Here is a 60,948-nt window from a genome sequence, read left to right on the forward strand (position 1 = left end):
CAGGACTCAGAAAACTTGTACATCAGTGTTCATAGCAGCAGTACTCACAACAGCCAAAAGGTGGAAACAATCCATGAGTCTATCAATAGATAAGTAGATAAAGGAAATGTGGTATATCCATACAATGGAATATTATTCAACTGTGAAAAGGAATGAAGTTCTGATATATACAAGAACATGGCTGAACCTTGAAGACACCATGCTAAATGAAAGAAGTCAGTCACAAAAGGACAAATATTATTTGATTCTGCTCACAAGAGATATCTAGAATGGGCACCTTCGTAGAGGCCGAAAGTAGATTATAGGGTACCAAAGGCTGGGGAGTGGGGGGAATGAGAGTTATTACTTTATGGGTACAGAGTTTCTGTTTGGGATGATTAAAATATTCTGAAACTATTTAGTGATAATTACACAACATTGAGAATGTACTTAACGCCACAGAATCATAAACTTCAAAAACAGCTAAAGTGTTGATTATTATTATTATTATATTTTCATATACAAAACAATAAAATTTGAAATAGTTATAGATTTTTCCTCCTTTTCTGTTGGCGTGTGGCTTCTTCACAGAGGGGGAAAAAAACTACATCCACATGGGTTTATTTGAGGATCCAGTGCAGAGTAAAAGCAGCAATACTTAGCAGGTCTAATTTCAAACTTCATGCTCATTTCTAAAATTACTGAAGTGTTGATTTTAATTTTTTCCTCCTATTCTGTTGGGGTGTGGCTCCTTCTTCACAGACAGGAAATAAATATACATTCACATCGGTTTATTTGAGGACCCAGTACAGAGTTCAAGCAGCAAAAGCGCAACTTAGCAGATCTAATTTCAAATTTGATGCTCATTTCTAAAATTACCAAAGCGCTGATTTTTATGTTGTATATTTTACCAGAATAAAAATATGCCTGAAAATGGTGGGGAGGAGAGAGGGGGAGAGCCTTCTGATGAGTATGGTAGATGTCTTCATCCCTGAACACAACCCCACAGAACGGGAAAGAAGCCCTCTACAACACTTCCTTATCACCCCCGCTGAAGCAGGAGTGTGGACTTCACTGTGCGTTTGCACTTCTCACTCAAAACGAGTGTCTGGTGGACAATGGCCTGACACAGGGGCAGCACACCAAGGTCCTTAGAACTTGTCATTTGGGACTTCTCCCTCAAGGCGTTTGTAAAACTTCATATGCCTGGTGCATGAAGAGAAGAAGCTTGGCTATTTGCAGGAAGATATGAAAGAATTCCTGACTGCTACTATTGCTGGCATTTGAGGGGTCATGTGTCTCATACTGAAAACTCACTAGGGAAGTCATTCTCCACAAGTGGCATTGAGAGGACTGAGAAACACTGGGCTCTTTGAGGTCCTCTCTGAAACAGGTTTCTCAATCTCAACACTGACCCTTTGGATGGATGAGTCTTTGTTGCGGGAGAGGGGAAAACTGTCCCATGTATTGTAGGATGTTTCACAGCATCCCTCACTTCTACCCAATAGATGCCAGGATCATCCCCTTACAGTTGTGACTACCGAAAATTTCTTCAGAGATTGACAAATGTCCCCTAACTGGGGCGGGGGAGGTGGGGCAGTAAGGGGAGAAAAATTGACATCCAGTTGAGAATCCCTGTGCTAAGGTGAAAGCCTGGCTACCTCTGACTTAATAAGCATCTTAAAGTGTATGATTACACTACTTTATTCTTAGTACAGTATTTCTTCCTGGTTTCGCACATCTAACTGCAATCCCTTTCTACTATTTCATGGTTTGATGGGCAGTTAAGATGACCTCTGTGGTTCAGCTTGGCTCAAAATTGGTTATTTTACATTGTTGGCAAGGATGAATTTGGTATGGTGTATCTAGGTTTCATTCAGAAGACCCTTTTTTTTTACATGGGCAGGCATCGGAAATTGAACCTGGGTCTCCGGCATGGCAGGCAAGAATTCTACCTGCTGAGCCACTGTTGCACCGCCCAATCCTATTTTTTCTTAATTTTTTTTTAATTGTGAAATTTCATATATACAAACAAAAGAAAGAAAAAGCAATAATTCTGCAAAGTATAATTCAGCAGGTAGTTACAGAACAGACATCAGAGTTTGTTAGGGGTTATCATTCCACTATTTCAGAGTTTGCCTCCTAGCTGCTCCAAATTACTAGAGGCAAGAAGGAATATCAATATGGTGATGCAGCAAACTCATTTATTAAATCCTGTTGTTGTTGTTTTTTTACCAGAGATATTTTTGTTAAACCTTTCCATTGTTTGCATAAATCTTCAACTTTCCAACTTCAAATATAAATTTCCCTGCTGCCTATCAGGCAACTCTAAGCTACTGACAAATACTGTACTTAAGGTGCCTTGAGCACCCCACTTCGGTGCTAATTTCTTTTTTTTTTTTTTTTTAACTTTTTTATTGTATAGTATAACATATATACAAAGCAAAGAAATAAAAAAGCAGTAGTTTTCAAAGCACTGTTCAACAAGTGGTTACAGGACAGATCCCAGAGTTTGTAATGGGCTACCATATGATCCTCTCAGATTTTTCCTTCTAGTTGCTCCAGAATATAGGAGGCTAGAGGGCTTAAATATGTTTTTTATCACCACAATTGACTTTTTTTATTTTTTGTGTGAAAAATAATATATAGACAAAAAAGCAATAAATTTCAACTCACAGCACAATTAGTTATAGAACATATTTAGAAGTTTGACATGGGTTACAATTCCACAATTATGGTTTTTACTTCTAGCTGCTCTAAGATAATCAGAGATTAAAAGAGATAACAATTTCATGATTCAGCATTCATATTCACTTGTCAAATCCTATCTTCACTGTATAACTCCACCATCACCTTTGATATTTCCATCCCTCTCTTTAGGGGTGTTTGGGCTATGACCATTCTAATTTTTTCATATTGGAAGTCTCGGTCACTAATATGGAGTCAAGAGATGGAATTATCTGGTGTTCTGGAGAGGCTGGGCCCTCTAGGCTTCAGGATTTATTTGGACCAGGGACCCATCTGGAGGTTGTAGGTTTCTGGCAAGTTACTCTAGTGCATGGAACCCTTGTGGAATCTTATATATTGCCCTAGGTGTTCTTTAGGATTGGCTGGAATGTTCCTGGTTGGGGGGTGGCAGGTTATGATAGATAGCAAGGTCTACCTGAAGCTTGCGTAACAACAAACTCCATCATAGCTTCTCAACTCTATTTGAACTCTCTCTGCCACTGACACTTTATTAGTTACACTTCTTTTCCCCCTTTTGGTCAGGATAGAATTGTTGATCCCACGTTGCCAGGGCCAGATTCATCCCTGGGAGTCATCTCCCACATCTCCAGTAGACCCAATTTTTAAACAACCCTTTTTTTCAAAGTAAATTGGGAGACACTAAGGAGAGGAAAAAATATGTACTTTAAATAGTGGTGGAAATAGAGTGTCCAGTCATCTTTTGTGGAAAAAAGGAAGAAGGACTCTTGCCCTATGAAGCTCAGGAAAGACAGATAGATGGAGGACAAGAATTCAAAATAAATTTGTTCTCCTCTCACTTCTGTCGAAAACTTGAGCCTTTCAGTAAACTACATGTGATTACAAAGTTCTAGTTCTTAACCTGGGATTCACAGAGTTTATGGATGTTACTCAATCCTACAAATTCCTGATAAGTACTGAGATTGTATGACTGTTTTCGTGGGAAAAGACTTGGTAGAGTTAAGAGATTTTTCAAGGAGCTTCGTGACGCCACTGACTTAGACCCAACTGAAAATGTGATCCAAGACTCACTCACATTGAAACACCATTGATGTTTTTTTTAAATGTAGGATCTAAGTTCCACTCCAGACCCAGTGGTGCAGGTATTTTCAGATACACAACAAATATTTTTTTAATATAAGTAAGTCTTGAATACTGCATAGATCACCCTTATACTAAAAAATTATTCATTGTTTATCTGAAATTCAAATATAAATGGCCATCCAGTTAAATTTGCTAGCAACTCTATCTTTTTGATAATGGAGTAGTAAGAAACTCCTTTTTTAAAAAGAACCTTCAGTATTTCTCAGGCATATCATACAACAGGCTAAAGCTCTTTTGTCATAAGTGAAATTACTACTATAACACCAATCACTAGACAAGCACAGAATATCACTGGCTCTTCAGGGCCTGGAATAGACTCTAATCCCTCCCTAGCATAGATTTTTGTAGTTAGTAGAAAAATAACTAAATGCTTTTGGCTGCAGGCTGATCAGTTTTGCAATGCACAGTGGCCAGTAGGCAGAAGTGTTTGTTTTGATCATTCTAGCCTCACACTTTTAGACGTTGCTGGTAGTGTCTTTGAGGGCTGAAACTGGGAAGTCTGCTTAAAAATTCCTAAGGAAGAGGCAATGAGGCAGTGTTTTCCCTTGTTTCAGTATGGGACCTACAGCCGCTGATAACCTTCCTTTTGCTGAAGGAACATTGCCACCTAGCAGCAGAATCAAGTATTGTCCTCAGGCTCTAGACAAAGGGTTGACTTCTGTTACATATTTTCAAGTGCACAGATCTGCAGGTCTGGGTTTTGGTTGCTTTCCACTTAGCATTCAAGGTCTGTAAAAGGAAGAAAAAGCCCTTTACCACTAGTGATTGGGTTTGTAAAATGCAAGTGACGAGGATCTTAAAAAAGAGATAGTATTATAAATAAAAATGGATTCCTTTTAGTATGCACTGGTATGAGACTAGAGCAAACAAAAGTACAAATGGACTTTGTTAAAGGAGTTTCTTTCTTCCAAAACTGTTGGGATGAATTTCATATTGATTTTGCTGGTCATGAAATAAATGAACTGTCCAATATGAATAAGTTAGAATGGGCATAGCCCAAATACCCCTAAAGATTGGGAGAAGGATCAAAGGAGAAGAAGAAGTTATAACAGAGAAGATAAGATTTAACAAATAAGTATTACTGCTGAATCACTATGATATTTCTTTTAATCTCCAGTGACTTGGAGCAGGTAGAAGGAAACACCTACAATCATGGAACTGTAACCCATACAAAAATCTGAAATCTGTTCCATAACTACTCGTTACAATGTACTCTGAAATTTATTGCTTTTTTGTATGTCTCTTACATTTCACAATAAAAAAAATGTTTTTAAAAAAAGTATTGAGTGGGAGAAGGACTGAAGGTGATGGTGCAGTTGTGCAGAAGAGGTGGGGTTTAACAAATGAGTATGATTGCTGAATCATTATATTGATGTTTCTTTTGATCTCCAGTATCTTAGAGCAGCTAGAAGTCAAAATCTAAAATTGTGGAATTGTAATCCATACTAAATTCTGAAATATTTTCTAACAACCAATTGTGCTGAGCTTTGAAATTTATTGCTTTTTTGTATATATTTTATTTTTCATACAAAAAAAAGAAAAAAAGCATTGGCAAAGTCTTTTGAAGGATGGGAGAAAAAATACGGAAGTATTAAGCTTTACCACTGGGGAATCCCCTGATACTGTCTCAAACATTAGTGACACCAACTCAATAGGCTAAACCCTTGACCCTGAGGCTTGTTCTTGTGAAGCTATGCTGGTTTGAAATGATGTATGTACCCTAGAAAAACCATGTTTTAATCCTAATCCCATTTTGTAAAACTTTTATAGAATCTGAGATAGAGTGCAGAGTATTCTTTAAGGTTTTCAGGAATACTGTTGGTTGGGGCTTGGCATACTGTGGCAATTTGTAAAGATACCTAAACTCTATTTGATATCTCTTAGCCGCTGCAACTTAGTTTGTTTCATTTCTCTTCCCTCTTTTGTCCAGGAAGGCTTTCTCACTCCTGCTATGCCAGGGCCAGGCTCATCCATTGAAAGTCATGTCCCATGCTGCCAGGGAGACTTCCCTGGGAGTCACGTCCCATTTAGGGGGGAGGGGGGTGTATTTATTTGCTGAGTATGGCTTAGAGAGAGAGGCCATATCTGAGCAACAAAAGTGATTCTCTGGGGGTGACTCTTAGGCATAATCATATGTAAGCTTAGTTTGCCATTACAGAAATAAATTTCATAAGGGCAAGGCTCAAGATTGAGGGCTTGGTTATTAAATTGGGAGAATATCTGGAATTCCCCAGATGGGGAAGTTTAATAGTTGCACATTTTTTCTCCAGTCCCTCATGGGATTTAACAAATACTTTTTTTCTGCCTAAAATACTTTGGAATGTATCAGAGTATTACAACGACCTGTACACAGTAACAAAGTTCTCATTCTCTATTCTAGCTTCCATGCAATTAGGTTGTTTAAATAAATTGACCAGATAGGTTACATCAGAGAGTGTGCTGCAGAAAATTTAAATTTTAGGCAAAATTAACATCTTTTTCTTCAGTCTCACACATAAGTTGAAGTTTTAAAATATTAACAATAGCATCCTTTACCCTATATTCTGATTTACCTTAGCCCTAAGCAGATCAGCTTCATTCACATCTCTAATTGAAGTCTGATCTCTTTTACAGCTTCTTTGATATTGCTGGAGGAATGTGACTTACAGAGCTGGAGAAATCTATCTCTGAGTCTCAGGTATCACACAGATGGCCAAAGTTCCAGGGAACTACTGGGTTATGTAGAAAGAGCACAGCATCTCAGAATTTATAAATAACAGTTAAAACTCAGGAGTAAATGTAAGCTGTAAGAGTTTACAATCTAGGAAACTTTACAATGAGCCTATTGAACATTCTGAACATTCCGTAATCATCAATAGCCCAAGTTCTGCCCACTTTCTATCTCCTTATAACCTTTGCTCTTGAATTTAATTCTCAGAGTTTCTTCAATATAGTTAGTTTGTATTAGTGAGACTATACAATATTTGTTCTTTTGTTTCTTACTTATTTTGTGCATCATAATGTCCTCAAGGTTCATTCGCTTTGTTGCATGCCTCACAACTTCAATACTTTCTGCAGCTGCACAATATTCTCTCATTTGTGTACACCACAGTTCATCCTTCTATGTACCCTTGGACCACCCCCATCCATTGGCAATCGTGAATACTACTGCCATAAATGCCAGTGTGCAAATGTCCATTCGCGCCCCAGCTTTCAGTTCTTCTGAGTATGTACTTAGTAACTGGATTGCAGCATCATATGGCAAACCTATTGGGGTAGTTAGATTCAGTTGTCAACTCGGCCAGGTGAAGATACCTCGTTCTGTTGCTGTGGGCATGAGCAAATGGTACATGAACCTCATCTGTTGCTCATTACATCTGCAGTTGGCTAGGAGGCGTGCCTGCTGCAATGAATGATGTTTGATTTAATTGGCTGGTGCTTAAATGAGAGAGCTCAATGTAGCTCAGCCCAAGCAGCTCAGCATACCTCATCTCAGCACTCTCAGGTCAGACCAGGCCTTTGGAGATGCAGAAAGGAATCACACTGGGGGAGGTTGTTGGAACCCAGAGGCTTGGAGAGAAGGCCAGAAGAGATGGCCCTGAGCCTTCACACATAAGAAAGAACCTCAGTTGAAAGTTAGCTGTCTTTCCTCTGAAGAACTAATGAAATAAATCCCCTGTTATTAAAAGCCAGTCCGTCTCTGGTGTGCTGCACTCTGGCAGCTGGCAAACTTGAACACCTATACTTAACCTCATGTAGAACCACAACACTGCCCTCCAGAAAGGCTGCACCATTCTACTTCCCTACTAAAAGTGAACAGCTATGTCTCTCTCCATATCTTCTCCAGCACTGATATCTCTTTGTTTATTTTTCAAACAGTTTTATTCACACACCACACAATCCATCCTAAGTGTACAACCAATGAATCCTGATATAATCACAAAGTTATGCATTCACAATCACAATCTATATGAGACACTTCCTTTTCTTCTGCAAAGAAAGAGGGGGAAGAAAGAGAAAAAGGAAAAGAAAAAAAAAACCATACCCCTCCCTTATATCACCTCTTACTGATATTTGGTTTTTGTATATTGCCTTTGTTACAATTAATGAAGGAATGTTACATTGTTACTATTAACTATAGACCCTAGTTTGCATTAATTGTATTTTTCCATATACCATCCTTTTTTTTTTGCATGGGCAGGCACCAGGAATTGAACCCAGGTATCTGGCATGGCAGGTGAAAACTCTGCCACTGAACCACCATTGCACCGCCCCTCTTCTTTTTTAATATAAGTACTTAGGTCAACAAATTTCACTCTTAGCACTGCCCTCCCATAAGTTTTGATATGTTGTGTTATTTTCATTTGCTTCAATACATTTTTTTATTTATCTTGTAATTTCTTTCTTAACCCACTCACTGATTGTTAAAGAGTGTGTTGTTTAGCCTCTATTTATTTGTGAGTTTTTCAGCCCTCTGCCTGTTACTGATTTCCAACTTCAATCCATTATGATCTTAGAAAGTATTTTGTATAATTTCAGTATTTTAAAAATTTATTGAGACCTGCTTTGTGACCCAACATGTGGTCTATCCTGCAGAATGATCCATGAGCACTTGAAAACAATGTATATCCTACTATTGTGGGGAGCAACGTTCTGTAAATGTCTGTTAAGTCTATTTATCATACTATTCAAAATCTCTGTTTCCTTACTGATCCTCTGTCTAGATGCTATATCCATTGATGAGAGCGGGAAATTGAAGTCTCCAACTATTATGGTAGAAGTGTCTATTTCTCCCTTCAGTGTTATCAGCGTTTACCTCATGTATTTTGGGGCACTATGGCTAAGTGCATAAATATTTATGATTATTATTTCTTCTTGATGAATTGTCCCTTTTATTAATACATAGTGTCCTTGTTTGTCTCTTTTAACAGTTTTACATTTTAAGTCCAATTTGTCTAATATTAGTATAGCTACCCCCACTCTTTTCTGGTTGTTTGTTTGCATGAAATATCTTTTTCTAACTTTTCACTTTCAACCTATTTTTGTCCTTGGGTCTAAAGTGAGTCTCTTGTAGATAGCATATAGATAGAGCCTGGTTTTTAAAATCTGTTCTGACAGTCTATATCTTTTTTCTTTTTCCTTTTTTTTTTTGGCATGGGCAGGCTCCAGGAATCGAACCTGGGTCCCTGGCATTGCAGGGGAGAATTCTGCTACTGAACCACCATTGCACCACCCTGTTCTGACAGTCTATATCTTTTAACTGAAGAGTTTAAACTATTGGCATATAATGTTATTACTGTAAAGATAGTACTTTCTGCAACCCTTTGTCCTTTGATTTATGTTATATCTTATATTTTTCTCATTTTTTACTTTTGGTTACCCTTACTGATAATCTTCATTTCTACACTCTTCTCCAAACCTCTCTCTCCTGCCTTTTCCTATCTGCCTATAGCACTCCCTTTAGTATTTCTTGTAGGTCTTTGCTCACGAACTCTTTTAGTGTCTACCTTTAAATATTTTAAACTCTCTCTCATTTTTGAAGGATAGTTTTGCCAGATGCAAAATTCTTGATTGGCAGTTTTTTTCTTTTGGTATCTTAAACATATCATACCACTGCCTTCTCACCACCATGGCTTCCGCTGTGCAGTCCACAGTTAGTCCTATCGAGCGTCCCTTGTATGTAATGAATGACTTTTCCCTTGGTGCCTTTAAAATTATGTCTTTGGCATTTGACAATCTGATTAGCAAGTGTCTTGGAGTAGGTCTACCGGGACCTATTCTTTTGTGAATGCTGTATTTCTTGGACCTGTAATTTCGTCTTTCATAAAAGTTGGGAAATTTTCAGTGATTATTTCCTCAATTATTTTTTCTGCCCCTTTTCCCTTCTCTTCTCTTTCTGGAATACCCTTAACATGTAAATTCATGTGCTTCATGTTGTCATTCAGTTCCCTGAGACCCTGTTCATATTTTTCCATTCTTTTCCCTATCTGTTCTTTTGTGGGTAGGATTTCAGATATCCTGCCCTCTAGTTCTTTAATCCTTTTTTCTGCCTCTTTATATTTGCTGTTGTATGTCTTCATTGTGTTTTTCATCTCCTATTGTGCCTCTCATTCCCATAAGTTCTGTCAGTTATTTTTTGCAAGTGTCTGAGTTGTTTCTTATGGTCACTCAGTGTCTTCCTTATAACCTACATCTCTTTTGCCACACTTCTCATCAACTTATTTTTTTTTTTATTTAGAATATTTGAACATCTTTAACTGTTTCAACTTTTTTTTTTTATCTCATCTGAAGTTTTAGCTTGTTCCTTTGACTGGGCCATATCTTCATGCTTCCTGGTATGGCTCGTGATTTTTTGCTGGTGTCTAGGCATCTGATTTTCTTGATTAGTTTATCGTGAACGTTGTTTTCTCTCTTTTGCTTAGGGTTTTCTTGTTGGTTGGCTTTGCTCTCTAGCTGTTCATTGACATTTGGTTCAATTTATTCTAAACCACAAGCATAACTTCTGTTTCACTGATCAGAATTATTCACCTCTTATATGTCTGACTCTTGATCCATCTTTATATGGATGTTTCATGAGAGTGCCCTTTTCTTTGTGCAATTGTCATACCCCTGGACAAAAACTTTCTTTTCCCTCTGCCTCCTCAGGCAATGTTGATCTACTGTTTGTTTTGCTTTGTTTTTACCTCTATATGTTTTTAACACTCCTTGTGTTACCTCTACACCTTTTACCTGGAGGTCTGGCTCTGAGAGGAGGTTCCCTCTAAATAAGATCAACCCCAGGTTTTCCCAGACAAGAGAAGCCCAGGACTCATGATTGGCATGGGGATGTAATTAGTATCAAGTTTCCCTGGGGATGAGCTCTAGCAGGTTGCCAGTCTTTCCTGCGAAGCCTCTTAATTCTGTGCTTTTCCTGTCCTGTCCAACAGACGGCGCTTGTCAGCCCACTGCTGCCCTCAGGTCTAAAGTGGTACTGTGTCTTTTCTCAGGAGAACCTGTCTCTGTCTAGGGGCATGATTGAGGCTGAGGGTGAAGATGGGCTTAAACTGTTTCTGTTTTCTAGCTCCTGGGTCTGAATTCTCTAAATAACAATCACTGTCTGTGCTGGGCTTAACTCTTTTTTTGGGTGGGGGGAGCTGCTCTTCAGCCCGTTTCTTGGAGGCTTGGAAAACAGTTACAGGACTCTCATGCAGTCCCTCTCTCCTCCCGTCAGGAGTATGTGTCAGGCTTTGCTCAACTTTTATAGATTGAAACTGCTGCTGCTATCCCATCCCCTGGAGTTTAAATTCTCTGAATGAGAGATGCTACTTGAGCTGGGACCTGCCGCCCTGCCCCCCATCTTGGGGAAGATACAACTTTTAGGGAACTATCTCCTCCACCTGATTAGTTATATTGTCTTTCAGCCCTACTCCCACCCCTGCCTGGGATAGGGCTGAAAACAGAGAATGCCTGCAGCTTTCTTTAATGGGCTATTAAAAAAAAAAAAGATGAGAGGAAAAAAATACTGTTTGCAGCACCATTCCCCAGCCCCCTGGGTTCACCAATCAAGAGCCGGAATTGGTACCTGGCTCTATGACCCCTTTTATTGGGGCACAGCCCTTTTCCAGTGTTCTAAGCTCAGCCAACTCCATTAGACTCGGATTTAATTTTTTTTTTTTATTCCTCAGTCCTGCCTTCTCCCTGCTGGGAGTGGGGCTGATATGGGGTTTATTTCTTGTTTGCATTGTATATAAATCGGTACTTGAGAGTTGGTATTCATCAGTCAAAATCTGTTAATCAAATCTGCAATTGGAGCATGTGGTTGAACTCCCCTTACCTTGCTCCTAGGAGAAAGAGCTTCTGTTTCTCATGAGGGAGAAACTCTGAGTCAGCCTGTCATGCCAGGGAGGGAGGGACACCAGCCTCCACAGTGTAGATGAATTTACTTATAGTTTTGTTAAGTGATTTATCAGTCTCAGCCCTTCTACTTATTCCAGGCTGGTGTACAATGTCTGGTCATGGAAGTCCTCCAAACAGTTGTTCCAGATAGTTCCTGGCTATTTACTAGCTGCCCTAGAGGATGAACTAAATCCTACACCTCCCTATGCCACCATCTTAACCTTTTCCTCTTTGGCTCTTGTGTAGGTTTGAACAGATTATGTACCCTAGAAAAGCCATGTTTTAATCCTATCCATCTTGTGGAAGCAGTCTTTTCTTTTACTATTCAGTACTGCAGGGTGGAAGCTTGATTAGATTATCTCTATGGAGATGTGACACACCCATTCGTGGGTATTGGCCTTTGACTAGAGGGAGATGTGACTCCACCCATTCCAAGTGGGTCTTGATTAGTTAACTAGAATCTTTTTCGTGTGAATGTATGCTGTATGGTGGGGTCACATTTCATTCTTTTTCCATGTGAGTATCCCATTATTGCAGCACCATTTCCATTTGTTGAATATTTTGCTTTTTTGTTGTTGGTTTCTTTGTTTATTTGTTTGGGAAGTACATGGGCTGGGAATCAAACCGAGTCTCCCTCATGGCAGGCGAAAATTCTACCACTGAACTATCCTCGCACCCCCAGTTTACTGGAATCTTGTAAAAGAGGAAATTTTTTGGAAAAATCTTCAGAGCCATGAGAACCATCAGAGGCCACATAGCCAGAAACCTTTGGAGATGAAGAAGGAATCTATCCCTGGGGGAGCTTCATGAAAGAAGAAGTCTGGAGAGAAAGCTAACAGACATTACCATGTTTGCCATGGGCCTTTCTACTTGAGAGAGAAACCCTGAACTTTATCGGCCTTTCTTGAGTAAAGGTAACCTCTGGATGGTGCCTTAATTGGACATTTTTATAGACTTGATTTAATTTAGACATTTTCACACAGACTTAGAACTGTAAACTTGCAACTTAATAAATTCCCGTTTTTAAAAGCTGTTCTTTTTCTGGCATATCATATTCCAGCAGCTAGCAAACAGAACAGCTCTTGATGGAATTCTTGCTTCAAATGCTGAATCTTTAACCTCAGGGGCTTCCCATTCTGAGGCTGGAGGCTGATGGGACACAGTTTAAACTCTCATCTGTTGGCATATTGCCGGCTAGGGATCAATGTGTCATTGACTCTGGGCAGCCCCCAAGTACCAGGACAGTCCCAGTCTACCAGGTTTGGTCCCTGATGCTGGGTGCAAGTAGATACAAGTTCTTTTTGTTTCCGTCTCATTATGAGAAGGCTCTGTCATACCAGGACCCATATCAGAGTGGGACCTTCTCTGGGACATCTGACCTTCCTTGACCATGAGTGAGCAGCAGTAAGAGGAATGCCCAAGGTGGGATTAAATACTTTGTCATCCTCTTGTCTCCTCAAACTGCCTTGAGGTTTCTCCCTTGGAACTTAACAGCCTCAGGTATGGAGACAGTCCAGGTCACATGGGTAACTGAGGAGGGAAAGGCAGACTAGTGAAGGGCCCAAGAAGGGGCCTATAGCAAATTGAATTATATACCCCAGAAAAACATGTTCTTAATCTGAATCCATTTCCAGGGCTGTGAACCCATTGAATATAGGACCTTTTGATGAGGTTATTTTCAGTTAAGCCTGGCCAACTGGATCAGGATGAGTCTTAATCCTGTTTCTGGAGGCCTTATAGAGAAAGCCAAAGAGAGGAAGCCAAAGAAAGCATGCAGAAGCTTGGAGTCCATGGAACCTAGAAGAGAAAGGAGAATATGCTAACATGTGCATTGCTGTGTAACTGAAAAGCTAAGGAACCCCAAAGATTGCCAGCCCAAAAGAAGATACTGACTGGGGTGGGAGCAAGCCTTCTAGCCTCTGAAACCATAAACCAATAAAATTCCTGTTGTTAAGACAAACCATTGGATATTATTTGCTTTAGAAGCCGGAAACAAATACAGGGTCTGTTTCAACCTAAACCTACATCATGAAAATCAGCAAAGGCTATAAATTGGGCCTTTTTTCTTTTTTGATAGCCAGTTTACCTCCATTCTATAAAACTGTAATGTCTACAGTCTTAAAAATAAGATGACACACTCCCGAAATCAATCACCTTATCATTTCCTCACTTTGATTTCCTCAATTCCTCTGCCAATTCTAATGAAGCAGTCACATCCCATTGTGTGCCACACCACACAATATGTCTGCTTAAAAACAGGAACGTATTGGTTCATGGTTCCGGTGGCTAGAAGTCCAAAATTACGGCAATGGAAAGAAAATACTTACTCCCCAAAATCTGTAGCATTCTAATGTTATTTTATTGCCGTCCTTAGGGTTCCTTGGCTTGCCTCCTGTCACATGGAGATCTCTCACTCTTTGTGACTGGTTTTCAGGTATCCCAGGGCTTCTGACTTCTGGCTCCTCTCTGTGGCTTTCTCTGACTTCCTGTTTCTTTCCTTTATAAGGCCTCCAGAAATATGGCTTGATTCAATTGGTCACACCTTAACTAAAAATATCATCTTCAAAAGGTACTATTTATATATGAGTTCACACCCCCAGGAACACAGAGTTAAGAGCAAGAACATGTGTTTGCTGGTGCACATAATTCAACCTACCAATGCTACAGAGTCTTGCTATCTAAATATAATAAGCGATCTTATGCTGGACCCTGCAGTCAACGGAAAACAGTGCTATAAAGGACATAATTGGTGTTTTAGCTTCCTGGCTGCTAAAACAAATATAATCCAATGGGGTCAGCTTAAAAAAATGGGTATTTATTGGCTTACAGTTTTGAGGCTAGGAAAAGTTCAAAATTGAGATTCAGCAGAGTGACACTTTCTCCCTGAAGATGGTGGCGTTCTGGGACTGGCTGCCACCACCCTTGGTCCTTGGCTTTTCTGTCACATGGCAATGCCCGTGGCTGCCTCTTCTGGCTTCTCTGGGTTCCAATGACTTCCATCTTTTCCCCATGGCTTTCTCTCTTTGTGTCTGAATTTCATTTGGCTTGTAAGGACTCCAGTAATAGGACCCAACTGATTCAGTTGGGTCACACCCTAACTAAAGTAACCTCATCAAAAGTTCTATTTTCAATGGGTTCACATCCATAGGAATGGATTAAGTTTAAGAACATGTTTTTCTGGGATACATAACTGCAAGTCATCACTTTAGGTAAACTGAAAGAATTGAAATACAGAATTAGAATAAAAGTTCTGTATTCATATTAGATTTATTGACATTGATAAATGTAATGTGGGAATATACTCTGACTACTTAGGAAGAAACAACCATAATATATGCAACTTATTCTCAAATGCTTAGGAAAAATATTAATAATTATATATATATATATATATATATACATATAAAGAGAGTAAGTAAATAGGACAGAATGTTTAAAAATACAGGAATTACTATACTGTTTCTGTAAGTTTGCAATTATTTCCAAATAAAATGTCTTTTTTTTTAATTGTCCACAAAACTTCCAGTAGATTTAGGCCTTGCAGAAACCAAATAAAAAAGTAAAATGGGAGTGAGGCATGGGACTGAAAACATAAGATTGGTTACAAATTAGGTAATAAGACCTCCTTCCTGAGTTCCAACCCATACATTAAGCAGTTAGTTACATTAGCCTCCTTCTTTCTACCTCTTCTCCTATAACACCCCTATATCAATGGGAGTGGAGAGTAAATTATTAATTTTTGCAAAAATGGAACTCAAGGGGGTTTAAGCACAGGGATCCAAGTAATACAGAGGGTTGGAGAAGGTGTAGGGATTGCCTGAAAGTACATCCAGAACTGGAGAACTCTTTTAAATCTTCCACCTCAAGCATACACCACTGTATCAAAAATTCCAGCAGTCAGCGACTTAAACCAAGGCAGGAGATATGTAGGTCCCTCTCCATGGGAATTTAAGAGTCAAAGGGAAAAAAAAAACAAAAGCCTCTAAAAATGAATTTTTAATCCCCCTCTCCCACATCCACCAAAAAAAAAAAAAAACAGCTCACCACACAATCCCTTTGGAGTGAAATACACATGCCACCATACAGAGTCTCCAAATATTTAAGGCCTTACTTTTGAAGATGGACAGAAATCCAAAGATCACCAGACATTTAAGAAAGTCCTTCAATGTGAAAGACAGAGACTCAAAGAAATGAACAAAAAAATAGAACTCAGGGAAAACAGAGATAAAAAAGTAAGCTGAAGAAAACTTTAAAAGGAAACTACCTATAATTAATACCCTCATAAGTAACAAAATAGACTGTATTTGAAAAATGAGTAAACTATCCACAGAATGTAAACAGCAAGGCATAAGAAAGTGCTCAGAATTAAAAAAAAAAGAACACAAAAAAAAAACTTCCAAATGTAAAAACTTCCATATGTAGCATGGAAATAAACTTTTCAAAACTTTCACAAATAGATATACCAGAAAACACAAAAGAAAAAAGATGAGAAAATTAGAGGTTTGGTCCAAAAAGACAATTATCAAACTAAGTAGTTCTTTCAGAAAAGGAAAAGGGAGAAAATTATTTTATAAACATATCTTATAGTGTGGTCAAAATTGAAGGTCTGAGCTTCAAATTTTAATGGGACCACTGATACCATGAACAGTAAATGGAAAGATCCACAGCAAGGCATGTCCACAAGAAACTTCAGAGAACCAGGAATAAAAAGAGAATACTTACAGTGTCAGGAGGTAAGTCATATGTAACCAATGATAGGTAAACCAAAATTGCATAGGATTTCTCAATAGCAGCCATGGAAGCCAGGGTCCAGGGAAGAATACTGTCAAAATTCTAACTGAAAAAATTATTTTCAACCTAGTATTCTCTAATTTGAAAATTATGAGTCTCAAGAGTGCATGGGATAAAAACTCTTTCAGACAGTCACGGTTTCAAAAAAATTTCCCTCGGAGACTTCCTGGAAGATGGCGGCTTAGTAAGACGCACGGATCTTAGTTTCTTCTCCAGGACACCTACTAGGGGAGTAGAAACGATACAGAAAGCGCCCAAAGCCACAACAGAGATAAAAAAGACAGCGTACCCCATCCTGGAACGGCTGGCTGGCTGAGAGAAGCAGCTCGGGTGAGATCGCCGAGGCGCGCGGGCCTTACCGGGTGGGGTGGCAAGCGGCCGGAGTTACTCCCTTCCCCCTTCCCGGGCCGGCTGGGAGAATTGGAGAGGCGGTCCCCTGAAACAAAGACGGCTGGCCCCCACACCACACGCAGCCCCCGGACCAACTGAGAGAATTGGATCGGAAACCCCCAGGCCGCGGAGAACGGTGACGGGTGGGGGAGGCCCCTTCCAAACCCGTGACTCCCGGGGAACGTGCACTCTCTCGGGCGGGCCGCTGCCGCTGGCGCCCTCCCGCCACGCTTGTTGCCCAGGGCCGACTAGGAAATTCGGTCGGGCTCTTTCCCTGGCTGCGGTGACCAGCAACCCTCCCTGCGTTCGGACCCCGGGCCGGCTCAAGCCGTTTCGGCTAGCGAACCCCCAGGACGGCGAGAGTTTTCCAAAGTTTAAGGTCCCACAGCACCTTTTACTGGTGGGACCCGCAGACAAACGGGTGCCACGAGCGCCACCTACTGGGCAGGATAAGAAAAACAAAACCCAGAGATTTCACAGAAAAATATTACAACCTTGCTGGGTCCAACACCAAGAGAAATCTGAATAAATGCCCAGATGCCAGCAGCAGAAGATAACTGTCCACGCTCAAAAGATTGAGAATATGGCTCAGTCAAAGGAACAAACCAATAGCTCAAATGAGACACAAGAGCTGAGACAACTAATGCTGAATATACGAACAGAAATGGAAAACCTCTTCAAAAATGAAATCGATAAATTGAGGGAGGACATGAAGAGGACATGGGCTGAACATAAAGAAGAAATAGAAAAACTAAAAAAACAAATCGCAGAACTTATGGAAGTGAAGGATAAAGTAGCAAACATAGAAAAAATAATGGATAGCTACAATGATAGATTTAAAGAGACAGAAGATAGAATTAGTGATTTGGAGGATGGAACATCTGAATTCCAAAAAGAAACAGAAACTATAGGGAAAAGAATGGAAAAATTTGAACAGGGTATCAGGGAACTCAAGGACAATATGAACCGCGCAAATATACGTGTTGTGGGTGTCCCAGAAGGAGAAGAGAAGGGAAAAGGAGGAGAAAAACTAATGGAAGAAATTATCACTGAAAATTTCCCAACTCTTATGAAAGACCTAAAATTACAGATCCAAGAAGTGCAGCGCACCCCAAAGAGATTAGACCCAAATAGGCGTTCTCCAAGACACTTACTAGTTAGAATGTCAGAGGTCAAAGAGAAAGAGAAGATCTTGAAAGCAGCAAGAGAAAAACAATCCATTACATACAAGGGAAACCCAATAAGATTTTGTGTAGATTTCTCAGCAGAAACCATGGAAGCTAGAAGACAGTGGGATGATATATTTAAAATACTAAAAGAGAAAAACTGCCAACCAAGACTCCTATATCCAGCAAAATTATCCTTCAAAAATGAGGGAGAAATTAAAACATTCTCAGACAAAAAGTCACTGAAAGAATTTGTGACCAAGAGACCAGCTCTGCAAGAAATACTAAAGGGAGCACTAGAGTCAGATACAAAAAGACAGAAGAGAGAGATATGGAAAAGAGTGTAGAAAGAAGGAAAATCAGATATGATATATATAATACAAAAGGCAAAATGTTAGAGGAAAATATTATCCAAAGAGTAATAACACTAAATGTCAATGGACTGAATTCCCCAATCAAAAGACATAGATTGGCAGAATGGATTAAAAAACAGGATCCTTCTATATGCTGTCTACAGGAAACACATCTTAGACCCAAAGATAAACATAGGTTGAAAGTGAAAGGTTGGGAAAAGATATTTCATGCAAATAACAACCAGAAAAGAGCAGGAGTGGCTATACTAATATCCAACAAATTAGACTTCAAATGTAAAACAGTTAAAAGAGACAAAGAAGGACACTATATACTAATAAAAGGAACAATTAAACAAGAAGACATAACAATCATAAATATTTACGCACCGAATCAGAATGCCCCAAAATACGTGAGGAATATACTGCAAACATTGAAAAGGGAAATAGACTCATATACCATAATAGTTGGAGACTTCAACTCACCACTCTCATCAAGGGACAGAACATCTAGACAGAGGATCAACAAAGAAATAGAGAATCTGAATATTACTATAAAGGAGCTAGACTTAATAGACATTTATAGGACATTACATCCCACAACAGCAGGATACACCTTTTTCTCAAGTGCTCATGGATCATTCTCAAAGATAGACCATATGCTGGGTCACAAAGCAAGTCTTAACAAATTTAAAAAGATTGAAATCTTACACAACACTTTCTCGGACCATAAAGGAATGATGTTGGAAATCAATAATAGGCAGAGTGCCAGAAAATTCACAAATACGTGGAGGCTCAACAACACACTCCTAAACAACGACTGGGTCAAAGAAGAAATTGCAAGGGAAATTAGCAAATACCTCGAGGCGAATGAAAATGAAAACACAACATATCAAAACTTATGGGACGCAGCAAAGGCAGTGCTAAGAGGGAAATTTATTGCCCTAAATGCCTATATCAGAAAAGAAGAAAAGGCAAAAATTCAGGAATTAACTATCCATTTGGAAGAACTGGAGAAAGAACAGCAAGCTAACCCCAAAGCAAGCAAAAGGAAAGAAATAACAAAGATTAGAGCACAAATAAATGAAATTGAAAACATGAAAACAATAGAGAATATCAATAAGGCCAGAAGTTGGTTCTATGAGAAAATCAATAAGATTGATGGGCCCTTAGCAAGATTGACAAAAAGAAGAAGAGAGAGGATGCAAATAAATAAGATCAGAAATGGAAGAGGAGACATAACTACTGACCTCACAGAAATAAAGGAGGTAATAACAGGATACTATGAACAACTTTACGCTAATAAATACAACAATTTAGAGGAAATGGACGGGTTCCTGGAAAGACATGAACAACCAACTTTGACTCAAGAAGACATAGATGACCTCAACAAACCAATCACAAGTAAAGAAATTGAATTAGTCATTCAAAAGCTTCCTAAAAAGAAAAGTCCAGGACCAGATGGCTTCACATGTGAATTCTACCAAACGTTCCAGAAAGAATTAGTACCAATTCTCTTCAAACTCTTCAAAAAAATCGAAGTGGAGGGAAAACTACCTAATTCATTCTATGAAGCCAACATCACCCTCATACCAAAACCAGGCAAAGATATTACAAAAAAAGAAAACTACAGACCAATCTCTCTAATGAATACAGATGCAAAAATCCTCAATAAAATTCTAGCGAATCGTATCCAACAGCACATTAAAAGAATTATACATCATGACCAAGTAGGATTCATCCCAGGTATGCAAGGATGGTTCAACATAAGAAAATCAATTAATGTAATACACCATATCAACAAATCAAAGCAGAAAAATCACATGATCATCTCAATTGATGCAGAGAAGGCATTCGACAAGATTCAACATCCTTTCCTGTTGAAAACACTTCAAAAGATAGGAATACAAGGGAACTTCCTTAAAATGATAGAGGGAATATATGAAAAACCCACAGCTAATATCATCCTCAATGGGGAAAAATTGAAAACTTTCCCCCTAAGATCAGGAACAAGACAAGGATGTCCACTATCACCACTATTATTCAACATTGTGTTGGAGGTTCTAGCCAGAGCAATTAGACAAGAAAAAGAAATACAAGGCATCAGAATTGGAAAGGAAGAAGTAAAACTATCACTGTTTGCAGACGATATGATACTATACGTCGAAAACCCGGAAAAATCCACAACAAAACTACTAGAGCTAATAAATGAGTACAGCAAAGTAGCAGGTTACAAGATCAACATTCAAAAATCTGTAGCATTTCTATACACTAGTAATGAACAAGCTGAGGGGGAAATCAAGAAACGAATCCCATTTACAATTGCAACTAAAAGAATAAAATACCTAGGAATAAATTTAACTAAAGAGACAAAAAACCTATATAAAGAAAACTACAAAAAACTGCTAAAAGAAATCACAGAAGACCTAAACAGATGGAAGGGCATACCGTGTTCATGGATTGGAAGACTAAATATAGTTAAGATGTCAATCCTACCTAAATTGATTTACAGATTCAATGCAATACCAATCAAAATCCCAACAACTTATTTTTCAGAAATAGAAAAACCAATAAGCAAATTTATCTGGAAGGGCAGGGTGCCCCGAATTGCTAAAAACATCTTGAGGGAAAAAAACGAAGCTGGAGGTCTCGCGCTGCCTGACTTTAAGGCATATTATGAAGCCACAGTGGTCAAAACAGCATGGTATTGGCATAAAGATAGATATATCGACCAATGGAATCGAATAGAGTGCTCAGATATAGACCCTCTCATCTATGGACATTTGATCTTTGATAAGGCAGTCAAGCCAACTCACCTGGGACAGAGCAGTCTCTTCAATAAATGGTGCCTAGAGAACTGGATATCCATATGCAAAAGAATGAAAGAAGACCCATCTCTCACACCCTATACAAAAGTTAACTCAAAATGGATCAAAGATCTAAACATTAGGTCTAAGACCATAAAACAGTTAGAGGAAAATGTTGGGAGATATCTTATGGATCTTACAACTGGAGGCGGTTTTGTGGACCTTAAACCTAAAGCAAGAGCACTGAAGAAGGAAATAAATAAATGGGAACTCCTCAAAATTAAACACTTTTGTGCATCAAAGAACTTCATCAAGAAAGTAGAAAGACAGCCTTCACAATGGGAGACAATATTTGGAAATGATATATCAGATAAAGGTCTAGTATCCAGAATTTATAAAGAGATTGTTCATCTCAACAACAAAAAGACAGCCAACCCAATTACAAAATGGGAAAAAGACTTGAACAGACACCTCTCAGAAGAGGAAATACGGATGGCCAAGAGGCACATGAAGAGATGCTCAATGTCCCTGGCCATTAGAGAAATGCAAATCAAAACCACAATGAGATATCATCTCACACCCACCAGAATGGCCATTATCAACAAAACAGAAAATGACAAGTGCTGGAGAGGATGCGGAGAAAGAGGCACACTTATCCACTGTTGGTGGGAATGTCAAAGGGTGCAACCACTGTGGAAGGCAGTTTGGCGGTTCCTCAAAAAGCTGAATATAGAACTGCCATACGACCCAGCAATACCTTTGCTAGGTATCTACTCAAAGGACTTAAGGGCAAAGACACAAACGGACATTTGCACACCAATGTTTATAGCAGCATTATTTACAATTGCAAAGAGATGGAAACAGCCAAAATCTCCATCAACAGAAGAGTGGCTAAACAAACTGTGGTATATACATACGATGGAATATTATGCAGCTTTAAGACAAGATAAACTTATGAACCATGTAATAACATGGATGGACCTAGAGAATATTATGCTGAGTGAATCCAGCCAAAAACTAAAGGACAAATACTGTATGGTCCCACTGATGTGAACGGACATTCGAGAATAAACTTGAAATATGTCATTGGTAACAGAGTTCAGCAGGAGTTAGAAACAGGGTAAGACAATGGGTAATTGAAGCTGAAGGGATACAGACTGTGCAACAGGACTAGATACAAAAACTCAAAAATGGACAGCACAATAATACCTAATTGTAAAGTAATCATGTTAAAACACTGAATGAAGCTGCATCTGAGCTATAGGTTTTTGTTTTGTTTTGTGTTGTTTTGTTTTGATTTTACTATTATTACTTTTATTTTTTTCTCTATATTAACATTCTATATCTTTTTCGGTTATGTTGCTAGTTCTTCTAAACCAATGCAAATGTACTAAGAAATGATGATCATGCATCTATGTGATGATGTTAAGAATTAATGATTGCATGTGTAGAATGGTATGATCTCTAAATGTTGGGTTAATTTCTTTTTTCCGTTAATTAAAAAAAAAAAAAAGAGAGAAGGGATAATTGGAGATGAAGGGATACAGACTGTACAACGGGACTGGATATAAAAACTCAGAAACGGACAGCACAATACTACCCAATTGTAATGCAATTATGTTAAAACACTGAATGAAGCTGCATGTGAGGTATAGGTTTTTTGTTTTTGTTTTTTTTGTTTTTTTCTTTCTATTATTGTTTTAATTCTTATTCTGTTGTCTTTTTATTTCTTTTTCTAAATCGATGCAAATGTACTAAGAAATGATGAATATGCAACTATGTGATGTTATTAAGAATTACTGATTGTACATGTAGAATGGAATGATTTCTAATTGTTTTGTTAATTCTTTTTTTAATTAATAAAAAAAATTAAAAAAATTAAAAAAAAATTAAAAAAAAAAAAAATTTCCCTCCTTTGTATTTTTTATCAGGAAGCCTCTGGGAGGATGTGTCACCCCTAAAATGAAAGAGAAAAGCAAAAAGAAACAGGAAAGTTTGACACCCAGGAAATGGGGTCCCAGCATAAAAGCACATGGAGTGAAAGCCTCTGGGTGGCAGCTGTGCAGCAGGTATAGAAAACAAATATTTGATATTAAATAGGAGGGTGAAGGATTCTGAGAAGGGAATCTTCAAGCAGAAGCAGCACTAAATGCATGAGCATAGAGCTGAAAATTCATAATAAGTTCCAGGAAGCCAAGTTGGTGGGAATATTTGGAGCACAAGAGCACGTGGCAGAGTGAAAGAGGAGGAAGCAAGGGTGGAGCAAGTGATCAGGTCACAGAGGGTCTTGCAGACTCTTGTGGAATTTGGTCAAGATCTTGGGAAGTAATGGAAGGACTTTCAGCAGAGGGTGACATGGGCATGAACCCTTTCAGAAAGACCACTTTACCAAAAAGGAGAGGGTGGATTAGAGTAGGCAAACACTGGAGAAAGGAGTTCAGTTAGGAAATTGTCATGCCCATACAACAGCTGAGGCAACTGCTTGAATGAGGACACTGCAGCAGGGATAGAGAAAAGGAAGGGTCACTAAAGAATCCATAGGCGTAGGGGAGGGATCGGCTGTGGTGGTATGGTGAATGTTAACACAACTCACAGCTTCTATCTTAGGCAGCTGGGTGTCTCATGGTGCCAGTTGCTGAGATTGAGACCACAGGAGGAAGTTCAGTTTTGAAGGTGAAAAGGAGGACCTCAATTCAGGCATATATCAATAGTACATCAAAGTGAAGGTGATTGCTGAAAATATGATTCAGGAGATCAGAAGAACACTCTGGACTAAGCATGTAGAATGGGGAGTTATCAGTATGTCCATGCAAAGATTATTAGTGAAGAGTGCAAAAGGAGGAAAGAGAGAAGGTGATCAAGGCTGGAATATGGAGAACCCATGTTTAAGGGACAGACAAAAGAAGAAGAACCTGAAAATCTGAGGATGAAATGCAACAACAGTTGGAGGTAGGTGGAAATCTAAGACAGTATTTGCCTAGCCAACTCAGTGAGCAATTCAGTGGCATCTCAATGTTTAATAAAGATGCCAGTGAAGGGAACTTGTTAAGGGTAGAGAATGGCTGAGAAGAATAAGAGAGTGAAGTAGATGAAAGTGAGCATGCTGAGCTCCTTCCACCTTCACAAGTCTTTCAAAGTTGACATAGTTGTCACCACTTCAAGCACGAAGAAACAGGGGCTAAGGTAGTCAGCAGTTCACTCAAATCACACTGTTAGGGAGAGCATGTGAGGTCTCCAAATCCTACTCAAGAGACTCATCCCCATTATGCCTGCCTAACTCCTCACAGACACCAACTGTTGCTAAGGTTCAGCCACAATGTCACATTTCCTAGGATGACTTCGTCCACCGCAGTCACCCTCCCACACTGAGGCTCCATGTGCCCAGGTCCTGAGGTGGAATAAAGACTTTGGATCCTGGCAACTGGAGTTCAAACCCAGCCCCACCAATTACCAGCTCCATGACTGTATTACCTGTCCTTACAGGGCCTCTGCTTCCTCATGTTTGAAGAGGGTAGATGACCGCCTAGCAGTTATGTACAACGCCTAGAACTGGGCCAGGGAGATAGTAAACATTTATAACAACAAACTCAAAAACTGATTGAATATGCCCAGCATAGTTCTAAGTAATATATATTATATTCATTAGAACTTCACAACAAATTCATGATGAAAGAATTATTATTATCCCCTTCTTACAAATGAGAAAACTAGGGCATAAAGAGGTTAAGTAACTGGCCAAACATCATATGGCATAAAAATTATTTGACAGTAATATTCTCCTATGCCCAGTCCTACAGAGTCTGTTTATTTCTTCTGTTCATTCCTCAACCCCCGAACTCATCACATAGAATCATGGGTATTCAGTATTTGCTTTTCTGTCTCATATGACTGAACAAGGTTGAGGCCTTATTCACCTTTGCACCCCAACTAGAACTGGCTTTGAAGGCAGCGGTGCAGGGCCCCATGCTCAGGAGGGCCCCACATTTGATTTAATGTTTTGCTATTGCCATCTTGAAGTTCTTAATAACTTATCTAAGTGAAGCCTAATGGGACAGTAGAACAGGTGAAACCACCTTGTACTAACTCACTAGATTAGCCCATCCTTTACTAATTTATTAAAGCTTTCACTTCCTTCTTTTAAGATGAATGAAGGACTTGTTCAACTCCAGAGCAAGTTCCTGTTTTCTTCCTTCCCTACAGAACTGGCTAAAACTAATGAACAATGCACCCAACAAAGAAGCCTAGACTCAAAGTCACCCCGGAACATAAAATACCCTGCAAGCAGAACCAAAGTGAGCAGGAACAATCAGGAAAGAGAAATACCAGAGCAAAAAAGGAAGCAAGAGGGCCAACCGTTACAAGTTTCAGCAACATCACAAGCTCACTCATCAAAATAGCGAACCAATCAGCAGTAATAACCAATTTGCAATCTTTAGTTTGAATGTTTACTAGTCAATCACCCTGTGCCAAGCCCCTAACATTTTTGTCTCCACCTCCCTTTATCTAATCTAATAAAAAATTCTCACCTCTCCAGCCTGAGGAGGTAGATTTGAGACTGAGTCTCCTGACCTCCACTGCCTTGGCTTTGCAATAAAGCTCTTTCTTCTTTCCCCAAAGTGTCATGTCTTATTGGTTCAGAGTGCATCAGGCAAGGACTCACCTTGAAAGAGTCTACTTCACAGGAGTGTGAGCAAAGAAAATACATGCAATAGGCATGCCCACTGTTCCTTGCTGCCCCATTGGCATACAGCAATCGTGCTGACCCATGAGCACAGAATTCAGGTGGATCCACGATGCATGGAAGTTCAGTAAGACCCAAAGTGAGTTACCTCTACAGTGGAGTCAAATACAACTCAACCCTGCTTGTGCCAGTGGCTACCCATGGTTTTCTTTCTAACTAGAGCTTGCTTCTAACACAGAACACAAAGATATCCTTCTTCACTTATTTATTTCCCTGTATTAGCCAACTGCCTTTACTGAAAATTAGATAGAAGGAAAAGGAAAGATAAGGCAACCCACAGCTCCTTTCCTTTTCAGTCTTTTACACATCAGTTCACTGGCATTAGAAAGTCATAGTAGAAAGTGCACATGTTAAGAAGTAAAATGAAAACTGTTGAGTTAGTTTTGGGTCTCATTTCCACTATTAGGATTAAAATAAGATACATAGTTACGTGTGATCTATGAAGTAGGACTAGTGTAATTTTGGTGATTTCCTATACAAGCAAAAAACCCCTTATATTTGCATTTAAAACTGGCATTGCATACAGTATGCCAACCCCCAACCAATAGTATTCCTGAAAACCCTAAAGAAAACCCAGGGCACTATCTAAGACTGCATAAAAGTTGTACTTAGCAAGTTTATTTTTCAGAAACTTAAAACCTCCAGATTGCTTCTATGCCAGATAAGCCTTGAAATTTAGAGGTACCAGTCTCTCCTAGAACATGAACCAGATGTATCCCCCTACCTCATAACGGTGACATCCCTTTTCAACATGAAGAAGTTAGAATGGTCATTATTCAAATATCCCTGAAAATTGAGAAAATGATCAAATGAGAGAGAAGATCTGTAATAGAAAAGTTAGAATTTAGCAAACTATTATGACTACTGAATCATTATATAGATATTTCTTTATGTTTCTAGCATATTAGAACAGCCAGAAGGAAATACCTCAAAGTGTGGAACTGTAACCCATACTATATGTGATGGTTTGAAACTGTTATGTACCCCAGAAAAGCCATGTTCTTTTAATCCAATCTTGTGGGAGCAGACCTATTGTTAGAGTGGGACCTTTTGATTAGGCATTGCCATGGAGATGTGACCCCGCTCATTCAATGTGGGTCTTAATCTGTTTCCTGACATCCTTTAAGAGGACACTTTGGTTTCTCCAAAGTGCCAGCCACGTGCCTTCCCAGCTAACAGAGGTGTTCCAGATGCCAGTGGACTTTCTTCGGAGTCCAAGTATCATCTTGTTGATGCCTTAATTTGGACATTTTCATGGCCTTAGAACTGTAAATCTCTAAGTGAATAAATCTCCTTTGTAAAAGCTAATCCATTTCTGATATATTGCATTCCAGCAGCTTTAGAAATCTGAAACACGACACTTTGAAATTTGTTCTATAACTACTCGTGAAACTATACTTTGAAATTTATTACTTTTCTGTGTATATGTTGTATTTCACTATTAAAAAAGTTTTTAAAAAACTGGCATTGCAAAATATAAAAGTGAATGGTAAAATTCATGTTGATACTATAAAATTTCCATTTTTCTTATGTTATAATGACAGTCAAAAGCAAGGAAAAAACACAATGACAAGTTGATAGAAAGACTTGAGAAGAAAGGAAAAAGTTGAATATTTTTTAGTACATTTAACTCCCCTTCATTCCTGAATTTTTGAACAAGGGACCCCACATTTCTATTACGCAAAATTATGGAGCCATTCCTGGATGTTTCTTCACATAAATTTAGAACCTTGTAGGTTGAAAAAGTTTGACAAGGTCATCTACCTCATCCTCCAAGAAGTACAGGTTGCTTTTGTTATTTTTTTTAATTATGCAAGTGACTCAGATTGCTCCCCAGAGACACATCCTGAGAAGAGGAATTGTTCCAAGTAAAGCAAGGGGACCTGAAATGGAAAGAGGCCAGAAAAAGTGTACAAGTTCAAGAAAAGCCCCTTGACCTCAAATAAAGTAATTCAGGCTGTATCTTAGTTTATGTTATGATCACAAATACCATAACATGGGTTAGCTTAACAACAGGAATTAATTGGTTTATAATTTTGGAGGCTGGAAGACTTGCTTCCTCTGGGTGGGTAGCATTCTGGCTGGTTGGAAATCCTTTGATTCCTTGGTTTTCTGACACCTGATGATTCACCTCCTTTCTCTTCTGGGTTCTATTGACTTCCAGGTTCTGTTGACTTCTTGCTTCTAGCTCCTCCCTGTGGATTTCTCTCTCACTATGTCTGAATTTCTTCTACTTGTAAAGAACTCTAGTAATCACATTAAAGCCCACCCTCATTCAGTTGGGCCACACCCTAACTAAACATCTTCGAGAGATCTCATTCATCTCTCACCCACAGGAACACTGACTCAGGCCAATAATCTGTGTGGTTTTTTTGGGGGGTGGGGGCAGGTGGTGCATGATTCAACTATTATAGGCTGAATCACAGGGGAGCTGTAGAGAGAGCAAAAAGCGTACCTCTGTGTTGCCCAGTCAAGGGTTTGGCTGCAGGAGCCTTTATACCTGTGCCTGTCAGTTCTTTGTTAAAAGCTGGGGAGGAACCAATTAGAGATATAAATGAAATGGAAATAAAATGATTAGGCCTAAGATAAATCAGAATACAGGAGGAGATGGTTATTGGTCCAAAATTTAAATTTTCAGTTGCACACTATCTAATTTAACCTGTCTGAACAGTTTAATTACACGGAACCTAGACTAGAGAACAAGATCTCATTATTTTGTACAGGTTATTGTAATACCCAGATGCATTTCAGGGTATTTGGGGCAGAAATTTTAAAAAGCATTTGCAAAGTCCCTTTGAGGGACTGGGGAAAAACGTGGAACTATCAGATTTCCCCACCTGGGGAATTCTGACATTCTCTCAGGCATGAGGGACTCCAAATTCAATAAACCAAGCCCTCAATTCCTGAGGCTTGCCCTTATGAAACTTATTTCTGCAATAGCAAAGCTAGGCCTGCATGTAATTACACCTAAGAGTCACCCCAGAGAGCCTCTTTTGTTGCTCAGATGTGGCCTCTCTCTTTAAATCAATTCTGCAAATAAACTCATTGCCCTCCCAGCTATGTGGGACATAACTCCAGGGGTGTAAGTCTCCCTGACAAAGTGGGACATGATTTTCAGGAATCTGCCTGGCCCTGGGTATCCAGGGTATTAAGAATGCCTCCTTGACCAAAAGGGGGAAAAGAAATGGAACAAAGTAAATTTTCAGTGGTTAAGAGATTTCAAATAGAGTCTGGAGGTCACTCTAGAGGTTACTCTTATGTCTGCTTTAGCCAGATATTGCAGGCTACCACAGTATGCCAAGCCTCAACCACAGTATTCCTGACAACCCTAGGACGTGCCCTGTGCTCTAACTCTTTATAAATGTTTTTGTTAGTAAGTTTATTGTTTCAGAAACTTAAGGCCTCCAGATTGATCCTATACCAGATAAACACTGAAATTCAGAGGTACCAGTCCCTCCAAGAATATCAACCAGTTTTATTCGTCTACCCTATAAGGTCTTCACCCTTTCAAGCATGAAAAAATTAAAAATGGTCATTGTCCAGATATTCCTGAAGATTGAGAGAAAGATCAAATGAGAGGGAAGAGGTGTAACTGAGAAATCAGGATTTAGCAAATGACTGTGACTACTGACTGATTATACAGATACTTCTTTTCAGTGTCTAGTGTTTTAGAAAAGCCAGGAAGAAATATTGGAGTTGTTGAACTGTAATCCAATAGCCCTGATCTTTGATAATGATTGTGTAACTATATTGAAAAAAAAAGTCAGTTGCCCATATTTATATGGATCTACTTCTGGGTGTTTTGTTTTTCTCTTTTTATTTCTTTTTCTGGAGTAATTAAAATGTTCTAAAAATGATCATGGTGATGAATGCACAACTATGTGATGATACTGTAAGAAACACTGATTGAACACTTTGGATATATTGTATGGTTCATGAATATATCTCAATAAAATTACAATAAGGGGGTGCAAGGGTAGTTCAGCAGAATTCTCGCCTGCCATCAGGAAACCCAAGTTTGATTCCCAGTCCATGCACTTCCCAAAAAAGCAAACAAGCAAATTAAGCAAACAAACAAAATTCAACAAATGGTGCTGCAGTACAGGATACTCACATGGAAAAATAATGAAATGTGACATCACCATACAGCAAACAACAAGAAAAAATGTTAAAAAAAAAAAAAGCTGGGGAGGAAGGAGAGAGACACAAGTGACCAGCCATTTCTGGCTGTACAAGTTACTGGTAATGCAGTTTCTGGTAGTCTGAGAACAGCCTAACAACACTCGGGTACTGGCTGTTGGGGTGGTAAGCCCATCAGGAGCCAAAAAGCACAAAACATAAATGCATTCATCTAAAACTACATCAGAAATGTAGAGCACAAAAAGTGCAACTCTTCACTGCCACTCCAATCCTAGTCCCCAGGTAGCAGTACTCACTGACAACAATGCAATGTTTATTCTTCTGGGTGATTTTCTGTGGGCTGTGATTTTCCATACATATTTATGAGTGCCCACTATTTCATCAACTAGATGCTGAAAATAAATGAGACAGATGGTATCTAGTGGCAGGCAGCAGGAGGCTGAAGAGGCTTAAAGATATCTGCTTGTGAGGCAAAGGTATCTATGAAACTATGAATGATATAAGAACATCCCTCAAAATTAACAAGTACCCCTGTGGTAAGGGTCAGAAAAACCGAGTACTAACTCTGCAAAAATGGCAAAAAAAGTGGGTGAGTTGCAACATTTCACTTCATCAAGAACAAGGATGTCAGCGATTAAAGAAGCATTTAGATACTTTTCTTAACAGCCAGAGGATATTGTTTTCCTCTTTGTGGAAAAGCAGTTGAGATGAGGTAGTTTGCAGACTGGGGACACAGCGTAGTTGGTCTGGAGCTCAGTGAACTTGGGATTCAAGAATGTTTTAGAGAAGAATCTTTCTTACTCAGTAGAACCAACTGCCGGAATTCCTGGAGCCAAAGTATTTAAGAGATCTTCAGGGAACATCTCATTGCACTGTTGCAGCATTTTTTAAATTTCCAGAGTAAATACTGGCAAATTTGACAGGATTTGGGATAGCAGAGCCTTAGTCATTGTTAATCTGGGTGATCGAGAAGGCTATGTTGATGTAACAAGAAAAGGGACACATCATTTCTGTTGTTTCTTATGATCCAACTAAACATGGAGGCCCACCATTTTATAGTCGAGACACTGAAATTAAAAGGCTGTTTGGCACAAAATGCAATATTCAGTGTCTTGAGAATATTGATGCTTTTGAAGAATGTCATCAAAGTTGAGGAACTGACTACATATTTGAAAAGTTATATCTATTTGTAGACAAAATCTAGCACATTAACATGTTTTTGAGCTATTGAAAATCATGTTCAGGCATGCAAATATAATGAATGACTAAAAAAATCATTTATCAATCACATCACAAATCTTTGTCCAAAAATGCATACCTTTTTAGAGAAAAACACATAATAAAATGTTTAAAGTGACTACCTTTTAAAGGAGAGTGTAATTAGGGGTACAAGCAGACTATACTTGTCTGTTTTACTCACAGATTATTAAAAATGTTTACCATGAGCATGTATTACTTGTATAACTAATATATAAAAGAGAAATGCAAGGCATTTAACAGAGAAATATAAAAGAGAAAAATTGACATTATATGGGTCAAGGTAAAAAGAAAGTAATCTAAGAAATTATATAAAATAATTTTTACTATAAACACTCCTTATGTACTCTTTTCACATTTTTTTCCCTTATGTAATTTTGTTTGTTGGTTTGTTTTTTGCATGTGCAGGGTCCAGGAACCAAACCCAGGTCTCCCACATGGCAGGCGAGAATTCTACCACTGAGCTACCCTTGCACCGCCCCTTATGTAATAATTTTATATGTAAGAGAATTAAGAAACAAATTTAAAAGTTTAGTTAAATGAACTAACTTCTTTGGAACCAAATGTTTTTCTTAAACTGAAAATTTTTTAATTAAGTTTTTTCCTGAATTAAGAACACTGTTTCCTCTAAGTTATTCTTGTTTGTCTGATAGTCTTATGAAATATGGTGAATCCAGACTCATGATTGTTCACTATGAAAGCTTAGATTAAAATCTGTATTTCACTAACATCCACATTTTATAAACTCAAACGCTACCCTGTAACTGTATTACTTAGTATCTACTAAGTTTCAATGGTTTAGCTCATGTTAATAGAATGGTGTATTTTATTAAAAATACATTATTTGTATAAAAAAAGATCTCTGCTCTCATGTGTCTTACATTCTTATGGACATAAACTCATACATAGAACTTTATCTGAAATTAATGAAAATGAAATTTGCCTGTTTCATTTTTCAATATATCATGGATATATTTGTTGTTTATTTTAGTGACCACATAGCATTCCATAAAATGGATATAGCATAATTTATTTAACCATCTTCTTATTGACTAAGCACTAATTCCTAAAAGAAAATGCCTGAGGAGGAAATAAAGTTAATACCTTCTTTAGATCATGCTTTGTGTGGGTATATTTTTTGAGGCAGACCCCAGAGAGGGTTTAATGTTTTAGGATGAAGATGTACGGACATAAGTAGAGCAGCATGCCTGAAACTAATCCTAAGAGAATGTTTCAGGAATATTCTGACTGAGTGTGGGTGAATAAAGATCTGGGAGTCAGGCCGAAAGGAGTATGAAGGTTACAGATAATGTGGGAAATTGAGCAAGTGCTGCAATTACAAATCAGTACATGTCTTTGGGAGATAGTAAAGTCATTTTACAATAGGTGTGTGTTGTATGATTTCCAGCCATTACTTTGTCATGCAATTCACGGATGTATACAAATAATACAGATGAGGAAAATGAAGACCAAGGTCACACAACCAGGGGTAGCAAAACCAGGATTTGAACACTTGTCTGACACCTCACCCCACATTTTTTCCCAAACATCATGTTGCCTGCACTTTGGGTTAAGTTGTTAGATTTTCTGAGGCAGAGTACAAATTTGGTTTGCATTTATTGCCTGGCCCAGGATGGGGACAGATACCAATGATCAGGGACAATGAAGGTTGCTTATCAGCAGGACGGGCCTCTAGGGGAGCACATTAACACTTGATTTTTAAGTAAATTCTTAAACAGGAATATAACATACTTGAAGCATGTCCCCCCAAAAAGATATGTTGCTGGTCTAATCCCCAGTACTTCAGAATGTGAACTTATTTGGAAATCGAGTCATTACAGATGGAAATAGGCAAGTGTGCTGGTTTGAAAGGAAGTATGCCCCCTAAGAAAAGCCATGTTTTAATTTAAATCCCATTTCATAAAGGTAGAATAATCCCTATTCAATACTGTATATTTGAAACTGTAATGAGATCATCTCCCTGGTTGATGTGATTTAGTTAAGAATGGTTGTTAAACTGGATTAGGGGATGACATGTCTCCACCCATTTGAGTGGGTCTTGATTAGTTTCTGAAGTCCTATAAAAGGAGAATGAGAGATTCAGAGAGAGCAACACTACAAAGCAGAGAGTCCACCAGCCAGCAACCTTTGGAGATGAAGAAGGAAGACGCCTCCCGGGAGCTTCATGAAACAGGAAGCCAGGAGAGAAAGTTAGCCGATGACGCTGTGTTCGCCATGTGCCCTTCCAGCTGAAAGAGAAGCCCTGACTGTGTTCACCATGTGCCTTCCCACTTGAGAGAGAAACCCTGAACTTCATCGGCCTTCTTGAACCAAGGTATCTTTCCCTAGATGCCTTTGATTGGACATTTCTTTAGACTTGTTTTAATTGGACATTTTCTCAGCCTTAGAACTGTAAACTAGCAACTCTTTAAATTCCCCTTTTTAAAAGCCATTCCGTTTCTGGTATATTGCATTCCAGCAGCTAGCAAACTAGAACAGCAAGTTAAAATGAGGTCACACTGGAATAGAGTGGGCCCTTCACCCAATATGACTGGTGTCCTCATAAAAAAAAGTTAAGTTGGACACAGAGAGAGAGACAGAGGGGAGAACACCACGTGATGAGGAAAGAAGCGAATCCTGTGGATTGCCAGTAAGTCACTGGCAGTGAGAGCCAGAGAGAAAGAAGCACAGAACAGATTCCTCCCTGTAAACCTTGAAGGAAGTATGGCTCTGCCAATACCCTGATTTTAGACTTCTGGCCTCTAGAACTGTGAGACAATAAATTTCTGTTACTTTAAGCCACCCAATTTGTGGTTCTTTGTTATGGCAGGCCTAGAAAACTAAGACACACATGGAAAAAGTGCATATATCAGAAGTAAATTTAATCAATGAGTTTTCATAAAGTTAAATCTATATAGACCAAGATCAAAACTTTGAACATTACCAGAACCCAGAGCTTCACCACAGTTCACCACAATCCTGACTTCTATCTCTATGGATTTATTTTGCCTGTTTCTGAACTTCAGAATTTAGACTCTTATCAGGTGGTGGGTAACTTTGAAATGACTTCCAATGACCTTGTTACCTGGCACTCATATCCTTGTGCAACCTCCTCCCCTTGAATGTGAACCAGAACTAACAATCGATCATGGCAAAAGGGATGAGAGGTTACTTCTAAGATTAGCTCACAAGTAGCCATCCCTTGTTCTTTTGCTTGCTCTGAGAGAGGCTGCAATGTGGTGAGCTTACCTGTGGAGAGACACATGTGGCAAGGAACTGAAGGAGGCCACATCCAACACCAGTTAGGAACTGATGCCCTCAGTCCAATAGCCTGAGAGGAACTGAATTTTGCTGACAACCAAATGAATAAGCTTGGAAGCAGATCATCCCTAAATTGAGTCTTCAGATGAGACCACAGCCCCACCCAACAACGTGATTACAGCTTTGTAAGAGAACCTGAGGCAGAGTGTTTTAGTTCCTGGGCTGCTCAAGCAAATACCATGCAACGGGTAGTTTAAACAATGGTAATTTAAAGGGAGGGAAAGAATACTCTTTTCAACAAATGTGTCTGGGAAAACAAGATTTCTTCATGCAAGAATGAAGTTGATCTTTGAAACCCTGATGTCTCAGGAATAGGTTATTGAGTGCATCAGGCAGGAGAATCTATGGCCTTGATCTAGTAAAAATTTGGTGATTGAGATGGGATGAATGACTGAATCTCTGGAGTCCCAGCAGAGCAGGCTCTGGGAACTAAACCCAGGTGTCTCTGACATGGTAGGTGAGAATTCTACCCCTCAGCCACCAGTGCTTTTAAAGTACTTTTAAAAGTTGTTCATAATATTAGGATATTATGAAAACAATAGAAGGAATTGAATGATGAATTTTTGAATTGAACAAATGCAATTTTATTCTGCTTAGGTATGTTCTCCTTAAATTTATATAAGCTTACTAACAAAATAAGCTAATATTATAAATATATTCTCAAAAATTGACTTAGAATAGCCTAACTAGATAGGTTAGGTTATGTAAACTGAGCAATGTACCTGGTAATTGGAAGTCCTGGAAATGGATAGAGGTTGGAGATGAGGAACAGAGACACATGGCACTGGCAGTGGGCAAAAGGTTTATTAATGGAGGAGCAGCAGGGAGAGTTGACTCCAGAAATAAACTCTCACCCCCCTGGATCCAAATAGGGGTTTTTAAAAGGGAGTTGGAGGTAAGTTAGGTGGGTTTCTCATAGGTGGGTTTTTGGGAGTTGGCAGCTTTCCATTGGTGAGATTAAAAGTTAAGATAGTGTTTTTGTTCTGCAAAGTTGTAACTGCCAGAGGGTGGATGTTCACTTAAGGGGGTATCACTAGAATGCAACTGCTGGAGAGGGCCGGAGAACCTCAAGATGCTGATTCTCTGTGGCTGCACTTTCCATTCTTTCTTGTTCCTCTGGTTCAGCTCTCACAGTAATAACACATATAAAGCATAATAAGATTTAAAGTTATGCAAATGCTTCAAATATAATTTATTTAAGAATTTGGTTAAGTTTAGTAAGAAAAAAAGGATTTTTTATAAACTTGATTACCTGGATTTCAAAGAATCTGGCTTTTGCTGTTTAGCCATTTATTACCTCAGCATATATAGAAATTTAAACTTGTAGTGGCCTTGTTAATGCCAGTCTATCATGAATAAAAAGACATAAGTCTTAGCTTCTAAGGGTTTATATTCTAGTTAGAATATATGTTCATTAAGGCGTAGAACAAGACAGTGATAACAAAGGGATAAAAATGCTGGAAGAATTTAAAAAGCAGATAAAGAATGATCTAAGAAGTCCTCATTGAAGACATGAAACATGTAAAATCTTTAAATAAGAGAGTAGCATTTTAATAAATAGAACTTTCAATTAGTTTTTAAAAATCATAACTTAATTTTGCTAACTATCACATTCCTGGCATTATTTAGCAGTTGGGAATAATATTGAGAAAATCTGTTTTTGTTTTCTGGATATAAATCCCTTAAATATAAAAAACTATCTGTATTTCAAACTTGGAGCTTTTCTGACCTCTGAAAGTTGTGCTGAATTGGATTGAGAGATTCTAGGTATATTATAAAGTAATCATTTGTGTGTTCTGAGTATAAAATATGTAGATGCCCAGCTGTGTTCCAGACCCAAGCATAAATTTCTTACTTCTTCCATTATTTTGTAGTATCTCTGTCTCTTTCCCCTTCATGAATACATGGAAGGAAGTATGCAGGTTCAAAGGCTTTGTGTATCATATATTTTTAAAAAAGGAAGGGTTTGTGTTAAAGCTGAGTATTCATACAAACCAAAGTTTAGTTTTCTCCCTGTTAAAATAATGTGAACATCAGAGTAATATCCTTGTTAATTTTTATGTAGTCATTATCCTTTATTTCAGAAGACAAGTCTTCTCACTGTTAAGGGAAAACTTACAAATAATTTGTTCTTTCACCTTGTATAAGTAACATGCTAAAATAGTTTAACCTATCGCATAGGAGGTGTTTGGGAAGTATTACAGTGGTTAAGAGGGATTGTCTATCCCGTTTCTGATTAACTTCGTGTAAGTAAATGTTCTAGTTTGCTAGCTGCCAGAATGCAACACACCAGAGATAGATTGGCTTTTAATAAAAGTGAATTTATTTTGTTAGTTCTTCAGAGGGAAGGCAGCTAACTTTCCACTGAGGTTCTTTCTTACGTGGAAGGCACAGGATGGTCTCTGCTGGTCTTCTCTCCAGGCCCTTGGGTTCCGACAACTTTCCCCGGGGTGACTTCTTTCTGCATCTCCAAAGGCCTGGGCTGAGCTACTAGTGCTGAGATGAGGAATGCTGAACTGCTTAGCAGTGCTACATTGCAATCTCCCATTTAAGCACCAGCCAATTAAGTCAAACGTCACTCATTGCAGCAGACACGCCTCCTAGCTGACTGCAGATGTAATTGGCAACAGATGAGGTTCACGCACCATTGGCTTACGTCCGCAGCAACAAGACTAGGTATGCTCACCTGGCCAAGTTGACAACTGAATCTAACTAACACAGTAAAATACTCATATTTTTAGAGATTGTATAAATTCCTAAAATTTTAATAATGTTCTTGTTGTCCATGTTATATCCTGATATTAATCTATATGATGTTAAGCAATGGTATGGTGTTTTTAGTCATGGTTTTAATTATTGTAAAGGCTACAGCTCATAGAAGCAGCAAAAGTGTCAATTGTACTGCTTTGCTCTAACACTTATCTCAAAGTATAAATGCTCAACTTTATTTTTTCAACTAAGAAAGATATTTATTGAAATAATACAAATATGTTACAAGGATGCATTAGACACGGTCCTAAAAAGCTGGGTGTTCGTAAGTGTATGGAGTGTGGCTGCTGGGACTAGGAAATCAATCAGCCACATATACATCTGCCCTGTCAAGGAAGATGTGCGGAGGTTCAGATTGGTTGGATATAAGCCAGGCTGTACACAACTTTAAAGGAAATGTTGTACAAATATATATGCTATTTAATAAATGCATAAATACATATATACTATCTGGTAAATATATAAAAGTGAAACAGAGCAAAACTTCCGCTATGGTTTCTTAACATAAAATGGTTGTCTAACATTTCATTTAAAAATGCTTAGAAAGATTAAAGCTCAGATTGTAAGTATTAACTGTTAAAAAATAGAAAAAAAAAAAATGAATGAAGTTGAACCCCCTACCTCAAACTACACAAAAATGTATCTTTAAATGGATCAATGACCTAAATAGAAGACCTAAAACTAAAATTCTTAGTTAAACATAGGGGTAAATATTCACGACTTCAGATTTGGAAATTAAGTCTTACGTAAAACACCAAAAGCACAAGCAACAACAACAACAAAAAACTATATCAACTGGTTTTCATCAAAATTAAATACTGTTTCTGCTTCAAAGGACATTATCAAGAAAACAAGAAGACAACTCAGAAAATGACAGAGAATATTTGCATATCATATATCTGATAAGTGACTTGTACCTAGAACATACATAGAATTCTTACAGACATATAGAATGTCTCCTAGGAAGACATAAAAACAGCCAATATGCAAATAAAAGATGCTCAACATCATTAGTTACTAGGGAAATGCAAAAGAAATCCACAGAAATATACCGCTTAAGCCATTAAGCCACTAGAATGCCTAGAATCAAAAAGACAGATAACAACAAGAGTTGGTAAGGATGTAGAAAAATCAGGACCCTCCTATAACTGTTGGTAGGAATGTACAATTCTTCAGCCACATTGAAAAACAGTCTGCCAGTTCCTCAAAGTTACTTTTGAGCAAGTAAATCCATCCTCAGGTAAGTGGTCCAAGAGAAATGAAACCATATGTCCACACAAAAAATTACATATGAATGATTGTAGCAGTATTATTGATAATAATGAAGAACTATAACAATCCAAATGTTATCAGCTGATGAATGAATAACAAAATTCAGCATATATATATATATATATATACACACACACACACACACAATGGAATATTACTCAAGCAAACATGCTACAACATTGATGAACCTCCAAAGCATTATGCTAAGTGAAACAAACCAGATACAAAAGGACAAATACTGTATAATTCCAATTATATGAGATGCTCAGTACTGCATTTGCCTTGGGCTCATGAAAATAACAGATAGGTTAAGGACCACTTCTGCTGATTATGAAAAAGTTCTAAAATTGATTGGGGTGATGCTGCATAACTGTGAACATACTAAAAACTATTGAATTGTACACTTTAAGTGGCTGAATTGTAGATATGTGATTTATATCTCAAAGAAGCTGTTTTTAAAAAATTGTCTAGCATGTAAAATTTTAAAATCTACTGGGTAGGTAGCCATCATCATCAGTACAAAACAAAGAGATTATTCAGTAATCACAATAATGTCCTGAATAGACGGAACACTTTACAGTTTGGGAGAGACTGTGTGAGGCAGGTTGAAGCTACAGAAATTGAGATTTATTTCTAATTAACAGATAAAATATTTAAGGGACGACGGTGTAAACTGACACAGTAGTTCATACATCCTTATTGAGTGTACCTATCAGTATGGAGAACTACAAAAAACAGACAATTTTCAGGATCTAGATTAAATTACCGCATTGTAACGCTGACATCTCTCCGATATAATGGTAGATTAGTAAACCCTTTCTGCAAACCTCAAATTTCACAGCCACCTCCCTCTTGGCAGAACCAGCCGCCTGGCCTCCTCGCCCCTTCAGAAGGGGCGTGGCCTGCGTGCGGACGCAATGGCGAGCGTGCTGACGTCTCTCGCGCCGACCGCGGCCGGCCCCTCCTGCCGGCTGGAACTTTGTCCTGAGCCGGGAAGACTATGAGGCGGGGGATGTCGCCGGAGCGCGGCATCGTGGGGCCGTTCTAGCCTGGACCCGGGACCTGCGTCTTCGGGCCCAGCAGCCCTCCTGAGAAAGGCGTCGCGCCGCAGCTGCCGAGCCGAGGACACCCGAGGGTGGCGGACGGCGAGCCCGGAACTCCTCGGTGGGTGCGGGCGTTGTCTCCGCGGCGGGTCTTCCTCAGGACCCCGCTCCTCTCGCCATGATCGACTCGGTGAAGCTGCGCCGCGACAGCACGGCCGACTTCTTCTCGCACTATGAGTACCTGTGCGCGCTGCAGGACTTGGTGCCGCTGCCCGCCGTGCGCGCCTGCCTCCAGGAGGGCGTGCTGGACTTCAACGCCGACCGCCTCCGCGTGGTGGACTGGGCGCCCCTCCTGAGCTCCCTCAAGGTTAATAAAGATCTGCCCTTGATCTCTATAAAGAGCTACTTCCAGCCGTGGCTTGGGGAAACAGGTTTGTAGCTCCCGCTGCCAGTGCCCCTGGTGTCGGTGCGGCGTGCCTTCCTCTGAACTAGCCGCGAAACGGGTGGGAGCTGTGGGTGTCGAGCGCGGGACGTGTGTGCAGTAGACGGTTCTGCAGCCTAGAACCCTTCCCAGCTGGGGGACCCTGGCGATCTAGATGCCCGAGCCTCCGTTTTCTCCTCTAACGTGGCTGGGTGACAGAACTCAGGGATTCACCAACTGAGTTCATGCTTGTACAGCATGTTGCACAGAATTTGGAACATCAGTAAGCCTTGGACAAATGTTAAACCTATTTTGTTGATGACTTTGCCTGACAAAGAACAAAACATTAGGAAATTATACACCCCAGCCTCTTGATTTTTTTTTCTATCAAGACATGTTTAATTTTTTTTTATTAGTAGTGTGATATAGTGGAAAAAGCACAGGCGTTGGAGATAGGCTAGGGTTTGAATTCCAGTATTTATATTCTATATGACCTTGGCAATTTACTTAATCTTTTTGAACTACAATTCCCATACTTGTAAAATGCCTGAAAAACAACTCTTTCTATGGGGTTTTAGATTTAAAGGTTATGTGTGCAAAGTATTCTGGCACTAGAATGGGCTCACCAAGCCCTGCACTGGAGATACAGCCCTTGACCTAAAGGATCCTTCCTTCACTTGAGGGAGGCAGCAAGGAAACACATGCTGGTCGATGCTGTGTACAAGTGAGCTCTTATGTTCAGCAGATGAATAGATAAATATAATATGATTTAGTCATACAATGAGATATATTCAGCCTAAAAAAAATATATGCTGATACATGATACAACGTGGATAAACCTTGAAAACATTAAGCTAACTGAAATTAGCCAGGTGGAAAAGGACAAGTACTGTATGATTCTGTTTATAAGAATATCTAGAATAAGCAAATACATAGATCCAGCAAGTAAATTGGAATTTGCCAGGGTCTGGAGGTAGGGGTAACGAGGGCTTATTGCATAATGGGAACAGAATTTCTCTTTGGGTGATGAAAATGTTTTGATAGTGGGTGGTGGTGACAGTGGCACAACAGTATTAAAATGGTAATTTTATGGTGCATGATATATATAAAACCATATTATTATTATTTTTTTAAGTAAACTCCTGTGCGCTAAGAGCACAGAGATTAGAAGGGTTGGGAGAAGACTTCTTGGAGGAGGTTCCATCAGAGCTATTTTTTTTTCCTTTATTAGAGAAGTTGTGGGTTTGCAGAACAATCATAACTAACACAAGGAATTCCATATATCACCCCATTATCAACACCTTGCATTGGTGTGAAACATTTGTTAGAATTGATAGCATGTTTTCATAATTGTACTATTAATTAAAGTCTATGGTTTAACTTAGAGCTCACTGTATACAGTAGTTCCATGAATTTTTACAAATGTTTTTATTCTGTTATCATATATACAACTTAACATTTCCCCTTTTAATAACATTCAGATATATATTTCAGTGTTGTTAATTAATCTCACAATATTGTGCTGCGTAACAACCATCGACGAGCCAAACATTTTCATCATTCCAAACAGGAACCCAGTACACTTTAAGCCTTGCTTCCCATTCCCAATCCCCATCCACTGATAACCTTTGTTCTAGATTCTGACTCTATGAGTTTGCTTATTGTAATTGTTTTAAATCCTTTTTACAGTTGAATAATAGTCTATTGTATGTATGTACCACGTTTTATTTATCCATTCATCGGTTAATGGACACTTCTGTTGCTTTCATCTTTTGGCAGTTATAAACAGGCTGCTATGAATATTGGTGTGCAAATATCTGTTTGAATCCCTGCTTTCAATTATTTTAGGTATGTACCTGGTAGTGGGATCCCCAGGTCATGTGGTAGCTCTTTATTTAGCTTTCTGAGGAACTGCCAAACTGTCTTCACAGTTGCTGGACCATTTTACATTGTTACCTTCGATGATTGAGTGTTCCTATGTCTCTGCATCCTCTCTGACACTTGCTATTTTGTTTTGTTTTAATAGCAGCTGTTTTGGGGCTGCTAAAGCTGCTGGAAGGCAATTACCAAAAATAGACTGGCTTTTAACAATGGGGATTTATTAGCTTACTAATTTACAGTTCTAATGCCATGAAAATGTCCAAATTAAGGCATCATCAGGATGATTTCTTCTCTGAAGACAGGTTACCAACAGGCGTGGGCTTCTCTGTCAGATAGCAAGGCACATGATGATGTCTGCTGGCCTCTCCCTGTTTCCAGCTTCTGGCTTCAGTCACTTCCTCTCAGCTTCCTGGGTTTTTTCTGTGAGCTTCTCTTAATTTTATCTCTTGGCATCTGCATGTGTTTTATCTTCTTATAAAGGACTCCAGTAAAATGATTAAGACCCACCTTAGATGAGATGGGTCACATCTCATTTAAAATAACCTAATCAAAAGGTCCCACCCACAGTAGGTCTGCACCCACAAGAATGAAATAAAAGTACATGGCCTTCTTTACATGAAATGCCTAGTACCTGCAAATTTGTAGAGACGGAAACAATTTTGCTGGCTGCCTTGGGCTGGGGTATGGGGATGTTGAGGTGCAATTGGGAGCGACTGCTAATTTGTAGGAGTTTCTTTTATGGTGGTGAACATGTTCTAAAATTGATTGTGGAGATTTTTTTACAACTTTGTCAATATACTAAGACCATTCAATTTTACCATTTTAATAGGTGGATTCTAGTTGATGTGATTTATATTTCAAAAAAACTAAAGAAAGAAAAGGTCTTTTCTGGAGACTTAACAGCTTCAAACTACCCCAGCAGCCATTCTAAAGGGTGTGAACATCAGAGGTATCTTTGAGGGATGTGTAGAAAGTAGCCTAATGACAAGAGAGAGCAGCTTGTTTGAGTCTTGGAAATATGAGAAAATATGTTAAAGCTGAGGAACTGGACTGTAATTTAGGATTTAAGAAGAGCCAGGATCTAAATGTTGAAGCCTAGTGAAGGACTAAACAGTGAGGGACCTTGTTTGCCCTTTCATGGAATTAGAATTTTTTTTCTTGATAGATGTGAGGAACCCCTGAAGTTTTTTTTTACAATTGATGAAAGAATTTTATTATAATTGCACTTTTTTTTTCTTTCAGGAAGAATTTTAAATTGTGAAATATATACACAAAAAAGCAATAAATTTCTGAGTACATTTTAACAAATAGCTATAGAACAGATTTTAAAGTTTGGTGTAGGTTACAGTTCCATGATTTTTCGTTTTTTCTTGTATCTGCTCCAAAACACTGGAGACCAATAGAAATGTCAATGTAATGATTCAGCAGTCATACTCATTTGTTAAATCATATCTTCCCCGTATATTCCTCCTTCCCTTTAAATAACGTATGTACATAAAAGCAGTAAATTTCAAAGTACATTGCAACATTGAGTTATAGAACAGATTTCAGAGTTTGGTATGGGTTACAATTCCACAATTTTAGGTTTTTATTTCTAGCTGCTCTAAGGTTCTGGAGGCTAAGAGAAATATCAGTATAATGATTCAGCACTCATACTCATTTGTTAAACCCAGCCTTCTCTGTGTAAATCCACCATCACCTTTGATCTTTCTATGCCGCTCTTTAACCCCTGAAGTATTTTTAAGCTGGTGGAGTGAGGAGATTGGTTTCTGATTCAGGACCTCACTCCACCCTCCTATGGTGGGCAGTGGATTGGAAGCAGATTGAATCCTATCATCTTAAAGTTCTAATTAAAGTATGGGGATGGTCAGGAAGAACTGGGTTTCAGAACTCAAAGAGAATGGATGGGTCCTGTTGACCAGGTAGAAGAGAGAGGTCAGTAAGAGACACGAGGCAGAAGAATTCCCAGGTGCCCTGCTTGGGTGATGGTTCAAAGCAGCACCTTTCCCTGAGATACAGACCACAACAAAAAATGGATTGAGGGTGGGAGAGGATCTTAGTTCACCTTTAAAGGTATTCCTACTAGTCTGTGGGGCATGCAAACATATCTGCTAGGCAGAACTGGAACTTGGAAGGAACCTGGGCCCAAAATATAGATTTGGGTCTTTTGAGGGTTAGGGAGGGCCTGAGGTTACCCGTAAAAAAGATCAAGAAAATTATACATCTAAAATATTATTTTAAGTTGATGCATTTAGTCTCTTTATAAGCTGAGGGGAATAATGAGCCAGCCAAGAGGAAGGGTGTGAAGGTCTAGGATAGGAAATATTGTTGATTTACTTAACAAAAACTGAACATCTGAGGTGGGTGCCTTTTACTAGTTGCTCTCTGTTTGAATTGATCTTCCATGAGTGTGGTATCTTTTTCTAACAGGCCAGGGGCACCACCGTTGCTTGTTACCTGTGAGATAAAATCCATCCTCCTTTTCAGTTTAGCTTCAGCCTACCTCTTACAAATACGACTGTTCTCTGACCCACACCCTAGGCTTTAGCCATACCCAGCTACAGTATTTTCAGTGCCCAGCAGGAGTCAGGCCTAGTTATCTTTGCACCTGCTGGACTCTTGTTAATGTAGCCTCCCCTCCCACTTCATGTAGTCAGTTACCCTCATCTTTCTAGATTCAAATTCAGCATTATCTTGAAGTCATCACTTGAATTTAACAACTTTGCTTCCATAAAAATCTCTACAAACGTAGTTTATGTTTACAAGTCTTGAAGTGTTGAGTTACAGGAATCATTTACAGAGGACTTTAAGGGCATGCTATGCCTAGCACAAAGCAGATGCTTCTTAATATTGAGTAAATGAATAAATGTATGAATGAAGTCACTAATTTAACAAAAATGTTCTGCATTAGGTTCTGACAGAAATAAAATTTGCAGAAGTTGTATTCCTGCAGTAAAATCCAAAGCTGTTACCTTCCTATTATGTAAAGTTCTTAAATGCTGTTAAAGTGCATTGGGTAATTTAAAGAAACTGGATCTTAATTTGCCAGTTCTCAGAAAAAAGTAAGTTACTTTAACAAACGTCTTGCAAATATTGGAAAATTGCTTTCGGGAGGGGGGAATAAACAAATTTTTGTCTTTTCCCCCCTATTTTGTAGATTTGAATAAGGCATCTTCTTTGGTGCACCTGTCTCTTGCAAATTGTTCAGTTGGAATGGAGATTTAGAAAAATGAGGTTAAAATTTTAACTCTTCTCCCATCAGTCTGGTCTCATAATTTCCTACGTGCTATTACTTCCTATCTATAACTCTTGCTACTGCTTTTGCTGAGACTACCTCGTGAGCTGCAAATATTTTCCATTTTAATTTATTCCTACAAAGATAGCTTAGAATAGACTTCAGTGATATTATTTTAAACTAAAACTCTAGTGACATTCTAAAACATCCTCTCTCCACTTAATCAAATTTGCAGTCCAGGTTGCTGGGTTTTGGGGATTTTGGTCCACTCCATCCCCAAGGTGCCAGCTAATTCATGCATAATAGTCTCTGACATTAGGAGGGGGTAAGGTTTGGTGTTGGTAACTTGGGGAATTCACATCATGTTCTATGTAGACAATACATGCTGAAGCACAAGTCTGTATAAGATGAATGACAGCCATGTGGAAACCCCACACCGTGAGCCCTGTAGATGGACACAAAGCATTTAAACATGTTTTCTAGTCAAAACTGTGCTCAATCTCCCCCATGCTTATTTACCTTTCCTCCTTTTAGGGCTCTCCTTTTTTCCCATATGGTCAAGATTCAGAGAGGGGAATGGGAAACACTGAAGAAGCATAGCAAGACTAAGACATCTGTCTCAGAAACTCCTTCTCCATTTTGGTCAGGTCTTGTATTGGCTCTCGTGTGTATAGTAATCTTGTCTGATACTTCACCAATTCGGAGTCTGGAGAATTCTGCAAAGATATGGAAGGTAGGAATGATTTCCTTGTGTGACCCAAGGTCAGTCTTTGAGCTCTTTCAAGCCACAGATTTTTCTTGGGTGAGAAGTCCTTGAGCCTCAGATAATGAATAAAGTCACCAGCATGGGAGTTCCATACCCTGAGTTCTCTAGTCCTGATCTTTCTACCTAATGGTAGAGTTCTGAGAATCTCTGAACTTCAAGTTGGAAAAATCAATACGATGATGGATGTGCAGTATTATTCACTATTAAAATTAAAGTTAATCTTCCCAAGTTCTAGGCTTTGCTTGCTTTCTAAGCCTGTCTCATTTTATAGGAACTAAAGGTTGCTTTTTTAGAACCATGATTCAGGGTCTAAGGCAGTGTCAACAGCCTGGAGGGGTCAGGATGAACCACTCTGACCCTGACTTTGTCACTAATCTAGGAGTAAAAGACAAAGTGTTGGGACAAAAGTTAGTTCCAGTGGCTTCCTTCATTATATTTTCATGGAGGACCCCCCCCCATGTGACCTTTGCCTTGTTCTTTGATGGCTTCACCAAGAAATCTTCTTTGTGAGGGGTCACTCCACTGAACCCTTCAGTTGCTTATCCCAGATGACATAGATGTGAAAGAGAAACTATTGAGTGTCTTTGTCCATCCTGAGTTCAGGCTAAGTAGGGATCCATATAGAACCAAGGAACACTGAACAACTCAGTACAAGGAGTGGGGTCCACATTAGCTGTGTGTATCCCTGGAGAACACCCATCTTGGTTCATGAAAAACTCAAGATGGAAACCCAATCTTGCTGGGTAGAGAGTTGGCTTCAAGAACGAGAATTGACTTAATGTCATCCAGCACAGCTGGAAAAGGCACCAAAATTACCTTCCCCAAACAGAGCATTGCCATGCATTCAGATATTGTTTTTGTTTTCAGAGATAAAGTCATTCACACCCCTGCTGGTATGGCACTAAATGCTGCACATTGACCCCTTTCAGGTACAAATTCATGGGCCTGCATCAGTATTTGGGAGAAGTAGGGTTGTGAAGAAGAGAGAAAGCCGGATGGATGCCATGGTTATAAATATGATGGAGACATTTGCATTTCTTCACCTCTACTGCCTCATTCTGTCTTTTCATTCCTTTTCCACTCAAACAACCATCAAGTTTTCCTCACTCTTATTTTTCCTCGGGTACTATGTTATCACCATAAACACTCCCACCACTGATTGACAGGTGATTGCTTTCTCCTACATGAGGTCACAAACCAGGTATCATGTAGAGACTCTGTGAGGAGAGCCTCCCCTCTGAGAAGATGCCCACCCAATGGGAGAACATCGTGGCTGAGTTTAAATGTGTTCCCAGATAGATTAATACCCCAGAAACAGCAGGATCCATGTCCATTTCACCTTGGCTATGTTTGCTAAAATATAAAATATAAAAAGCATGTTAACAAGAAAATGTTCTTTTCCCTGAGCTCCTCTGAAGCTATAGTTGTCATAGTTGGAAGGGAGATCAGGTGAGCTGGCCCAGACCAGGAGGCAATTTTCATGTTCCTGGCTTTGAATCCAGTTCCCATTTAGCAGCTGGAGAGTGACCTTAGTTCTGTTTGGAAATATGCAAAGATTTCTTGTCCTAGCCTGAAAATAAAATGCCCTCCTCCTGTCAGCACTGCCAGCATCTATCTTCTGACCTCCTTAGCCTCTGACATCTTCCTCCTGAGGAAAGCAAGAAAACATGCAGGAGGCTGTTTCACGCTCCTCACCTTACCTAGATCTACTGTGCCTACCAGGAAATAGCCAAGGTTACTGTACATATCCAGACACCTGTGTCCCTCGCTCAGGTGCTTGCAGACTCACTGGGATTGAAGTAAAAAAGATGGTAGGTCACTGATAACCATTTTTATTTGGGGGGAGGGGTGAACTGGCCCAGAGCAGCCTCACTGAGAACTCCTCACTTACACCCACATACAGCTGGAAGGTCTGTGTTGCTGTTGTTTTAGCATATGTATAAGTGTGAAGGAAAATCAAGGTGACTGGATGCTGTCCATTTTGATTAATGTTAAGCTAAGAGGTATGGACCAGGTCCCATCTCCCCAGGCTTCAAAAAGGGATCAGCGTCTTGGGAACCAGTGTCAACTATTCCCCACCAAGACATCCAGAGTCAGAGACTGTTCCTCAACTTTTGAATTCAGGGTTTAGCCTTCCCCACACTTCCAGTTTCTCCATTTGTGATATGTGAATCTCCTTGTCCATTACCTTCCTCATAGCTGAGTAGATAATGTCTGACTCTAGGCCTTTGTACCACTGTTTTAGTTGGCTATGCGCCAGAAATGGAATGGCCTTTATAAAGAGGTTTTATTTAGTTACAAATTTACTAATTTGGGAAAGTGCACAGTGACATCTGTTGAGCTTCTCTCCCAGCTTCTGGGTTAAGACAGCTTTCCCTGGGATATGTCCTTTCTACGTCTCCAAACATCTAGGTCTGAGCTGTGTTGTGCTGGGCTGTGCTGAACTGTGTTTCTTTCTTCTGACCTCTTGTTTTAAGCATCACTTATTATGAAAGGAACTCCTCTTACCCAACCACAGATATAATCAGCTATAGAAGAATTTCACATGCTGATGATTTAAGTCTACAACCACAGAACAACTGGGTCCTGTCACCTGGCTGAGTTGACATCTGAACCTAACTATCACATGTCCATCTCTTGTCAACCTGGCAACCATACACATCACCTTAAACCATAATTAATCCATCACCTAGCCAAGTTGAAACCTGAACCTAACTACTATAACCACCAGCACCCTCCCACCCCACCTTCAATGCCTTAGCAGTATAAAGACTTAGAGAAATGTGGAAAGTTTTGGCCCAGCCATGTCCTAGTGTTGGTTCTTTATTTGATTTTCTCATTTTGAAAAGCCCCTGAATGTCTTTATACAGTAGTTCTACTTATCTTTTTATTCAGTGAGGGTTAAAATATGTATATAAAAAGTAGGACAACTTCACAGGTTGAGAAGAAGGTACCCTGGATAGTGGTGGATTTGCAAAGTTCATCTCAGCCTCCATCCATGAACCTGGTTAATCTTGAGAAGCCAAAAGCAGCACTGAGTTTAGCTAAAGCTGATCCCTTCCTTCTCAAAGCCCAAGCTGCTGGGTTACCCCAAACCTCAACCCAAACTATGGCACAAGACAGAGGGCACACTCTCCTATTAGAAGAAACAATTATATATATATATGTATGTATTTAATGGTTTTTTTTTGGTAAAATATAATGTACATACAAAGCAAAGAAATGTACATACAAAGCAAAGAAAAAAGCAGTTTTCAAAGCACACTTCAACAAGTAGTTACAGATCTCAGAGTTTGTCATGGGCTACCATTCCATCATCTCAGATTTTTCCTTCTAGCTGCTCCAAAACACTGGAGGCTAGAAGGAATATTAATGTAGTGATTCAGCAGCCATACTCGCTTTTTAAATTACATTTTCTCTGGTATACTTCTTCCTTCTCCTTTAATTCTCCCAATCTATAGGGATCTTTGGGCAATGACTTTTACATGTTGGGAAGGGGTGTCCACACTAAAGAGTAGGGGGATGTAATTAACTGATAATCCTGGAGAGGCTGGTTCCTCTGAGTTTCAGAATTTATCTGATCTAGAAACCCTCTGGGAATTATACGTTCCAGGAAGGCAAACCTAGTGCATGAAATTTTTATATAGTCTCAGTTCGAGCCCTAGGGTATTCTTAAGAGTCAACAGGAGTAATGTTGATTGGAGTTTAGCAACCCATGGCAATTAATACTATCTAACTAAAACTTGCATAAGAGCAGCCTCTAGAATAGCCTCTTGACTCCATTTGATCTTTCTTGGCTACTGATGCCTTATTTAATTGCACTTCTTTCCCTCCTTTCAGTCGGGAAAGCATTGTTGACCCCATGGTGCCAGGGCTAGACTCATCCCCAGGACAATGCCTCACATTGTCAGGGAGATTTTCACCCCTGAATGGCTTGTACCATGTAGAGGGGGAGGGCCACGATTTTCCTTGCAGAGTTGAACTTAGAGAGAGAGAGGCCATATCTGAGCAACAAAGAGGTTTCCGGGAAACAACTCATAGTCCTCATTATGAGTAGTCTTAGATTCTCCCCTACAGAAATAAGTTTCATAAGGACAAGCCTGAAAATCTAGGGCTTGACCTGTTTTGAGAGTCCCTAATGGTTGAAAGACACCCAGGGCTTCCCAGGTGGGAGAGTTTAATAGTTCCATATATATATTCCGTACCCCCCACCCCCCGGCTTTGGATCCTCAAAGGACTCTCTCAATACTTTTTAATGATCAGCCCACCATTGTCTGAGATGTATCCTGGTATTTATATTAAGCTATACAGAATTACAAGGCCTTGTTCCCATTCTGGACTCCAGGAGTTTAGGTGTTTAAATGAGCTCTCCAAAGATTTTGATTAGATTATGTGTTGCAGAAAATTTAGGATCTAGACATAATAAAACTCTCTGCCTTTGATCTCATACAGTAGCTGAAGGTCTAGAGTATATACACTATCATCTTTTACCCCACATTCTAATTTACCTTAGATCCAGCCAGATTGGCTTCATTTTAAACTCTAATTGAGGCCTGATCTCTTTTTCTGTTACTTTGCTATTATATATAGTTATGCTAACTTTCAGGGCTGACAATTATACTTTTGGAGGTTAAGTATCATTGCCTACAAAAAGCAGAGTTCATATTCATCAGAAAATGTTCTTCTACAAGTATTAATAGAGTTGCTGAAACTGGAACAAGACATTTCTTTGATCAAAATTTTCTTCTTAGACTTGTCTGGTTGACAGTGAAATCCACGTCCCTGAAGGTGGAGCTGGCACCTGGAGTTCCTGGCACCCTTGGTGCATCCAAGTCATGACTGGATGGAGATGCAGGTCCCTGGGAACCTGCAAGGATGATGTCCTGGCCACATTTGTTGATCGTAGGATTTCAGGATTTCCCTGTAATGTCTGTCTCTCTGTCTCTCACCTGCCCATTTCTACCTAGAACATTCAGGCCCCGCAAAGGTTACATGAAGGGTGTAGGGTCATCCAACAAAGAGATCTGCCTGTGCCTGAAATTTCTTCTGCTGTCCAAGCATGAGGTTGATGCTAAACCCCACTTTTCTGAGTTCTGCCCAGTGGCTCTCTTGTTCTCCTAATTTCTAGTATCTCACTGCCCATAAAGGGAGCCCTGTTTTCGCCTGGGCCTGGGCCTGGACTCTACACAGAGGCTGTCCTTAACAGAGCTCGTGGCAGGGAATCTTACCACCCTTTGCCTTTCCTCTGGGGCACAAGCCAGTGAAACAAACTACCAATCCTAGTTCTAATTGACTTGTGAGGAGGAACACACACAGGTTCCTCACTGTGGTCTCTGCTCATCCCTTTTCTTGGGCAGAGTAGCTGTTTCCTATGGGGTGGGAGATCCTCTCTTTGAAGCTTTCCTGTCTTGAGTCTCTTTGAGTCTCTATTGCCTCCAGTTAGGATGAAATTTAATCTACCAGTTCACTAGATTTAAGGATATGCCTTGATGTTGGTTGAGGACCAGGGGACCCTTCCGCCTTCACTATCCTGAACTTCTTGACACTTGATGGAATTCTTGCTTCAGGTGCCACATTTTTAATCTTGAAAGGCTTCTGGTGAAGGATTAGCAACAAGCTCTTGCAAGAAAACATGGGGAAGAGGAGTGTGGAGCAGGTTAAGGTACTGCCTATAGGAGAAGACTGAGATAGTAGGGAGAGAAGAGGCCATTTGGAGATTAGCACTGTGGGACAGGACTCAATAAGATTGGGATTAAATAAGGATTAAAGTTAAAGTGGAGATTATATGAGATGAAGTAGAGAGGGCAAGTGGAAGAAGATAAGAAAATAATAGATCAATCAGTAGACTTTTGGGGGTAAGTCAAATTAGGTGAGAGTTGATACCCTGAAAGGACAGGATCAGATGAGGAGATTTGGTTCAAGTACTGACTGAAGTTTGGCTGGGTGTTGGGATCCAGTGTCGGACTGTGCTTTGGGGCAAGAGAGGGAATGTCAAATCATCATGTGAAAAATGGTCCTAAGAAAGTGAGATCTATTGGTAAATGTGCTGTGGTGGCATGGTGGTGAGAGGGAAGAAAAAAATAGTTGCAGAGTGTGGGGAGTCCTGTGAGAGGGTGAAGGCCAGAGATGAAGAAGCCAAGGTCAGAGAAGACTAGGAAGGGAACTGGAGTAGGCTGGGAGGACACATGGAGCAACATACTTCACCGGCTCCCATAACAGCAGGTGCTTGATTTTCCTGATTGTCTCCTGGCATCCTTGTCTGCATTGATCTTGATGGAAAATTTGCAGAAAACTGTGAATGTTCAAGGGGTAGCTTCTTCAGGTAAGTATAAGAGACAGGAAGTACAGGCTGTAGCCAGGAGCAGGTCAGGGGCAGGAGGGCCCTGCAATGGTTACATCACCAACATCCCTGACTTCAGTTATCCTTTATTCCAAAGTTTTCTTTCCCTTTCCCACCCTGTGGATTCTCCCTCTGCTTTGAATTCAGACTGTACTGGATTGTGTGTGGTCTTGGGGTTGCAATGTCAGTGCCAGGAATAAGGGTACAGAAGGAAGGGAACAGATTAGTCATCATTTCTGAAGAGATGGTGAGGTCCTGGATCAGCTCAGTTCTTTTCAGGCAAATGTTCCAACCTGGAGATGAAGCCAAGTTTATGTTTGCCAAAGGTAGAATTGATGGAATCTTATGATAAGAGGCCCTTTAAGAAAAGATTCTTGCAAGTTGAGACTCTGAGAGCCCCAGAATTTAAGATACAAGGTGAACTGATCAATGATAATAATAGTGAGGTTCTTGTACATACAGTGCTTTATCATTTACATGTTGGAACCACATACTTTATCCCACGTGAGCCTCACAACCACCCTGTGGCTCATGCAGCCCAGAGGCTGCCTCACAAAGGAATCTGAGACTTGAGAGCTTTGCACAACTTGTTCTAAGGTGGCACACAGAAGTTCTGCTCCTAAACCAAGCAGTAGTACTTATGTCACATTTCACACAGCCATCTTTTAATTAGCACCATTGCCCAGGTCCATGATTAGTTCCCATGGAAAGAGAAGGGAACCTGAGATGTATTCCAGGTTCTAATTCCCTTCCTATGACTTCACTTCTGAGGGCCTTGGTTTTTTTTTTTGTTTTTTGTTTTTGAGGGTGGAGGGATGGACAGAGAGAGAGAGAAAGAGAGACAGACAGACAGACTTGTTCTAGCAACTGCTGTCCTCTGACAGTGGACCTGGGACTTCATCAAAGGAGAGATAATGTATCACCCTTTGAGAGTTCAGGGATAAAACAGGCCAAGATGACCTCAATGATTAACCTTTTTTATGCTTCCTGCCTCTGCCTTGATTCTAAATGACAAGAAAAGAATGAGGGGCTGGGATCCAAATCTGCTCTCTCTGGACTAATGCAGACAGACATTCTTTATTCATGCAGCATTGGATTAATGGCGCTCCATGCTCCTGAGTTGTAATTCATTTCTGAAGGGAATAAAAATATCTTCAATTTATACTTCATGGAAAAGCTCAAAGAAGTTGTTTCTCTACATGATCCTCAATGGATAGTTCAGTCAGGAGTCCCCTGCTTAGGAAGGACAGAGCCTGGCAGTCCTACAGCTCAGAGCTCAGATCCCACCATCAGGCCTGAGGTCAGTATTGCTCTCCATATCAGTCTGAACTAAAAGACTTGGCCCAGGGTCCCCTGAGATGGGAATGGGGCTGATGATCAAGTGTTGGACAAGTTGTTCTCCAGCAGATATCCTGAACCCTCTTACTAATTAAGTCCAGGGTCACTGAATCATTGTGTTTGGAATTTTACCCCAGAGCCCTCTATTATCCCCGAATAATATCTGTGGGCTTCTTATAGAAGTATTTGACCCCAATTTAACCCATGCCCTGCATTACCTGTGGCCTTAAACTGATGACATTTTCATGGCCTGAGAGCTCAGGTTTCTCTCTGCTGTAATTTAAACAGATTTAGAGGGGTGGAAAGAAGAACAGGAGAAATAATAGTCCAGTTCCTCTGGGTCTGGGCATTCCCTTATCTGACTTATCTATTTTTCCTAAGTATTGGTGAAAATTTATTCCTTTTTAGAAGGTGGAAAGAGAGAAGGAGGAATTCCAAAAGAAGAGATATTTCTCCATGAACTCAGTGCTCTGCTGCCTCAGGGAACCGGGCTTTGAGAACATGAGCTCTGGACTAGAACTCCAGACACATGTGACAGAGCTCTGGGACAGTCACAAAGGGTTCCTGAGGGTGGGGAGGGGCAAAGGGGGTAGGTAGCCACTCTGGCCTACCCTACATTCAAGCCTAGTAAATACTTGTACCAGAGGCCTATGAATGAGATCCTTCCACCTTTCTCTTGATCTTCGTATTTTCCAACTCCATCCTTTCATCATGTCTATGTTAATTTTTGTACCATTTTCTGTTTATTTCTTATATAACCAGTTTTATTGGAGTCCAGCTTTACTCATTGGTAATCTTGACTCCACCCATTCAACAACGTTGAAAGTCAAGTTTTCTAGAGAATTTTTTGCTAATTCTTGGAGAATTACACTCAGGCCCTCCTCTTCTTTTCTCAACAGCAGCTTCCCCATATAATCTGTTTTGGCCTTACATCAATCTAGGCAGAATTTGGGTCCCTCCTTCAGTGCCAAAATGAATCTACTTTTCCAAAGAAGCATCAGTGAGCAAAGGGCCCTTCATTAAAGCACTGTCAGGGTGACAGAGACGGAGAGGTGCTAGCACATCTGATGGCTAGAATTTAGACTCTTTCTTAGTGATTGTTTTCCTTTGAAATTCCCTGCTTGGACAGATCTTCCCCTGAGAGTTCCCAACTTTCCCCCTTCTGCCTGTGCGCCCCACCATGTTGGTTCTTCTCTCCTTTTTATCCCTTTTTACAGTTCAGAATGCTTTATAGATTATTTAATTCTCACATCAGATCTATGATGAAAGAGCTATTATTGTCCCCATTTTTCAAATGAGGAAACTGGGGCATTAGTGTGATAAAAATCACACAGCATAAAAATGCATTTGATAGTAGTAGTCTCTGGTTCTCTGCCCTACAGAATCTTTATTTTTTCTGTTGATTCCTCATCCTCAACACTTCTCACATAAAGACTGTAGGTCTTTAGTATGTGCTTTTCTCTTCCACAGGACTGAGCAAGGCTTAGGCCTTGTTCAACAAACTTTCCTATGCCAGCCAGAACTGGCTTGATAAGCAGTTGCCCAGGCAGGGTCACACATTTGGGAGGACTTCATACTTGATTTAATGCTTGGTTGTTACCATCTTGAAATTCCTTCTTATATAACAATCACAATGCCCCATGAGCACAGAATTCAGCCCTCAAATGCTTTGCTTTACATTCTAATAAAAGCATGATTCAGACACAAAGAGAAGGCAGTGGTGTTCTAAGAAACATAAATAACCAAGACACATTGTCATTTCCTTCCTTACTTGTTTACTTTGCTGTATTAGCCAAATTTACATTGAACAGTTAGGGTAACCCATAGTCTCTTTCCTTTCCAGTCCCCTATGCAACAGTAAGCTGAAGTTAGTCGTGGTAGAAAGTACATGTATTAAAAAGTGAAATTGACATGCGCACTCACCTCCCTCCATCTTGGGTTTGGTGAGTTCTGCCCGGGAGCGCAGAAATACCCCCCACACACACACTTTATATTTCCTGGTGTACCTTTCTTCTTTCTCACTCTTTTGCCTCCTAAACCTTTCATCTGGTGACGGAAACCCGGGAGAGGAGCACGGGTGTCACCTGCCTGGCCAGAGGTGCCCTGGCTTCCTCTCTCCTCCTTCCTCCACAAAGCCAGCGACAAGGGATCCTTTGGCCCGCTGCTACATCCACCACAGATCGGGTAAGTCCCTTCCCTCCTAGCCCTGCTGCGGGGTCTCACGGTTCCCAGAGAGCCTGTCCGTTAATTACTCTCCAAAAACGTGAATTCACGTCAGGTTCTCTTCCGAGGGCTGAGGTGATCAGGGACGCCCGCAAGCCTCATACCCTTTTTCCGGGACTCGAAAAGCTGTGGGGACGCCCCACTTCTCGTTTCCCTCCCAAATTCAGGTCCAGGACCTGAAAGGGCCTCAAACCAGGCTGAGACGTCCCCTGGGGAGACGAGCCCCCCTGCTCGTAAGAGCTCCGAGGACTCTCTCAGGGCGTTGGGACGCCGACACCCCCTGGGGTCAGTCCTTTCTCCTTTGAGGCCCGTCAGTATGGGCAGTAGGTCCTCACTGGCCTGAGGATGGGACTTTCGATTTTAATAACCTTATGAACCTCCACAACTTTTGCCAGAGGAATGACAAATGGGCCGAAATTCCTTATGTCCAGGCTTTTTTCCTTCTGCGCTCCCGTCCCTCCCTTTGTATCCTCCTCTCCCTCCCTCTACCCTCCCCTCCCTCCAGCGGCACTCCAGTCACCATCTTGCCTTTCCCTCCCCATTTCTGCTTCGGTGACAGCTCAGTCATCATCTTCTCCTTCTCTTCCTCCTTCTGTTCCAGTGACGTCCCAGCTGCCATCTTGCCCTCCTCCCTCCCCTTCCATTCAGGTGGCACTCCCACCACCATCTTGCCTTTCTCTTCCTCCTTCTCAGCTGGCGGCACTCCAGCCGCCATCTTATGCCCCTCTTCTCCCCCCCCACTCCGGCAGCATTCCAGCCTCCATCTTATCCTTCCTTTCCATCTCCATCCAGTCCCCCACTGTCCTCAACAGCCTTGCCCTCCTCACTTATAAGCTCTCATACCCACTCAAAGAACTCTTTACTGTCCACTACAGAAAGTTGTGGGACCTGAGGGGTTCGAGTACACACCCCTTTCTCTCTAGCTGACCTCTCTAATATTGAGAAATGGCTAGGTTCATTCTCCAGCAACCCAAGCGCCTATAATAAGGAATTTCAATATCTAGCTAATGCCTACAATTTAACCTGGCATAACATTCATGTAATCTGCTCTTCTTCCCTAACTACAGATTAAATGGACCGCATTTTCAATGCAGTCAGGGCTCATGCTAACCAGGTGCATATAACCGACCACACAATGCCGGTAGGGGCCGAGGCAGTGCCAGGCCAAGAGCCAGGGTGGAAATATCAGGTTGACACTCCAGTGGGGAGGAACGGGTGAACTAAATGGGACAAAATGCTTACATGCCTCATAGTCGGCATGCAGAAAGCTTCACATAAAGTAGTAAACTTCCATAAACTAAGGGAAATTACCCAGGGTCCTGATGAAAACCTGGCCACTTTTCTACACCAGCTCGCAGAAGCCCTCTCCCAATATACCCGCCTAGACCCCGACTCAGAGGCTGGTAAAACTGTTTTAGCCACATACTTTATATCCCAATTGGCTCCAGATATAAGGTGTAAACTTAAAAAAATTGAGGACGGTCCTCAGGCCCCTATCTGTGACCTGGTAAACACTGCCTTTAAAATTTTTAATACTCATGATGAACTAGAGAGGGCAGAAAAGGAATCCCGGGACCGCCAAAAGGCAACTTTACAAACCCAATCCCTGATTGCGGCTCTGCGGTTCACTTCAACAGAGACGAAACTGGGTACGACTAATCCACCACCAGGAAAGTGCTTCAAATGTGGCCTTGACGGACACTGGTCCTACCAGTGCCCCAGTCCTCGACCGCCCAAGGGACCATGCCCTCTCTGTGGTACAAAGGGACATTGGAAAAGTGACTGCCCCTTGGCGCCTGGCCGTGGAGCGGCCATCCTTCCAACCCCTAACCTACTGCTAGCAGTCCTGGGCCTGGCCATTGACGACTGACAACGCCCGGCCTCAGAGACCTCAATCACCCTCATTGAGCCCAGCGTAACAATCAAGGTAGCGGTTAAGTCCACCTCCTTTTTAGTGGACACAGGGGCTATCTTTTCTGTCCTCCCCTCTTACTCAGGTCAACTCCTTCCTTCCCAGGTCACAGTTATGGGCATAGACGGCCATCCTTCACGCCCCTTAAGTACTGGGCCTCTTACATGTTTAATAGAAGGGTACCCCATTACACATTCTTTCTTAGTAATGCCTTCTTGCCCCGGCCCGCTAATGGGGCAAGATCTTCTTGCCAAATTAAGAACCTCACTACACTGGATAAAAAACCCTCAAACAAAACTTCATAGCAAGTGCCAGACTAACGTCACTATCCACAGCACCCATGCCCCCAAAGGACAATATTTCTGGTGTAATGGAACTCTTACCAAGTGCCTTAATTCCACTGCCCCAGGACCATGCTTCCTGGTTACTATTGTTCCTCAATTGACCCTCTATGGGGAGTCCGAACTAACCTGGCTACTGCCCTCTCCTCGCTCATAAAGGGCTGCCTTCCTTCCCATCATGGGAGGCATCAACCTAATTGCCTCAGTTGCAGCCTCAACCACACTGGGAGGGGCACTGGGACATGGTATTTTAACCTTTCAAATCTTCGAAACTTGACTACAGGTAGCCCTGGAATTGACATCAGAATCCCTCTCCTCTTTACATTACCAACTTATCTCACTAGCACAGGTAACTCTTCAAAATTGACGGCCCTTAGATCTGCTGACATCTGAAAAAAGGAATGTGTATATTCCTCCAAGAGGAATGCTGTTATTACGTCAATGAGTCAGGTCTGGTGGAACAAAATATTCAAACCCTAAACAAACTAAGAGACGATCTCTACCACAGAAAACGAGGAACCAACTCTGCTTTAAGCTGGTTTTCTTCTCCTCTGACGACATGGCTCCTCCCGCTACTAGGACCAGTTATCCTAATCTGTCTCTTTTCTCCTAGCTCCCTGCCTCCTCAACTTCCTTCAGGGATGCATGAAGGAACTATCCTGGATAGCAGTCAACCAGATGCTCCTGCATCATTATCATCACCTGCCCTCCTCACCAGATTCCTACAGCCAGCCTCCCCACTCCCCTAGTCATGATGGTTCCGGCCTATAACCCCACGCTGCCCCATTACAGCAGGAAGTAGCCAGAAAGATCTCAGCGCCCTATTATCACAAAAAGGCTGGAATGTTAGGTCGGGGAAACGGGGAAGGGCACTGCAACTGGAGCTGTGGAGGCTGTGTCGCCAGCCTGACTTCCGGAACTAATGAACTGCCCCTTCCAGACGTCACCTGACCTCCATCCTTAAAAGCTGCCTGTGCCAAAGCCCGCATGTGCACTCACCTCCCTCCATCTTGGCTTTGATGAGTTCTGCCTGGAGCACAGAAATACCCCCTACACACACTTTAAATTTCCTGGTGTACCTTTCTTCTTTCTCACCCTTTCGCCTCCTAAACCTTTCAGTTCACTCTGTCACATTAATTTATACATTTGTGGAGATATTAAGGCAAAGTAGGGAAATGGAAAAATAAATCAAGGGAAAGATCAGAACACACACACACACACAAAAGTGAAATTAAAACTAAGTTAGTTTTGTGCAGCACTTCTATAAGAATGAAATATATATGCATGTGTAAGCTACAGAATAAAAATTGCATAATTTTGGAGATTTCTCATACAAGTGAGAAGTTCTTAGGTTTGCATTTAATAATGTCATTGCACAACATAAAGGTGAACGGGAAAATTCAGGCTAATGTAAAATTTTAATTTTTCATTTCTTTGAAATTCAGTCAATAGTAGATAAAAAAACATAATGACAAATAAAGGAACTTCAAAAGAAAGAAAAAAGTTCTACCTTTAACCCCATTATTTTCTGCATTTTGAACAAGAGGCCACACATTTCCATTTTCTGATGGGCCCCGTAAATTATGGAGCTGTGCCTGGATATTTCTTAACATAAATTTAGAATCTTGCACGTTGGAAAGGTTTGAGAAAGTCAATTATCTTATTGTCCAATAAGCACTGATTTTTAAAGAAAATTTTAAGAAATTATACAGGTGACTTAGAGGAAGCAGACTTTGAGAGGAGGAGCGGTTCTGAGAAAATCCAGGGAACTTGTAATGGAAGGAGACCATTAAAAGGATGCAACTTGAAATAAAGCACCCTGAAGTCAGTGAAATTAGGTTGAATCTCAGGTGAGCTGTAGAGACGACAAAAAGTATACCTCTGCATTGCACAAGGGTTAAATTGTCAGAGCTTTTACACCCCTGTCTTCTGTTACTAGTTAAACTAGTTACTAGCCATTTCTGATAGCCTGAGAGCAGCCTAGCAAAGAAGACTCAGGGGCTGGCTGCTGGGATTGAAGCACATTAGGAGCCAGGAAGCACAAATATTAATGCATACTTTTAAAACTAAACATCAGAAATTTAGAGTACAAACACTGCAAGTCTTCACTACCATTCCATCCTACTCCCCTCAATAGTGGTAACTAATGATAATAATGCACTGTTCATTCTTCCAGGTCATTTTCTGTGTACTTAACATTCAGTCCACAAATATTTATTAGTGCCCACTATGTATCAGTTAGATGCTGCAGGTAAGTAAGACAGTCTCTTCTCTCATGTATCTTACATTCTCATGAGTATATATGCATACATAATATTTGTCTCTATTCTGTAAGGCCTATTTCATTTTACAATGTATCATGGATATCTTCCTATATCAATATATGCAAATTTGTCAAATATTTTTTTATCCCTCACCCAGTTTTCCCTATTATTAACACCTTACATTTCTTGCAACTGACAAACCAGTATCGATGCATTTTCATTAACTAAAGTACATATTTCATTTAGATTTCCAAAGTTTGTATCTAGTGTCTTTTCTGATCCAGGATCCCATCCATGATGCCACATAACATTGAGTTGTTGTTTCCTTAGACACTTCTTGCCTGTGACAATTACTCAAATTTTCCTTGGGCTTGACTACCCTGCAAGTTGTGAAGAGGACTAACAGGTATATTGTAGAATGACTCGTTATTGCAGTGTCTGCTGTTTTTCTCATTAATTTAGACAGGGATTATTGGTAATCAATAATTACAGTATTCA

The 60,948-nt window shown here is 40.1% G+C and overlaps 1 protein-coding gene and 1 pseudogene across 2 annotated transcripts; both read left to right on the top strand.

Moving 5' to 3' along the window:
- The first annotated feature begins 30,557 nt into the window (after positions 1 to 30,557).
- On the top strand, positions 30,558 to 31,220 carry LOC143657097 (thiopurine S-methyltransferase pseudogene; annotated as a pseudogene).
- An 8,422-nt stretch (positions 31,221 to 39,642) lies between these two features.
- LOC143673675 (centrosomal protein of 78 kDa-like) lies at positions 39,643 to 59,256 on the top strand. 2 transcript variants are annotated; one of them, XM_077148485.1, is made up of 2 exons: positions 39,643 to 40,160; positions 58,800 to 59,256. In XM_077148485.1, the coding sequence occupies exons 1-2, from the start codon at positions 39,908 to 39,910 to the stop codon at positions 58,955 to 58,957; spliced, it is 411 nt and encodes a 136-aa protein (XP_077004600.1). In that variant the 5' UTR covers positions 39,643 to 39,907; the 3' UTR covers positions 58,958 to 59,256. The 2 variants fall into 2 exon arrangements, with proteins under 2 accessions (XP_077004600.1, XP_077004601.1); XM_077148486.1 differs by lacking the exon at positions 58,800 to 59,256 and adding an exon at positions 41,930 to 42,841.
- Positions 59,257 to 60,948: the final 1,692 nt, after the last annotated feature.

This window comes from Tamandua tetradactyla, chromosome 2 (assembly GCF_023851605.1).
Source record: "Tamandua tetradactyla isolate mTamTet1 chromosome 2, mTamTet1.pri, whole genome shotgun sequence".
NCBI classification, from domain to species: Eukaryota; Metazoa; Chordata; class Mammalia; order Pilosa; family Myrmecophagidae; genus Tamandua; species Tamandua tetradactyla.

Excerpts from the sequence above, each read along its gene's own strand:
- LOC143673675 (XM_077148485.1), top strand. The coding sequence starts at position 39,908 with ATGATCGACTCGGTGAAGCTGCGCCGCGACAGCACGGCCGACTTCTTC. Across the intron at positions 40,161-58,799 it reads GCCGTGGCTTGGGGAAACAG|CTCCCTGCCTCCTCAACTTC; the intron begins GTTTGTAGCTCC and ends CTTTTCTCCTAG.